The 52,118-nt window shown below is 40.7% G+C and overlaps 10 protein-coding genes across 10 annotated transcripts; 9 read left to right on the forward strand and 1 right to left on the reverse strand.

Moving 5' to 3' along the window:
• The first annotated feature begins 2,046 nt into the window (after positions 1-2,046).
• On the forward strand, positions 2,047-3,559 carry LOC122761926 (trace amine-associated receptor 13c-like). Its single transcript, XM_044017116.1, has 3 exons — positions 2,047-2,074; positions 2,167-2,347; positions 2,448-3,559. Exons 1-3 carry the CDS (start codon positions 2,047-2,049, stop codon positions 3,247-3,249), a joined length of 1,011 nt encoding a protein of 336 aa, XP_043873051.1. The 3' UTR covers positions 3,250-3,559.
• Positions 3,560-5,742: 2,183 nt separating this feature from the next.
• LOC122761928 (trace amine-associated receptor 13c-like) lies at positions 5,743-7,297 on the forward strand. Its single transcript, XM_044017118.1, has 3 exons — positions 5,743-5,752; positions 5,925-6,105; positions 6,206-7,297. The coding sequence occupies exons 1-3, from the start codon at positions 5,743-5,745 to the stop codon at positions 7,005-7,007; spliced, it is 993 nt and encodes a 330-aa protein (XP_043873053.1). The 3' UTR covers positions 7,008-7,297.
• A 2,447-nt stretch (positions 7,298-9,744) lies between these two features.
• LOC122761923 (trace amine-associated receptor 13c-like) lies at positions 9,745-11,135 on the forward strand. Its single transcript, XM_044017114.1, has 2 exons — positions 9,745-9,943; positions 10,044-11,135. The coding sequence occupies exons 1-2, from the start codon at positions 9,780-9,782 to the stop codon at positions 10,843-10,845; spliced, it is 966 nt and encodes a 321-aa protein (XP_043873049.1). The 5' UTR covers positions 9,745-9,779; the 3' UTR covers positions 10,846-11,135.
• A 2,484-nt stretch (positions 11,136-13,619) lies between these two features.
• LOC122761924 (trace amine-associated receptor 13c-like) lies at positions 13,620-15,001 on the forward strand. The gene is made up of 2 exons (XM_044017115.1): positions 13,620-13,789; positions 13,890-15,001. The coding sequence occupies exons 1-2, from the start codon at positions 13,626-13,628 to the stop codon at positions 14,689-14,691; spliced, it is 966 nt and encodes a 321-aa protein (XP_043873050.1). The 5' UTR covers positions 13,620-13,625; the 3' UTR covers positions 14,692-15,001.
• Positions 15,002-17,184: 2,183 nt separating this feature from the next.
• Positions 17,185-18,586, forward strand: LOC122761929 (trace amine-associated receptor 13c-like). The gene is made up of 3 exons (XM_044017120.1): positions 17,185-17,194; positions 17,339-17,519; positions 17,620-18,586. The coding sequence occupies exons 1-3, from the start codon at positions 17,185-17,187 to the stop codon at positions 18,419-18,421; spliced, it is 993 nt and encodes a 330-aa protein (XP_043873055.1). The 3' UTR covers positions 18,422-18,586.
• A 3,790-nt stretch (positions 18,587-22,376) lies between these two features.
• On the forward strand, positions 22,377-23,758 carry LOC122761927 (trace amine-associated receptor 13c-like). The gene is made up of 2 exons (XM_044017117.1): positions 22,377-22,546; positions 22,647-23,758. Exons 1-2 carry the CDS (start codon positions 22,383-22,385, stop codon positions 23,446-23,448), a joined length of 966 nt encoding a protein of 321 aa, XP_043873052.1. The 5' UTR covers positions 22,377-22,382; the 3' UTR covers positions 23,449-23,758.
• A 2,183-nt stretch (positions 23,759-25,941) lies between these two features.
• On the forward strand, positions 25,942-27,416 carry LOC122761930 (trace amine-associated receptor 13c-like). Its single transcript, XM_044017121.1, has 3 exons — positions 25,942-25,951; positions 26,124-26,304; positions 26,405-27,416. Exons 1-3 carry the CDS (start codon positions 25,942-25,944, stop codon positions 27,204-27,206), a joined length of 993 nt encoding a protein of 330 aa, XP_043873056.1. The 3' UTR covers positions 27,207-27,416.
• A 3,625-nt stretch (positions 27,417-31,041) lies between these two features.
• LOC122761931 (trace amine-associated receptor 13c-like) lies at positions 31,042-32,437 on the forward strand. Its single transcript, XM_044017122.1, has 3 exons — positions 31,042-31,078; positions 31,162-31,342; positions 31,443-32,437. The coding sequence occupies exons 1-3, from the start codon at positions 31,042-31,044 to the stop codon at positions 32,242-32,244; spliced, it is 1,020 nt and encodes a 339-aa protein (XP_043873057.1). The 3' UTR covers positions 32,245-32,437.
• A 3,647-nt stretch (positions 32,438-36,084) lies between these two features.
• LOC122761932 (trace amine-associated receptor 13c-like) lies at positions 36,085-37,541 on the forward strand. The gene is made up of 3 exons (XM_044017123.1): positions 36,085-36,121; positions 36,205-36,385; positions 36,486-37,541. Exons 1-3 carry the CDS (start codon positions 36,085-36,087, stop codon positions 37,285-37,287), a joined length of 1,020 nt encoding a protein of 339 aa, XP_043873058.1. The 3' UTR covers positions 37,288-37,541.
• A 2,094-nt stretch (positions 37,542-39,635) lies between these two features.
• Positions 39,636-49,299, reverse strand: LOC122761933 (meprin A subunit beta-like). The gene is made up of 8 exons (XM_044017124.1): positions 49,079-49,299; positions 43,410-43,437; positions 43,266-43,316; positions 43,126-43,169; positions 41,949-42,027; positions 41,747-41,864; positions 40,779-40,857; positions 39,636-39,647 (listed from the first exon to the last, which is right to left on the reverse strand). The coding sequence occupies exons 1-8, from the start codon at positions 49,124-49,126 to the stop codon at positions 39,636-39,638; spliced, it is 459 nt and encodes a 152-aa protein (XP_043873059.1). The 5' UTR covers positions 49,127-49,299.
• Between the last annotated feature and the right edge of the window lie 2,819 nt (positions 49,300-52,118).

The raw sequence follows: 52,118 nt of genomic DNA on the forward strand, positions 1-52,118 counted from the left end.
TAAATACCATCTGTATCATATGGGTCATTGCTGTGCAGATACTGCACTTTACCACAGTCATAACTGTATTACACTGTTATGCTTTCTAATTTGCAATTGCTTTTTCAATGACAATACAGTTGAATCTAATCATCTAATCTCATCTAATCTAAATAAATAATGTGAAATGTGTGAATTACTGTGTGTTTATCATTTCCTTCAAACATGAACATACTATTTAGTTCAAAATAACATGGGTTTGCCTTCACAGAAAAGACAGATAATAAAGACTTAATGTATAAAATGTCCCTTTCTTTATTTTGCAGTGGAGAATTTACAGCCCTTGTGTTCTAATTATTGTTTAAGCAACAGAAAGAGGCAGGTTATGTGTGTTACGTAAGAGTGTTACCTAACATAACCTAACTGCAAAGTAATTTATAGTTATGTATAGTTTAAACACATGCTTTAGTCTTTAGGCACATTTTTTTTTAGGTGCAGTTCAAAACAGAACAATTTCACGCTGAATATGAGGAGTGAAGGAGTGTTACGACCCCGCTCGTTTTGGAGAGCAGCAACATGTGATTGGAATTAGAAATAAGGAATACGACAACTGGACCGGTTTAGGGTTAAGTCAGGAGTTTAATTAAACAAGGAGTGTGCACTTGCACGGGGAAATAGAACAAAAGGAGGCGGTACAGGTGCTGACAAATAACTAATACACAAATTGAAGATGAATAAATGACTGCTATTTAGCTCTTGGCTAAAAAAACCCCCAGCACCCATAAGCTTACAAAAATAGACGGACAAAAACATGTAGGTATTCTGCAACTGGACAGTCTCAAAACAAATGAAAGGGAGTAACCAACTCTTTTAGGGACTCCATATGACACTAAATAGTTTTACAAAGATTCTTAAACACTGACTGGAACCACTCAGACAGGCAATGACAAAGGAAAACACCCTCTAAATACTCCTAGACACACAATTATATGCAACCGACAGTGAGGCCAACTGATCACTGGTTCACAGCCAACAGGTACTGAGGGCACACAAGCTATTTATTCTGCAGCTGAGGTTGATTGAAGAGTCTTGATTGGTCGACTCGGTCGAATCACAGCCACATCAATCACAGATGCCAGTGAACAGGAAGCAGGAAGTAGACCGCCTCTGCTCCAGAAGGACCAATCCTCAACAGGGAATCACACAGCTGGATTTGCATGCCTGGTAGAATCACTCATGGAAACGATACAATGAAGTGGTCATGGGTTTCAAATTCGTTTTTGAGTTTGAAAGCAGTTTGGTTTTGTCACAATTTAAAACAAGTGTTAAAAACGGTTTGCCATTGTTAATGTAAATGAAAAAGAGAAGTGGCCCAAGGATAAGACGATTTGCTCGCACACATTGAGCTCATTGTGAAAGGCGGTGATCAAACCACGTGAAGTAAGTCCAGTACTGACATGTCTGTGTTTTAGGAGTGTACAAAACATTAAATTACTGAAATTACTTTCATGACATGGTGGCTATACATTATTTAAGTGTTCTGCAAAGTGGTGACATTCTTCCTCAATTGTTACGAGGAATATTTTAGTTTTATTGAAGTGTGATTTTATGAGATACTGACACTGTACAACGCACATGTGACAATGCAGGAAAAACTAAATTTGCCCACTTCTCAGTAGGGCAAATGCAACGGCGCTAGCCACTATGCCACCACGTGGCCATGTTGGAAGTTGAACTTCCAAATGTCAGTACATTATGAAAATACTCTATCACAGGTGCTAGTCCATCAAACACCACTCTCGTACAAGATATTCCATGGCATTTGGAAAATTAAACATTGCTCAAAATTCTGCATGGAACGCCAAAGCGATGGTCTCACAGTTCCATTTGGCAAGGCTTGGTGCCACCCTTTTAGATTTGGTTAATCTCATAGCCCTCCGTAAGTGTGTTCTGAAAAGTCTCTGTTTAGAAGGCAGGTTAACTCTTACACTTTGACCTAAAAAACATGTTCACATGTAAGCGCACAAAACATTGGGGGTAGGGCTAAGTGCAGAGGCACATGGAGAAATGGGATTGATTAAAGAAGAGGAGGACAGTAGGAACGGTGTGTCCATTTCCTTGGAGAGAGAAACGTCACCAAAGGAGAACGGGAAGGAAATAAATAAGTAAATCAATGGTGTGATGAAGCTGCTCTTACTCTGGTGATGGAGAACAGTGAACTCTGTTTCCCACATCTCCTCAACGCCTCCTGCAGGAGGCCAAAACATACTCATTTTGAGGCTATTTTTATTTACGTCCTGGCATCCTTTATTTCTCTGCTCACTGTGTTTCTCAACCTGATGGTCATCATCTCCATCTCCCACTTCAGGTAGCCAATTATTTTATTCACTTTAACGGTTGGACATGCACATTATTATGTTGATTATGTTTCATTCTCTGATATCATGTTGCTGTTTTTTCTTCTCCAGGCAGCTCCAATCTCCCACCAACACCCTCCTCCTCTCTCTGGCTGTCTCAGATTTCCTCGTTGGTTTCCTCATGTGCTTTCACATTATGTTCATAGACGGCTGCTGGCTGCTCGGAGACGGTGTGTGTGTTATGTATCAGAATTTGGCATATATCATCACTTCCTCTTCAGTAGGAACCATGGTGCTCATATCTGTTGACCGCTATGTGGCTATTTGTGATCCTATGTTTTACTCCACAAAAATCACAATGAAAAGAGTTAAGATCTGCATTGTTTTGAGTTGGTTTTGCTCTTCATCCTTCCAAGGTCTAAACCTAAGTGATAACCTGAAACATCCAGGCAGGTATAACACTTGCATTGGAGAGTGCATTGTTGTCATTAACTACATTGTTGGACTTGCAGATCTTATTTTAACCTTCATTGTTCCCATTACTGTTATTATTGTGTTGTATACAAGAGTCTTTGTGGTGGCTGTGTCTCACGCTCGTGCCATGCGGTCCCAGATTGCAGCCGTCACACATGGCTCTGCTAAAAGGTCAGAGATTAAAGCGGCCGGTACTCTTGGAGTCGTTATAGTTGTCTTTCTGTTATGTATCTGCCCTTATTACTGTGTCGCTCTTGTGGGTGAAAACACTGTGCTCACTGCTTCATCTGTTGTCTTTGTAGTATCTTTGTTTTATCTTAACTCCTGTTTGAACCCTATGATCTATGCCTTCTTTTACCCCTGGTTTAGAAAATCTGTTAAACTCATTGTTACACTGAAGCTACTGCAGAGAGACTCCCGTGAGGCCAACATGCTGTAGAAAGGAGCCTGACAATGACTATGAGGAGCCTGACTATGAACTGCAAAGTGACATGTATTTGAATGTTTTACTTAGAACGTTTAGTTAAATAATTTAGATTGTTACATTTAACATGCTCCTCTATAATACACAGCAAATATTAGGCTCATGTTGTATATATTGTTGTCACTCACTATCTGTACTGTTTTTCATTACCTTCATATTTAATATTTTGTTCACTGTATATTATGTGCTTTATGTTGTTTGCTGTATATTCATTGGTATTAAAGGTGACATAGAATGCTTGTTTCTCACATATATGTTAGTTATGGAGGTCTACTTACATATATTAACTTGTTTCCATGATTAAAAACCTCCTAATCGCTGCAAACGAGCCGATCAAAATATCTCCTCACTGATGCTCTCGTCAGCCGTGCCGTTTCAGACCAAAATCACACCCCCAGAACGTGGACTGTGTTGTGATTGGCCAGTCAAGGAGAGCTTTCCCACTGTCCTGTGATTGGCCAGGTACCTGGAAGTGACGTAATAGATAGGCCAGCTCTCAGATACACAGCTCCCCCTTCTGGCACGGTGGATGCTCTGCATCTCAGCAGCTACAACGAGAGTAGTTCTTCTTCTTCTGCAGTTGAATGTACACAACCGGATGTGCCCAGACTAGTGCCGCACCAGGAGGCGCTACGGTGGTAAGAGGAGTGGTGAGGATTTCTGACGACGACATCAACCTACGGAAGTGCCGATCCGCTTCGCAGAGCCCAGGAAAACAATACAACACTATTTTCTCAGCAGTGGCTGAACTGTTTGTTCTGAAACTTTAGGGTTTCATAAACGAGGTAATGACGCAGATACACACACAAACGCAGCGTTAATTGGAGCTTCCAGTCTATGTGGGCTTTAAAACATTTTTCTCATTGATTAATCACACCTTTGACTGTCTTTGCTGCTTTAACACCATCAATTCCTCCATTGAGGGAAATAAAAGAACAAAACCCCTTTATCTGGCACATTATCCGGGGTTTTTGGGGTTGCTGGTGCCAATCCCAGGTAACATAGGTCACACCATTGACAGGAGGATACACAGGAGGAACCATCATTGATGATCTCAACCTATTGTGTTGAAGAGCTTCTTCAATGCAGCTGTTAAACCTGTTGAACTCATGACAATCACGCAAACACAGGCGAGCACACGCACGCACACACACACACACGCACACACACAACTCACACTTAACCCCACCTTAAACACATACACACACACTGTAAATACCATCTGTATCATATGGGTCATTGCTATGCACATACTGCACTTTACCACAGTCATAACTGTATTACACTGTTATGCTTTCTAATTTGCACTTGCTTTTTCAATGACAATACAGTTGAATTTAATCTCATCTAATCTCATCTAATCTAAATAAATAATGTGAAATGTGTGAATTACTGTGTGTTTATCATTTCCTTCAAACATGAACATACTATTTATTTCAAAATAACATGGGTGTGCCTTCACAGAAAAGACAGATAATAAAGACTTAATGTATAAAATGTCCCTTTCTTTATTTTGCAGTGGAGAATTTACAGCCCTTGTGTTCTAATTATTGTTTAAGCAACAGAGAGAGAGGCAGGTTATGTGTGTTACGTAAGAGTGTTACCTAACATAACCTAACTGCAAAGTAATTTATAGTTATGTATTGTTTAAACGCATGCTATAGTCTTTAGGCACATTTTTTTTTAGGTGCAGTTCAAAACAGAACAATTTCACATTCTCTTGTAACATTAGAGTTTCTAGAGTTAATTGCTTTAGGAGGGCCGTTGCAAGACATGTTGGGGGGCCCTGGGCAAAGGAGGAACCAGAGTCTTATATTAATCTTATAGTCTTATAGAGTCTTATAATAATATTTAATTGGCTCTGAGTCTAGATTTAGATCTGATTATAAATTGTTTTGTAGACTAACGCAGCCTAACATAATCGGTTGCTCTCAGTTGGCAATGGCCATTGCATGTCGTCAAATAGATAAGAAGTAAAAGTGTTCAACAGATGTAGGCTTAGTAACATCAAAACCAGATACAATTAGATCTTTTACACCTGGCTGTTAACTTCAGCCAGATGTATGGGACTACAAGTCGTTCAGTAGCCCTTTAAAAGTTTTCAGCAACACCAACTCTTTCAGTTACAGGTCAGGGAGGGGCAAACTAAAAAAGCATTTTTTAGACCACATTCAGTTCTGACTAATGGAATAAAACCAATTCTGTGATCTTAGACCATATGAACTTGCTTTCTGAATACATTACATTACATTACACTACATTACATTACATGTCATTTAGCAGACGCTTTTATCCAAAGCGACTTACAATGGAATCAAGTACAATTAGCCAGGGGTGGAATCGAACTTGCGACCATGATGTCTTTGGTACACAAGGCAGGGTCCATGTGAAGTGTGCCTCTGAAAAGTTTAGAAGGCAGGTTAACTCTTACACTTTGACCTAAAAAACATGTTCACATGTAAGCGCACAAAACATTGGGGGTAGGGCTAAGTGCAGAGGCACATGGAGAAATGGGATAGATTAAAGAAGAGGAGGACAGTAGGAACGGTATGTCCATCTCCTTGGAGAGAGAAACGTCACCAAAGGAGAACGGGAAGGAAATAAATAAGTAAATCAATGGTGTGATGAAGCTGCTCTTACTCTGGTGATGGAGAACAGTGAACTCTGTTTCCCACATCTCCTCAACGCCTCCTGCAGGAGGCCAAAACATACTCATTTTGAGGCTATTTTTATTTACGTCCTGGCATCCTTTATTTCTCTGCTCACTGTGTTTCTCAACCTGATGGTCATCATCTCTATCTCCCACTTCAGGTAGCCAATTATTTTATTCACTTTAACGGTTGGACATACACATTTTTATGTTAATTATATTTCATTCACTGATATCATTTTGCTGTTTTTTCTTCTCCAGGCAGCTCCAAACTCCCACCAACACCCTCCTCCTCTCTCTGGCTGTCTCAGATTTCCTCGTTGGTTTCCTCATGTGCTTTCACATTATGTTCATAGACGGCTGCTGGCTCCTCGGAGACGGTGTGTGTGTTACGTATCAGTATTTGGCATATATCATCACCTCCTCTTCAGTAGGAACCATGGTGCTCATATCTGTTGACCGCTATGTGGCTATTTGTGATCCTATGTTTTACTCCACAAAAATCACAATGAAAAGAGTTAAGATCTGCATTGTTTTGAGTTGGTTTTGCTCTTCATCCTTCCAAGGTCTAAACCTAAGTGATAACCTGAAACATCCAGGCAGGTATAACACTTGCATTGGAGAGTGTATTGTTGTCATTAATTATATTGTTGGACTTGCAGATCTTATTTTAACCTTCATTGGTCCCATTACTATTATTATTGTGTTGTATACAAGAGTCTTTGTGGTGGCTGTGTCTCACGCTCGTGCCATGCGGTCCCAGATTGCAGCCGTCACACATGGCTCTGCTAAAGGGTCAGAGATTAAAGCAGCCGGTACTCTTGGAGTCGTTATAGTTGTCTTTCTGTTATGTATCTGCCCTTATTACTGTGTCGCTCTTGTGGGTGAAGACCCTGTGCTCACTGCTTCATCTGTTATCTTTGTAGTATCTTTGTTTTATCTTAACTCCTGTTTGAACCCTATGATCTATGCCTTCTTTTACCCCTGGTTTAGAAAATCTGTTAAACTCATTGTTACACTGAAGCTACTGCAGAGAGACTCCTGTGAGGCCAACATGCTGTAGAAAGGAGCCTGACACTGACTATGAGGAGCCTGACTATGAACTGCAAAGTGACATGTATTTGAATGTTTTACTTAGAACGTTTAGTTAAATAATTTAGATTGTTACTTTTAACATGCTCCTCTATAATACGCAGCAAATATTAGGCTCATGTTATATATATTGTTGTCACTCACTATCTGTACTGTTTTTCATTACATTCATATTGAATATTTTGTCCACTGTATATTATGTTCTTTATGTTGTTTGCTGTATATTCATTGGTATTAAAACACATTTTTCTTATTGATTAATCACACCTTTGACTGTCTTTGCTGCTTTAACACCATCAATTCCTCCATTGAGGGAAATAAAAGGACAAAACCCCTTTATCTGGCACATTATCCGGGGTTTTTGGGGTTGCTGGTGCCAATCCCAGGTAACATAAGTCACACCATTACACAGGAGGAACCATCATTGATGATCTCAACCCACTGCGTTGAAGAGCTTCTTCAACGCAGCTGTTCAACCTGTTGAACTCATGACAATCACGCAAACACAGGCGAGCACACACACACACACACAACTCACACTTAACCCCACCTTAAACACATACACACACACACACTGTAAATACCATCTGCATCATGTGGGTCATTGCTATGCACATACTGCACTTTACCACAGTCATAACTGTATTACACGGTTATGCTTTCTAATTTGCACTTGCTTTTTCAATGACAATACAGTTGAATTTAATCTCATCTAATCTAAATAAATAATGTGAAATGTGTGAATTACTGTGTGTTTATCATTTCCTTCAAACATGAACATACTATTTAGTTCAAAATAACATGGGTTTGCCTTCACAGAAAAGACAGATAATAAAGACTTAATGTATAAAATGTCCCTTTCTTTATTTTGCAGTGGAGAATTTACAGCCCTTGTGTTCTAATTATTGTTTAAGCAACAGAAAGAGAGGCAGGTTATGTGTGTTACGTAAGAGTGTTACCTAACATAACCTAACTGCAAAGTAATTTATAGTTATGTATAGTTTAAACACATGCTTTAGTCTTTAGGCACATTTTTTTTTAGGTGCAGTTCAAAACAGAACAATTTCACATTCTCTTGTAACATTAGAGTTTCTAGAGTTAATCGCTTTAGCAGGGCCGTTGCAAGACATGTTGGGGGGCCCTGGGCAAAGGAGGAACCAGAGTCTTATATTTAATTGGCTCTGAGTCTAGATTTAGATCTGATTATAAAATGTTTTGTAGACTAACGCAGCCTAACATAATCGGTTGCTCTCAGCTGGCAATGGCCATTGCATGTCGTCAAATAGATAAAAAAGTAAAAGTGTTCGACAGATGTAGGTTTAGTGACATCAAAACCAGTTAAAATTACATCTTTTACACCTGGCTGTTAACTTCAGCCAGATGTATGGGACTACAAGTTGTTCAGTAGCCCTTTAAAAGTACTCCATATCGAAGTAAAAAGTTTTACAAAGATTCTTAAACACTGACAGAAACCACTCAGACAGGCAATGACAAAGGAATACACCCTCTAAATACTCCTAGACACACAATTATATGCAACCTACAGTGAGGCCAACTGAACACTGGCTCACAGCCAGCAGGAACTGAGGGCACACAAGCTATTTATACTGCAGCTGGGGTTGATTGAAGAGTCTTGATTGGTCGACTCGGTCGAATCACAGCCACATCAATCACAGATGCCAGTGAACAGGAAGCAGGAAGTAGACTGCCTCTGCTCCAGAAGGACCAATCCTCAACAGGGAATCACACAGCTGGATTTGCATGCCTGGTAGAATCACTCATGGAAACGATACAATGAAGTGGTCATGGGTTTCAAATTCGTTTTTGAGTTTGAAAGCAGTTTGGTTTTGTCACAATTTAAAACAAGTGTTAAAAACGGTTTGCCATTGTTAATGTAAATGAAAAAGAGAAGTGGCCCAAGGATAAGACGACTTGCTCGCACACACTGAGCTCATTGTGAAAGGCGGTGATCAAACCACGTGAAGTAAGTCCAGTACTGACATGTCTGTGTTTTAGGAGTGTACAAAACATTAAATTACTGAAATTAATTTCATGACATGGTGGCTATACATTATTTAAGTGTTCTGCAAAGTGGTGACATTCTTCCTGAATTGTTACGAGGAATATTTTAGTTTTATTGAAGTGTGATTTTATGAGATACTGACACTGTACAACGCACATGTGACAATGCAGGAAAAACTAAATTTGCCCACTTCTCAGTAGGGCAAATGCAACGGCGCTAGCCACTATGCCACCACGTGGCCATGTTGGAAGTTGAACTTCCAAATGTCAGTACATTATGAAAATACTCTATCACAGGTGCTAGTCCATCAAACACCACTCTCGTACAAGATATTCCATGGCATTTGGAAAATTAAACATTGCTCAAAATTCTGCATGGAACGCCAAAGCGATGGTCTCACAGTTCCATTTGGCAAGGCTTGGTGCCACCCTTTTAGATTTGGTTAATCTCATAGCCCTCCGTAAGTGTGCCTCTGAAAAGTTTAGAAGGCAGGTTAACTCTTACACTTTGACCTAAAAAACATGTTCACATGTAAGCGCACAAAACATTGGGGGTAGGGCTAAGTGCAGAGGCACATGGAGAAATGGGATAGATTAAAGAAGAGGAGGACAGTAGGAACGGTATGTCCATCTCCTTGGAGAGAGAAACGTCACCAGAGGAGAACGGGAAGGAAATAAATAAGTAAATCAATGGTGTGATGAAGCTGCTCTTACTCTGGTGATGGAGAACAGTGAACTCTGTTTCCCACATCTCCTCAACGCCTCCTGCAGGAGGCCAAAACATACTCATTTTGAGGCTATTTTTATTTACGTCCTGGCATCCTTTATTTCTCTGCTCACTGTGTTTCTCAACCTGATGGTCATCATCTCCATCTCCCACTTCAGGTAGCCAATTATTTTATTCACTTTAACGGTTGGACATGCACATTATTATGTTGATTATGTTTCATTCTCTGATATCATGTTGCTGTTTTTTCTTCTCCAGGCAGCTCCAATCTCCCACCAACACCCTCCTCCTCTCTCTGGCTGTCTCAGATTTCCTCGTTGGTTTCCTCATGTGCTTTCACATTATGTTCATAGACGGCTGCTGGCTGCTCGGAGACGGTGTGTGTGTTATGTATCAGAATTTGGCATATATCATCACTTCCTCTTCAGTAGGAACCATGGTGCTCATATCTGTTGACCGCTATGTGGCTATTTGTGATCCTATGTTTTACTCCACAAAAATCACAATGAAAAGAGTTAAGATCTGCATTGTTTTGAGTTGGTTTTGCTCTTCATCCTTCCAAGGTCTAAACCTAAGTGATAACCTGAAACATCCAGGCAGGTATAACACTTGCATTGGAGAGTGTATTGTTGTCATTAATTATATTGTTGGACTTGCAGATCTTATTTTAACCTTCATTGGTCCCATTACTATTATTATTGTGTTGTATACAAGAGTCTTTGTGGTGGCTGTGTCTCACGCTCGTGCCATGCGGTCCCAGATTGCAGCCGTCACACATGGCTCTGCTAAAGGGTCAGAGATTAAAGCAGCCGGTACTCTTGGAGTCGTTATAGTTGTCTTTCTGTTATGTATCTGCCCTTATTACTGTGTCGCTCTTGTGGGTGAAGACCCTGTGCTCACTGCTTCATCTGTTATCTTTGTAGTATCTTTGTTTTATCTTAACTCCTGTTTGAACCCTATGATCTATGCCTTCTTTTACCCCTGGTTTAGAAAATCTATTAAACTCATTGTTACACTGAAGCTACTGCAGAGAGACTCCTGTGAGGCCAACATGCTGTAGAAAGGAGCCTGACACTGACTATGAGGAGCCTGACTATGAACTGCAAAGTGACATGTATTTGAATGTTTTACTTAGAACGTTTAGTTAAATAATTTAGATTGTTACTTTTAACATGCTCCTCTATAATACGCAGCAAATATTAGGCTCATGTTATATATATTGTTGTCACTCACTATCTGTACTGTTTTTCATTACATTCATATTGAATATTTTGTCCACTGTATATTATGTTCTTTATGTTGTTTGCTGTATATTCATTGGTATTAAAACACATTTTTCTTATTGATTAATCACACCTTTGACTGTCTTTGCTGCTTTAACACCATCAATTCCTCCATTGAGGGAAATAAAAGGACAAAACCCCTTTATCTGGCACATTATCCGGGGTTTTTGGGGTTGCTGGTGCCAATCCCAGGTAACATAAGTCACACCATTACACAGGAGGAACCATCATTGATGATCTCAACCCACTGCGTTGAAGAGCTTCTTCAACGCAGCTGTTCAACCTGTTGAACTCATGACAATCACGCAAACACAGGCAGCACACACACACACACACAACTCACACTTAACCCCACCTTAAACACATACACACACACACTGTAAATACCATCTGTATCATATGGGTCATTGCTGTGCAGATACTGCACTTTACCACAGTCATAACTGTATTACACTGTTATGCTTTCTAATTTGCAATTGCTTTTTCAATGACAATACAGTTGAATCTAATCATCTAATCTCATCTAATCTAAATAAATAATGTGAAATGTGTGAATTACTGTGTGTTTATCATTTCCTTCAAACATGAACATACTATTTAGTTCAAAATAACATGGGTTTGCCTTCACAGAAAAGACAGATAATAAAGACTTAATGTATAAAATGTCCCTTTCTTTATTTTGCAGTGGAGAATTTACAGCCCTTGTGTTCTAATTATTGTTTAAGCAACAGAAAGAGGCAGGTTATGTGTGTTACGTAAGAGTGTTACCTAACATAACCTAACTGCAAAGTAATTTATAGTTATGTATAGTTTAAACACATGCTTTAGTCTTTAGGCACATTTTTTTTTAGGTGCAGTTCAAAACAGAACAATTTCACATTCTCTTGTAACATTAGAGTTTCTAGAGTTAATCGCTTTAGCAGGGCCGTTGCAAGACATGTTGGGGGGCCCTGGGCAAAGGAGGAACCAGAGTCTTATATTTAATTGGCTCTGAGTCTAGATTTAGATCTGATTATAAAATGTTTTGTAGACTAACGCAGCCTAACATAATCGGTTGCTCTCAGCTGGCAATGGCCATTGCATGTCGTCAAATAGATAAAAAAGTAAAAGTGTTCGACAGATGTAGGTTTAGTGACATCAAAACCAGTTAAAATTACATCTTTTACACCTGGCTGTTAACTTCAGCCAGATGTATGGGACTACAAGTTGTTCAGTAGCCCTTTAAAAGTACTCCATATCGAAGTAAAAAGTTTTACAAAGATTCTTAAACACTGACAGAAACCACTCAGACAGGCAATGACAAAGGAATACACCCTCTAAATACTCCTAGACACACAATTATATGCAACCTACAGTGAGGCCAACTGAACACTGGTTCACAGCCAGCAGGAACTGAGGGCACACAAGCTATTTATACTGCAGCTGGGGTTGATTGAAGAGTCTTGATTGGTCGACTCGGTCGAATCACAGCCACATCAATCACAGATGCCAGTGAACAGGAAGCAGGAAGTAGACTGCCTCTGCTCCAGAAGGACCAATCCTCAACAGGGAATCACACAGCTGGATTTGCATGCCTGGTAGAATCACTCATGGAAACGATACAATGAAGTGGTCATGGGTTTCAAATTCGTTTTTGAGTTTGAAAGCAGTTTGGTTTTGTCACAATTTAAAACAAGTGTTAAAAACGGTTTGCCATTGTTAATGTAAATGAAAAAGAGAAGTGGCCCAAGGATAAGACGATTTGCTCGCACACATTGAGCTCATTGTGAAAGGCGGTGATCAAACCACGTGAAGTAAGTCCAGTACTGACATGTCTGTGTTTTAGGAGTGTACAAAACATTAAATTACTGAAATTACTTTCATGACATGGTGGCTATACATTATTTAAGTGTTCTGCAAAGTGGTGACATTCTTCCTGAATTGTTACGAGGAATATTTTAGTTTTATTGAAGTGTGATTTTATGAGATACTGACACTGTACAACGCACATGTGACAATGCAGGAAAAACTAAATTTGCCCACTTCTCAGTAGGGCAAATGCAACGGCGCTAGCCACTATGCCACCACGTGGCCATGTTGGAAGTTGAACTTCCAAATGTCAGTACATTATGAAAATACTCTATCACAGGTGCTAGTCCATCAAACACCACTCTCGTACAAGATATTCCATGGCATTTGGAAAATTAAACATTGCTCAAAATTCTGCATGGAACGCCAAAGCGATGGTCTCACAGTTCCATTTGGCAAGGCTTGGTGCCACCCTTTTAGATTTGGTTAATCTCATAGCCCTCCGTAAGTGTGTTCTGAAAAGTCTCTGTTTAGAAGGCAGGTTAACTCTTACACTTTGACCTAAAAAACATGTTCACATGTAAGCGCACAAAACATTGGGGGTAGGGCTAAGTGCAGAGGCACATGGAGAAATGGGATTGATTAAAGAAGAGGAGGACAGTAGGAACGGTATGTCCATTTCCTTGGAGAGAGAAACGTCACCAAAGGAGAACGGGAAGGAAATAAATAAGTAAATCAATGGTGTGATGAAGCTGCTCTTACTCTGGTGATGGAGAACAGTGAACTCTGTTTCCCACATCTCCTCAACGCCTCCTGCAGGAGGCCAAAACATACTCATTTTGAGGCTATTTTTATTTACGTCCTGGCATCCTTTATTTCTCTGCTCACTGTGTTTCTCAACCTGATGGTCATCATCTCCATCTCCCACTTCAGGTAGCCAATTATTTTATTCACTTTAACGGTTGGACATGCACATTATTATGTTGATTATGTTTCATTCTCTGATATCATGTTGCTGTTTTTTCTTCTCCAGGCAGCTCCAATCTCCCACCAACACCCTCCTCCTCTCTCTGGCTGTCTCAGATTTCCTCGTTGGTTTCCTCATGTGCTTTCACATTATGTTCATAGACGGCTGCTGGCTGCTCGGAGACGGTGTGTGTGTTATGTATCAGAATTTGGCATATATCATCACTTCCTCTTCAGTAGGAACCATGGTGCTCATATCTGTTGACCGCTATGTGGCTATTTGTGATCCTATGTTTTACTCCACAAAAATCACAATGAAAAGAGTTAAGATCTGCATTGTTTTGAGTTGGTTTTGCTCTTCATCCTTCCAAGGTCTAAACCTAAGTGATAACCTGAAACATCCAGGCAGGTATAACACTTGCATTGGAGAGTGCATTGTTGTCATTAACTACATTGTTGGACTTGCAGATCTTATTTTAACCTTCATTGTTCCCATTACTGTTATTATTGTGTTGTATACAAGAGTCTTTGTGGTGGCTGTGTCTCACGCTCGTGCCATGCGGTCCCAGATTGCAGCCGTCACACATGGCTCTGCTAAAAGGTCAGAGATTAAAGCGGCCGGTACTCTTGGAGTCGTTATAGTTGTCTTTCTGTTATGTATCTGCCCTTATTACTGTGTCGCTCTTGTGGGTGAAAACACTGTGCTCACTGCTTCATCTGTTGTCTTTGTAGTATCTTTGTTTTATCTTAACTCCTGTTTGAACCCTATGATCTATGCCTTCTTTTACCCCTGGTTTAGAAAATCTGTTAAACTCATTGTTACACTGAAGCTACTGCAGAGAGACTCCCGTGAGGCCAACATGCTGTAGAAAGGAGCCTGACACTGACTATGAGGAGCCTGACTATGAACTGCAAAGTGACATGTATTTGAATGTTTTACTTAGAACGTTTAGTTAAATAATTTAGATTGTTACATTTAACATGCTCCTCTATAATACACAGCAAATATTAGGCTCATGTTGTATATATTGTTGTCACTCACTATCTGTACTGTTTTTCATTACCTTCATATTTAATATTTTGTTCACTGTATATTATGTGCTTTATGTTGTTTGCTGTATATTCATTGGTATTAAAGGTGACATAGAATGCTTGTTTCTCACATATATGTTAGTTATGGAGGTCTACTTACATATATTAACTTGTTTCCATGATTAAAAACCTCCTAATCGCTGCAAACGAGCCGATCAAAATATCTCCTCACTGATGCTCTCGTCAGCCGTGCCGTTTCAGACCAAAATCACACCCCCAGAACGTGGACTGTGTTGTGATTGGCCAGTCAAGGAGAGCTTTCCCACTGTCCTGTGATTGGCCAGGTACCTGGAAGTGGCGTAATAGATAGGCCAGCTCTCAGATACACAGCTCCCCCTTCTGGCACGGTGGATGCTCTGCATCTCAGCAGCTACAACGAGAGTAGTTCTTCTTCTTCTGCAGTTGAATGTACACAACCGGATGTGCCCAGACTAGTGCCGCACCAGGAGGCGCTACGGTGGTAAGAGGAGTGGTGAGGATTTCTGACGACGACATCAACCTACGGAAGTGCCGATCCGCTTCGCAGAGCCCAGGAAAACAATACAACACTATTTTCTCAGCAGTGGCTGAACTGTTTGTTCTGAAACTTTAGGGTTTCATAAACGAGGTAATGACGCAGATACACACACAAACGCAGCGTTAATTGGAGCTTCCAGTCTATGTGGGCTTTAAAACATTTTTCTCATTGATTAATCACACCTTTGACTGTCTTTGCTGCTTTAACACCATCAATTCCTCCATTGAGGGAAATAAAAGAACAAAACCCCTTTATCTGGCACATTATCCGGGGTTTTTGGGGTTGCTGGTGCCAATCCCAGGTAACATAGGTCACACCATTGACAGGAGGATACACAGGAGGAACCATCATTGATGATCTCAACCTATTGTGTTGAAGAGCTTCTTCAATGCAGCTGTTAAACCTGTTGAACTCATGACAATCACGCAAACACAGGCGAGCACACGCACGCACACACACACACACGCACACACACAACTCACACTTAACCCCACCTTAAACACATACACACACACTGTAAATACCATCTGTATCATATGGGTCATTGCTATGCACATACTGCACTTTACCACAGTCATAACTGTATTACACTGTTATGCTTTCTAATTTGCACTTGCTTTTTCAATGACAATACAGTTGAATTTAATCTCATCTAATCTCATCTAATCTAAATAAATAATGTGAAATGTGTGAATTACTGTGTGTTTATCATTTCCTTCAAACATGAACATACTATTTATTTCAAAATAACATGGGTGTGCCTTCACAGAAAAGACAGATAATAAAGACTTAATGTATAAAATGTCCCTTTCTTTATTTTGCAGTGGAGAATTTACAGCCCTTGTGTTCTAATTATTGTTTAAGCAACAGAGAGAGAGGCAGGTTATGTGTGTTACGTAAGAGTGTTACCTAACATAACCTAACTGCAAAGTAATTTATAGTTATGTATTGTTTAAACGCATGCTATAGTCTTTAGGCACATTTTTTTTTAGGTGCAGTTCAAAACAGAACAATTTCACATTCTCTTGTAACATTAGAGTTTCTAGAGTTAATTGCTTTAGGAGGGCCGTTGCAAGACATGTTGGGGGGCCCTGGGCAAAGGAGGAACCAGAGTCTTATATTAATCTTATAGTCTTATAGAGTCTTATAATAATATTTAATTGGCTCTGAGTCTAGATTTAGATCTGATTATAAATTGTTTTGTAGACTAACGCAGCCTAACATAATCGGTTGCTCTCAGTTGGCAATGGCCATTGCATGTCGTCAAATAGATAAGAAGTAAAAGTGTTCAACAGATGTAGGCTTAGTAACATCAAAACCAGATACAATTAGATCTTTTACACCTGGCTGTTAACTTCAGCCAGATGTATGGGACTACAAGTCGTTCAGTAGCCCTTTAAAAGTTTTCAGCAACACCAACTCTTTCAGTTACAGGTCAGGGAGGGGCAAACTAAAAAAGCATTTTTTAGACCACATTCAGTTCTGACTAATGGAATAAAACCAATTCTGTGATCTTAGACCATATGAACTTGCTTTCTGAATACATTACATTACATTACATTACATTACATTACATGTCATTTAGCAGACGCTTTTATCCAAAGCGACTTACAATGGAATCAAGTACAATTAGCCAGGGGTGGAATCGAACTTGTGACCATGATGTCTTTGGTACACAAGGCAGGGTCCATGTGAAGTGTGCCTCTGAAAAGTTTAGAAGGCAGGTTAACTCTTACACTTTGACCTAAAAAACATGTTCACATGTAAGCGCAGAGGCACATGGAGAAATGGGATAGATTAAAGAAGAGGAGGACAGTAGGAACGGTATGTCCATCTCCTTGGAGAGAGAAACGTCACCAAAGGAGAACGGGAAGGAAATAAATAAGTAAATCAATGGTGTGATGAAGCTGCTCTTACTCTGGTGATGGAGAACAGTGAACTCTGTTTCCCACATCTCCTCAACGCCTCCTGCAGGAGGCCAAAACATACTCATTTTGAGGCTATTTTTATTTACGTCCTGGCATCCTTTATTTCTCTGCTCACTGTGTTTCTCAACCTGATGGTCATCATCTCCATCTCCCACTTCAGGTAGCCAATTATTTTATTCACTTTAACGGTTGGACATGCACATTATTATGTTGATTATGTTTCATTCTCTGATATCATGTTGCTGTTTTTTCTTCTCCAGGCAGCTCCAATCTCCCACCAACACCCTCCTCCTCTCTCTGGCTGTCTCAGATTTCCTCGTTGGTTTCCTCATGTGCTTTCACATTATGTTCATAGACGGCTGCTGGCTCCTCGGAGACGGTGTGTGTGTTACGTATCAGTATTTGGCATATATCATCACTTCCTCTTCAGTAGGAACCATGGTGCTCATATCTGTTGACCGCTATGTGGCTATTTGTGATCCTATGTTTTACTCCACAAAAATCACAATGAAAAGAGTTAAGATCTGCATTGTTTTGAGTTGGTTTTGCTCTTCATCCTTCCAAGGTCTAAACCTAAGTGATAACCTGAAACATCCAGGCAGGTATAACACTTGCATTGGAGAGTGCATTGTTGTCATTAATTATATGTTAGGACTTGCAGATCTTATTTTAATCTTCATTGGTCCCATTACTATTATTATTGTGTTGTATACAAGAGTCTTTGTAGTGGCTGTGTCTCACGCTCGTGCCATGCGGTCCCAGATTGCAGCCGTCACACATGGCTCTGCTAAAAGGTCAGAGGTTAAAGCAGCCGGTACTCTTGGAGTCGTTATAGTTGTCTTTCTGTTATGTATCTGCCCTTATTACTGTGTCGCTCTTGTGGGTGAAGACCCTGTGCTCACTGCTTCATCTGTTATCTTTGGAGTATCTTTGTTTTATCTTAACTCCTGTTTGAACCCTATGATCTATGCCTTCTTTTACCCTTGGTTTAGAAAATCTGTTAAACTCATTGTTACACTGAAGCTACTGCAGAGAGACTCCTGTGAGGCCAACATGCTGTAGAAAGGAGCCTGACACTGACTATGAGGAGCCTGACTATGAACTGCAAAGTGACATGTATTTGAATGTTTTACTTAGAACATTTAGTTAAATGATTTAGATTGTTACTTTTAACTTGGGGCTACACGGTGGAGTAGTGGTTAGCACTCTAGCCTTGCAGCATGAAGACCCGGGTTCGAGCCCCGGTTGGAACAAGGGCCTTTCTGCATGGAGTTTGCATGTTCTCCCTGTGTGTGCGTGGGTTCTCTCCGGGTTCTCCGGCTTCCTCCCACAGTCCAAAAACATGCAATGTGGGGATTAGGTGAATTGGACACTCTAAATTGACCGTGTGAGAGTGAGTGGCTGTTTGTCTCTAGTTGTGTGTGGCCCTGCGATGGACTGGCGAACTGTCCAGGGTGTACCCCGCCTATCGCCTGATGTAGCTGAGATTGGCACAGCACCCCCCGCGACCCTCTGGTGGAGGATAAAGCGGTAGATGATGACTGACTGACTGACTGACTTTTAACATGCTCCTCTATAATACGCAGCAAATATTAGGCTCATGTTGTATATATTGTTGTCACTCACTATCTATACTGTTTTTCATTACATTCATATTTAATATTTTGTTCATTGTATATTATGTGCTTTATGTTGTTTGCTGTATATTCATTGGTATTAAAACACATTTTTCTCATTGATTAATCACACCTTTGACTGTCTTTGCTGCTTTAACACCATCAATTCCTCCATTGAGGGAAATAAAAGGACAAAACCCCTTTATCTGGCACATTATCCGGGGTTTTTGGGGTTGCTGGTGCCAATCCCAGGTAACATAGGTCACACCATTGACAGGAGGATACACAGGAGGAACCATCATTGATGATCTCAACCTATTGCGTTGAAGAGCTTCCTCAACGCAGCTGTTAAACCTGTTGAACTCATGACAATCATGAAAAAATCACGCAAACACAGGCGAGCACACACACACACACACAACTCACACTTAACCCCACCTTAAACACATACACACACACACACTGTAAATACCATCTGCATCATGTGGGTCATTGCTATGCACATACTGCACTTTACAACAGTCATAACTGTATTACACTGTTATGCTTTCTAATTTGCACTTGGTTTTTCAATGACAATACAGTTGAATTTAATCTCATCTAATCTAAATAAATAATGTGAAATGTGTGAATTACTGTGTGTTTATCATTTCCTTCAAACATGAACATACTATTTAGTTCAAAATAACATGGGTTTGCCTTCACAGAAAAGACAGATAATAAAGACTTAATGTATAAAATGTCCCTTTCTTTATTTTGCAGTGGAGAATTTACAGCCCTTGTGTTCTAATTATTGTTTAAGCAACAGAGAGAGAGGCAGGTTATGTGTGTTACGTAAGAGTGTTACCTAACATAACCTAACTGCAAAGTAATTTATAGTTATGTATTGTTTAAACGCATGCTATAGTCTTTAGGCACATTTTTTTTTAGGTGCAGTTCAAAACAGAACAATTTCACATTCTCTTGTATCATTAGAGTTTCTAGAGTTAATCGCTTTAGCAGGGCCGTTGCAAGCAGGGCCGGCTCTTGGCATAGGCGATATAGGCGGTCGCCTAGAGCGCCATCTGCTGGAGGGGCGCCCCTCCAGCAAAAAAAATAATAATAATTTAAAACAATGAAAATAAAAATGATTTTCTATTCCCAGTCGCCCTCATTTGTGTGTTCTCTCTTGAAAAGAGCATCAACGGTGAAGTGTCTAGGCAGGTGTCATTTGATGATAGATGCTTTTCCTGCAAGGAAGTCCAGACGTGTACAATTTTAGTTGAAGTGAAAGACACGCTGGAAAGAGTTACCTGAAAGTTTGTTGTTGTTGGTTGCTGTAATTCAATACTTGAAAGTTGTGATTGTTTGCTGTTTGCTGTTGTTGTTCAAATTAAACATGTGTGATTGTTCATTTGGCTGGTGTAATTCGCGTGTGTGTGTGTGTGCACCGAGAGAGCAATCTCGCCTAGGGCACAAAATTAGGTAGAGCCGGCCCTGGTTGCAAGACATGTTGGGGGGCCCTGGGCAAAGGAGGAACCAGAGTCTTATATTTAATTGGCTCTGAGTCTAGATTTAGATCTGATTATAAAATGTTTTGTAGACTAACGCAGCCTAACATAATCGGTTGCTCTCAGTTGGCAATGGCCATTGCATGTCGTCAAATAGATAAAAAAGTAAAAGTGTTCGACAGATGTAGGTTTAGTGACATCAAAACCAGTTAAAATTACATCTTTTACACCTGGCTGTTAACTTCAGCCAGATGTATGGGACTACAAGTTGTTCAGTAGCCCTTTAAAAGTTTTCAGCAACACCAACTCTTTCAGTTACAGGTCATTTTGCAGTCATAGGGAGTGGCAAACTAAAAAAAACATTTTTTAGACCACATTCAGTTCTAACTAATGGAATGGACGATAAAAACAAATTCTGTGACCTTGCTTTCTGAATAAAAACACATAGATAAAGGTGGGAGCAGAACTAAAACACACTTTTAAATAAAAATGAGCTAGTGTTTACGACAAGTCAGACCAGCCAACACAGCTGTAAAAAAAGCAATGGTGCACTGTGATACACAGAGTTGAGCGTTGACAGACTATGAGCTGGAGCATTCATATTACAAGTATCTCCACAGTCGAGTACAGACATCAAGGTGGAGGCAACACGTCTCTTTTTAGCCTTAAAATAAAAGGCAACACTTAATACTAACATAAAAACCCAGCTTCCATTTTGGCTTCTTTACCAGATGCTGAATATGAGGAGTGAAGGAGTGTTACAACCCCGCTCGTTTTGGAGAGCAGGAACATGTGATTGGAATTAGAAATAAGGAATACGACAACTGGACCAGTTTAGGGTTAAGTCAGGAGTTTAATTAAACAAGGAGTGTGCACTTGCACGGGGAAATAGAACAAAAGGAGGCTGTAGATGCGCTGACAAATAACTAATACACAAATTGAAGTTGAATAAATGACTGCTATTTAGCTCTTGGCTAAAAAAACCCCAGCACCCATAAGCTTACAAAAATAGACGGACAAAAACATGTAGCTATTCTGCAAATGGACAGTCTCAAAACAAATGAAAGGGAGTAACCAACTGTTTTAGGTACCCCATATCGAACTAAAAAGTTTTACAAAGATTCTTAAACACTGACTGGAACCACTCAGACAGGCAATGACAAAGGAAAACACCCTCTAAATACTCCGAGACACACAATTATATGCAACCAACAGTGAGGCCAACCGATCACTGGTTCACAGCCAGCAGGAACTGAGGGCACACTAGCTATTTATACTGCAGCTGGGGTTGATTGAAGAGTCTTGATTGGTCGACTTGGTCGAATCACAGCCACATCAATCACAGATGCCAGTGAACAGGAAGCAGGAAGTAGACCGCCTCTGCTCCAGAAGGACCAATCCTCAACAGGGAATCACACAGCTGGATTTGCATGCCTGGTAGAATCCCTCATGGAAACGATACAATGAAGTGGTAATGGGTTTCCATGGGTAGTCCATCAAACACCACTCTCGTACAAGATATTCCATGGCATTTGGAAAATTAAGCATTGCTCAAAATGCTGCATGGAACACCAGAGCGATGGTCTCACAGTTCCATTTGGCAAGGCTTGGTGCCACCCTTTTAAATTTGGTTAATCTCATAGCCCTCCGTTTAAGTGTGCCTCTGAAAAGTCTCTGTTTAGAAGGCAGGTTAACTCTTACACTTTGACCTAAAAAACATGTTCACATGTAAGCGCACAAAACATTGGGGGTAGGGCTAAGTGCAGAGGCACATGGAGAAATGGGATTGATTAAAGAAGAGGAGGACAGTAGGAACGGTATGTCCATCTCCTTGGAGAGAGAAACGTCACCAAAGGAGAACGGGAAGGAAATAAATAAGTAAATCAATGGTGTGATGAAGCTGCTCTTACTCTGGTGATGGAGAACAGTGAACTCTGTTTCCCACATCTCCTCAACGCCTCCTGCAGGAGGCCAAAACATACTCATTTTGAGGCTATTTTTATTTACGTCCTGGCATCCTTTATTTCTCTGCTCACTGTGTTTCTCAACCTGATGGTCATCATCTCCATCTCCCACTTCAGGTAGCCAATTATTTTATTCACTTTAACGGTTGGACATGCACATTATTATGTTGATTATGTTTCATTCTCTGATATCATGTTGCTGTTTTTTCTTCTCCAGGCAGCTCCAATCTCCCACCAACACCCTCCTCCTCTCTCTGGCTGTCTCAGATTTCCTCGTTGGTTTCCTCATGTGCTTTCACATTATGTTCATAGACGGCTGCTGGCTGCTCGGAGACGGTGTGTGTGTTATGTATCAGAATTTGGCATATATCATCACTTCCTCTTCAGTAGGAACCATGGTGCTCATATCTGTTGACCGCTATGTGGCTATTTGTGATCCTATGTTTTACTCCACAAAAATCACAATGAAAAGAGTTAAGATCTGCATTGTTTTGAGTTGGTTTTGCTCTTCATCCTTCCAAGGTCTAAACCTAAGTGATAACCTGAAACATCCAGGCAGGTATAACACTTGCATTGGAGAGTGCATTGTTGTCATTAACTACATTGTTGGACTTGCAGATCTTATTTTAACCTTCATTGTTCCCATTACTGTTATTATTGTGTTGTATACAAGAGTCTTTGTGGTGGCTGTGTCTCACGCTCGTGCCATGCGGTCCCAGATTGCAGCCGTCACACATGGCTCTGCTAAAAGGTCAGAGATTAAAGCGGCCGGTACTCTTGGAGTCGTTATAGTTGTCTTTCTGTTATGTATCTGCCCTTATTACTGTGTCGCTCTTGTGGGTGAAAACACTGTGCTCACTGCTTCATCTGTTGTCTTTGTAGTATCTTTGTTTTATCTTAACTCCTGTTTGAACCCTATGATCTATGCCTTCTTTTACCCCTGGTTTAGAAAATCTGTTAAACTCATTGTTACACTGAAGCTACTGCAGAGAGACTCCCGTGAGGCCAACATGCTGTAGAAAGGAGCCTGACACTGACTATGAGGAGCCTGACTATGAACTGCAAAGTGACATGTATTTGAATGTTTTACTTAGAACGTTTAGTTAAATAATTTAGATTGTTACATTTAACATGCTCCTCTATAATACACAGCAAATATTAGGCTCATGTTGTATATATTGTTGTCACTCACTATCTGTACTGTTTTTCATTACCTTCATATTTAATATTTTGTTCACTGTATATTATGTGCTTTATGTTGTTTGCTGTATATTCATTGGTATTAAAGGTGACATAGAATGCTTGTTTCTCACATATATGTTAGTTATGGAGGTCTACTTACATATATTAACTTGTTTCCATGATTAAAAACCTCCTAATCGCTGCAAACGAGCCGATCAAAATATCTCCTCACTGATGCTCTCGTCAGCCGTGCCGTTTCAGACCAAAATCACACCCCCAGAACGTGGACTGTGTTGTGATTGGCCAGTCAAGGAGAGCTTTCCTACTGTCCTGTGATTGGCCAGGTACCTGGAAGTGACGTAATAGATAGGCCAGCTCTCAGATACACAGCTCCCCCTTCTGGCACGGTGTATGCTCTGCATCTCAGCAGCTACAACGAGAGTAGTTCTTCTTCTTCTGCAGTTGAATGTACACAACCGGATGTGCCCAGACTAGTGCCGCACCAGGAGGCGCTACGGTGGTAAGAGGAGTGGTGAGGATTTCTGACGACGACATCAAACTACGGAAGTGCCGATCCGCTTCGCAGAGCCCAGGAAAACAATACAACACTATTTTCTCAGCAGTGGCTGAACTGTTTGTTCTGAAACTTTAGGGTTTCATAAACGAGGTAATGACGCAGATACACACACAAACGCAGCGTTAATTGGAGCTTCCAGTCTATGTGGGCTTTAAAACATTTTTCTCATTGATTAATCACACCTTTGACTGTCTTTGCTGCTTTAACACCATCAATTCCTCCATTGAGGGAAATAAAAGAACAAAACCCCTTTATCTGGCACATTATCCGGGGTTTTTGGGGTTGCTGGTGCCAATCCCAGGTAACATAGGTCACACCATTGACAGGAGGATACACAGGAGGAACCATCATTGATGATCTCAACCTATTGTGTTGAAGAGCTTCTTCAATGCAGCTGTTAAACCTGTTGAACTCATGACAATCACGCAAACACAGGCGAGCACACGCACGCACACACACACACACGCACACACACAACTCACACTTAACCCCACCTTAAACACATACACACACACTGTAAATACCATCTGTATCATATGGGTCATTGCTATGCACATACTGCACTTTACCACAGTCATAACTGTATTACACTGTTATGCTTTCTAATTTGCACTTGCTTTTTCAATGACAATACAGTTGAATTTAATCTCATCTAATCTCATCTAATCTAAATAAATAATGTGAAATGTGTGAATTACTGTGTGTTTATCATTTCCTTCAAACATGAACATACTATTTATTTCAAAATAACATGGGTGTGCCTTCACAGAAAAGACAGATAATAAAGACTTAATGTATAAAATGTCCCTTTCTTTATTTTGCAGTGGAGAATTTACAGCCCTTGTGTTCTAATTATTGTTTAAGCAACAGAGAGAGAGGCAGGTTATGTGTGTTACGTAAGAGTGTTACCTAACATAACCTAACTGCAAAGTAATTTATAGTTATGTATTGTTTAAACGCATGCTATAGTCTTTAGGCACATTTTTTTTTAGGTGCAGTTCAAAACAGAACAATTTCACATTCTCTTGTAACATTAGAGTTTCTAGAGTTAATTGCTTTAGGAGGGCCGTTGCAAGACATGTTGGGGGGCCCTGGGCAAAGGAGGAACCAGAGTCTTATATTAATCTTATAGTCTTATAGAGTCTTATAATAATATTTAATTGGCTCTGAGTCTAGATTTAGATCTGATTATAAATTGTTTTGTAGACTAACGCAGCCTAACATAATCGGTTGCTCTCAGTTGGCAATGGCCATTGCATGTCGTCAAATAGATAAGAAGTAAAAGTGTTCAACAGATGTAGGCTTAGTAACATCAAAACCAGATACAATTAGATCTTTTACACCTGGCTGTTAACTTCAGCCAGATGTATGGGACTACAAGTCGTTCAGTAGCCCTTTAAAAGTTTTCAGCAACACCAACTCTTTCAGTTACAGGTCAGGGAGGGGCAAACTAAAAAAGCATTTTTTAGACCACATTCAGTTCTGACTAATGGAATAAAACCAATTCTGTGATCTTAGACCATATGAACTTGCTTTCTGAATACATTACATTACATTACATTACATTACATTACATGTCATTTAGCAGACGCTTTTATCCAAAGCGACTTACAATGGAATCAAGTACAATTAGCCAGGGGTGGAATCGAACTTGCGACCATGATGTCTTTGGTACACAAGGCAGGGTCCATGTGAAGTGTGCCTCTGAAAAGTTTAGAAGGCAGGTTAACTCTTACACTTTGACCTAAAAAACATGTTCACATGTAAGCGCACAAAACATTGGGGGTAGGGCTAAGTGCAGAGGCACATGGAGAAATGGGATAGATTAAAGAAGAGGAGGACAGTAGGAACGGTATGTCCATCTCCTTGGAGAGAGAAACGTCACCAAAGGAGAACGGGAAGGAAATAAATAAGTAAATCAATGGTGTGATGAAGCTGCTCTTACTCTGGTGATGGAGAACAGTGAACTCTGTTTCCCACATCTCCTCAACGCCTCCTGCAGGAGGCCAAAACATACTCATTTTGAGGCTATTTTTATTTACGTCCTGGCATCCTTTATTTCTCTGCTCACTGTGTTTCTCAACCTGATGGTCATCATCTCTATCTCCCACTTCAGGTAGCCAATTATTTTATTCACTTTAACGGTTGGACATGCACATTATTATGTTGATTATGTTTCATTCTCTGATATCATGTTGCTGTTTTTTCTTCTCCAGGCAGCTCCAAACTCCCACCAACACCCTCCTCCTCTCTCTGGCTGTCTCAGATTTCCTCGTTGGTTTCCTCATGTGCTTTCACATTATGTTCATAGACGGCTGCTGGCTCCTCGGAGACGGTGTGTGTGTTACGTATCAGTATTTGGCATATATCATCACTTCCTCTTCAGTAGGAACCATGGTGCTCATATCTGTTGACCGCTATGTGGCTATTTGTGATCCTATGTTTTACTCCACAAAAATCACAATGAAAAGAGTTAAGATCTGCATTGTTTTGAGTTGGTTTTGCTCTTCATCCTTCCAAGGTCTAAACCTAAGTGATAACCTGAAACATCCAGGCAGGTATAACACTTGCATTGGAGAGTGTATTGTTGTCATTAATTATATTGTTGGATTTGCAGATCTTATTTTAACCTTCATTGGTCCCATTACTATTATTATTGTGTTGTATACAAGAGTCTTTGTGGTGGCTGTGTCTCACGCTCGTGCCATGCGGTCCCAGATTGCAGCCGTCACACATGGCTCTGCTAAAAGGTCAGAGGTTAAAGCAGCCGGTACTCTTGGAGTCGTTATAGTTGTCTTTCTGTTATGTATCTGCCCTTATTACTGTGTCGCTCTTGTGGGTGAAGACCCTGTGCTCTCTGCTTCATCTGTTATCTTTGGAGTATCTTTGTTTTATCTTAACTCCTGTTTGAACCCTATGATCTATGCCTTCTTTTACCCCTGGTTTAGAAAATCTGTTAAACTCATTGTTACACTGAAGCTACTGCAGAGAGACTCCTGTGAGGCCAACATGCTGTAGAAAGGAGCCTGACACTGACTATGAGGAGCCTGACTATGAACTGCAAAGTGACATGTATTTGAATGTTTTACTTAGAACATTTAGTTAAATGATTTAGATTGTTACTTTTAACTTGGGGCTACACGGTGGAGTAGTGTTTAGCACTCTAGCCTTGCAGCATGAAGACCCGGGTTCGAGCCCCGGTTGGAACAAGGGCCTTTCTTCATGGAGTTTGCATGTTCTCCCTGTGTGTGCGTGGGTTCTCTCCGGGTTCTCCGGCTTCCTCCCACAGTCCAAAAACATGCAATGTGGGGATTAGGTGAATTGGACACTCTGAATTGACCGTGTGAGAGTGAGTGGCTGTTTGTCTCTAGCTGTGTGTGGCCCTGCGATGGACTGGCGAACTGTCAAGGGTGTACCCCGCCTATCGCCTGATGTAGCTGAGATTGGCACAGCACCCCCTGCGACCCTCTGGTGGAGGATAAAGCGGTAGATGATGACTGACTGACTGACTGACTGACTGACTTTTAACATGCTCCTCTATAATACGCAGCAAATATTAGGCTCATGTTGTTTATATTGTTGTCACTCACTATCTATACTGTTTTTCATTACATTCATATTTAATATTTTGTTCACTGTATATTATGCGCTTTATGTTGTTTGCTGTATATTCATTGGTATTAAAACACATTTTTCTCATTGATTAATCACACCTTTGACTGTCTTTGCTGCTTTAACACCATCAATTCCTCCATTGAGGGAAATAAAAGGACAAAACCCCTTTATCTGGCACATTATCCGGGGTTTTGGGGTTTCTGGTGCCAATCCCAGGTAACATAGGTCACACCATTGACAGGAGGATACACAGGAGGAACCATCATTGATGATCTCAACCTATTGTGTTGAAGAGCTTCTTCAACGCAGCTGTTCAACCTGTTGAACTCATGACAATCACGCAAACACAGGCGAGCACACACACACACACACAACTCACACTTAACCCCACCTTAAACACATACACACACACACTGTAAATACCATCTGCATCATGTGGGTCATTGCTATGCACATACTGCACTTTACCACAGTCATAACTGTATTACACGGTTATGCTTTCTAATTTGCACTTGCTTTTTCAATGACAATACAGTTGAATTTAATCTCATCTAATCTAAATAAATAATGTGAAATGTGTGAATTACTGTGTGTTTATCATTTCCTTCAAACATGAACATACTATTTAGTTCAAAATAACATGGGTTTGCCTTCACAGAAAAGACAGATAATAAAGACTTAATGTATAAAATGTCCCTTTCTTTATTTTGCAGTGGAGAATTTACAGCCCTTGTGTGCTAATTATTGTTTAAGCAACAGAGAGAGAGGCAGGTTATGTGTGTTACGTAAGAGTGTTACCTAACATAACCTAACTGCAAAGTAATTTATAGTTATGTATTGTTTAAACGCATGCTATAGTCTTTAGGCACATTTTTTTTTAGGTGCAGTTCAAAACAGAACAATTTCACATTCTCTTGTATCATTAGAGTTTCTAGAGTTAATCGCTTTAGCAGGGCCGTTGCAAGCAGGGCCGGCTCTTGGCATAGGCGATATAGGCGGTCGCCTAGAGCGCCATCTGCTGGAGGGGCGCCCCTCCAGCAAAAAAAATAATAATAATTTAAAACAATGAAAATAAAAATGATTTTCTATTCCCAGTCGCCCTCATTTGTGTGTTCTCTCTTGAAAAGAGCATCAACGGTGAAGTGTCTAGGCAGGTGTCATTTGATGATAGATGCTTTTCCTGCAAGGAAGTCCAGACGTGTACAATTTTAGTTGAAGTGAAAGACACGCTGGAAAGAGTTACCTGAAAGTTTGTTGTTGTTGGTTGCTGTAATTCAATACTTGAAAGTTGTGATTGTTTGCTGTTTGCTGTTGTTGTTCAAATTAAACATGTGTGATTGTTCATTTGGCTGGTGTAATTCGCGCGTGTGTGTGTGTGTGTGTGTGTGTGTGGGGGGGCACCGGAGAGCAATCTCGCCTAGGGCACAAAATTAGGTAGAGCCGGCCCTGGTTGCAAGACATGTTGGGGGGCCCTGGGCAAAGGAGGAACCAGAGTCTTATATTTAATTGGCTCTGAGTCTAGATTTAGATCTGATTATAAAATGTTTTGTAGACTAACGCAGCCTAACATAATCGGTTGCTCTCAGTTGGCAATGGCCATTGCATGTCGTCAAATAGATAAAAAAGTAAAAGTGTTCGACAGATGTAGGTTTAGTGACATCAAAACCAGTTAAAATTACATCTTTTACACCTGGCTGTTAACTTCAGCCAGATGTATGGGACTACGTTGTTCAGTAGCCCTTTAAAAGTTTTCAGCAACACCAACTCTTTCAGTTACAGGTCATTTTGCAGTCATAGGGAGTGGCAAACTAAAAAAAACATTTTTTAGACCACATTCAGTTCTAACTAATGGAATGGACGATAAAAACAAATTGTGTGACCTTGCTTTCTGAATAAAAACACATAGATAAAGGTGGGAGCAGAACTAAAACACACTTTTAAATAAAAATGAGCTAGTGTTTACGACAAGTCAGACCAGCCAACACAGCTGTAAAAAAAGCAATGGTGCACTGTGATACACAGAGTTGAGCGTTGACAGACTATGAGCTGGAGCATTCATATTACAAGTATCTCCACAGTCGAGTACAGACATCAAGGTGGAGGCAACACGTCTCTTTTTAGCCTTAAAATAAAAGGCAACACTTAATACTAACATAAAAACCCAGCTTCCATTTTGGCTTCTTTACCAGATGCTGAATATGAGGAGTGAAGGAGTGTTACAACCCCGCTCGTTTTGGAGAGCAGGAACATGTGATTGGAATTAGAAATAAGGAATACGACAACTGGACCAGTTTAGGGTTAAGTCAGGAGTTTAATTAAACAAGGAGTGTGCACTTGCACGGGGAAATAGAACAAAAGGAGGCTGTAGATGCGCTGACAAATAACTAATACACAAATTGAAGTTGAATAAATGACTGCTATTTAGCTCTTGGCTAAAAAAACCCCAGCACCCATAAGCTTACAAAAATAGACGGACAAAAACATGTAGCTATTCTGCAAATGGACAGTCTCAAAACAAATGAAAGGGAGTAACCAACTGTTTTAGGTACCCCATATCGAACTAAAAAGTTTTACAAAGATTCTTAAACACTGACTGGAACCACTCAGACAGGCAATGACAAAGGAAAACACCCTCTAAATACTCCGAGACACACAATTATATGCAACCAACAGTGAGGCCAACCGATCACTGGTTCACAGCCAGCAGGAACTGAGGGCACACTAGCTATTTATACTGCAGCTGGGGTTGATTGAAGAGTCTTGATTGGTCGACTCGGTCGAATCACAGCCACATCAATCACAGATGCCAGTGAACAGGAAGCAGGAAGTAGACCGCCTCTGCTCCAGAAGGACCAATCCTCAACAGGGAATCACACAGCTGGATTTGCATGCCTGGTAGAATCACTCATGGAAACGATACAATGAAGTGGTAATGGGTTACCATGGGTAGTCCATCAAACACCACTCTCGTACAAGATATTCCATGGCATTTGGAAAATTAAGCATTGCTCAAAATGCTGCATGGAACACCAGAGCGATGGTCTCACAGTTCCATTTGGCAAGGCTTGGTGCCACCCTTTTAAATTTGTTTAATCTCATAGCCCTCCGTTTAAGTGTGCCTCTGAAAAGTCTCTGTTTAGAAGGCAGGTTAACTCTTACACTTTGACCTAAAAAACATGTTCACATGTAAGCGCACAAAACATTGGGGGTAGGGCTAAGTGCAGAGGCACATGGAGAAATGGGATTGATTAAAGAAGAGGAGGACAGTAGGAACGGTATGTCCATCTCCTTGGAGAGAGAAACGTCACCAAAGGAGAACGGGAAGGAAATAAATAAGTAAATCAATGGTGTGATGAAGCTGCTCTTACTCTGGTGATGGAGAACAGTGAACTCTGTTTCCCACATCTCCTCAACGCCTCCTGCAGGAGGCCAAAACATACTCATTTTGAGGCTATTTTTATTTACGTCCTGGCATCCTTTATTTCTCTGCTCACTGTGTTTCTCAACCTGATGGTCATCATCTCCATCTCCCACTTCAGGTAGCCAATTATTTTATTCACTTTAACGGTTGGACATGCACATTATTATGTTGATTATGTTTCATTCTCTGATATCATGTTGCTGTTTTTTCTTCTCCAGGCAGCTCCAATCTCCCACCAACACCCTCCTCCTCTCTCTGGCTGTCTCAGATTTCCTCGTTGGTTTCCTCATGTGCTTTCACATTATGTTCATAGACGGCTGCTGGCTGCTCGGAGACGGTGTGTGTGTTATGTATCAGTATTTGGCATATATCATCACTTCCTCTTCAGTAGGAACCATGGTGCTCATATCTGTTGACCGCTATGTGGCTATTTGTGATCCTATGTTTTACTCCACAAAAATCACAATGAAAAGAGTTAAGATCTGCATTGTTTTGAGTTGGTTTTGCTCTTCATCCTTCCAAGGTCTAAACCTAAGTGATAACCTGAAACATCCAGGCAGGTATAACACTTGCATTGGAGAGTGCATTGTTGTCATTAATTATATGTTAGGACTTGCAGATCTTATTTTAATCTTCATTGGTCCCATTACTATTATTATTGTGTTGTATACAAGAGTCTTTGTGGTGGCTGTGTCTCACGCTCGTGCCATGCGGTCCCAGATTGCAGCCGTCACACATGGCTCTGCTAAAAGGTCAGAGGTTAAAGCAGCCGGTACTCTTGGAGTCGTTATAGTTGTCTTTCTGTTATGTATCTGCCCTTATTACTGTGTCGCTCTTGTGGGTGAAGACCCTGTGCTCTCTGCTTCATCTGTTATCTTTGGAGTATCTTTGTTTTATCTTAACTCCTGTTTGAACCCTATGATCTATGCCTTCTTTTACCCCTGGTTTAGAAAATCTGTTAAACTCATTGTTACACTGAAGCTACTGCAGAGAGACTCCTGTGAGGCCAACATGCTGTAGAAAGGAGCCTGACACTGACTATGAGGAGCCTGACTATGAACTGCAAAGTGACATGTATTTGAATGTTTTACTTAGAACATTTAGTTAAATGATTTAGATTGTTACTTTTAACTTGGGGCTACACGGTGGAGTAGTGTTTAGGACTCTAGCCTTGCAGCATGAAGACCCGGGTTCGAGCCCCGGTTGGAACAAGGGCCTTTCTGCATGGAGTTTGCATGTTCTCCCTGTGTGTGCGTGGGTTCTCTCCGGGTTCTCCGGCTTCCTCCCACAGTCCAAAAACATGCAATGTGGGGATTAGGTGAATTGGACACTCTGAATTGACCGTGTGAGAGTGAGTGGCTGTTTGTCTCTAGCTGTGTGTGGCCCTGCGATGGACTGGCGAACTGTCAAGGGTGTACCCCGCCTATCGCCTGATGTAGCTGAGATTGGCACAGCACCCCCCGCGACCCTCTGGTGGAGGATAAAGCGGTAGATGATGACTGACTGACTGACTGACTGACTGACTTTTAACATGCTCCTCTATAATACGCAGCAAATATTAGGCTCATGTTGTTTATATTGTTGTCACTCACTATCTATACTGTTTTTCATTACATTCATATTTAATATTTTGTTCACTGTATATTATGCGCTTTATGTTGTTTGCTGTATATTCATTGGTATTAAAACACATTTTTCTCATTGATTAATCACACCTTTGACTGTCTTTGCTGCTTTAACACCATCAATTCCTCCATTGAGGGAAATAAAAGGACAAAACCCCTTTATCTGGCACATTATCCGGGGTTTTGGGGTTTCTGGTGCCAATCCCAGGTAACATAGGTCACACCATTGACAGGAGGATACACAGGAGGAACCATCATTGATGATCTCAACCTATTGTGTTGAAGAGCTTCTTCAACGCAGCTGTTCAACCTGTTGAACTCATGACAATCACGCAAACACAGGCGAGCACACACACACACACACAACTCACACTTAACCCCACCTTAAACACATACACACACACACTGTAAATACCATCTGCATCATGTGGGTCATTGCTATGCACATACTGCACTTTACCACAGTCATAACTGTATTACACGGTTATGCTTTCTAATTTGCACTTGCTTTTTCAATGACAATACAGTTGAATTTAATCTCATCTAATCTAAATAAATAATGTGAAATGTGTGAATTACTGTGTGTTTATCATTTCCTTCAAACATGAACATACTATTTAGTTCAAAATAACATGGGTTTGCCTTCACAGAAAAGACAGATAATAAAGACTTAATGTATAAAATGTCCCTTTCTTTATTTTGCAGTGGAGAATTTACAGCCCTTGTGTTCTAATTATTGTTTAAGCAACAGAGAGAGAGGCAGGTTATGTGTGTTACGTAAGAGTGTTACCTAACATAACCTAACTGCAAAATAATTTATAGTTATGTATTGTTTAAACACATGCTATAGTCTTTAGGCACATTTTTTTAGGTGCAGTTCAAAACAGAACAATTTCACATTCTCTTGTATCATTAGAGTTTCTAGAGTTAATCGCTTTAGCAGGGCCGTTGCAAGCAGGGCCGGCTCTTGGCATAGGCGATATAGGCGGTCGCCTAGAGCGCCATCTGCTGGAGGGGCGCCCCTCCAGCAAAAAAATAAATAAATACATTTTTAAAACAATGAAAATAAAAATGATTTTCTATTCCCAGTCGCCCTCATTTGTGTGTTCTCTCTTGAAAAGAGCATCAACGGTGAAGTGTCTAGGCAGGTGTCATTTGATGATAGATGCTTTTCCTGCAAGGAAGTCCAGACGTGTACAATTTTAGTTGAAGTGAAAGACACGCTGGAAAGAGTTACCTGAAAGTTTGTTGTTGTTGGTTGCTGTAATTCAATACTTGAAAGTTGTGATTTTTTGCTGTTTGCTGTTGTTGTTCAAATTAAACATGTGTGATTGTTCATTTGGCTGGTGTAATTCGCGCGTGTGTGTGTGTGTGTGTGTGTGTGTGTGGGGGGCACCGGAGAGCAATCTCGCCTAGGGCACAAAATTAGGTAGAGCCGGCCCTGGTTGCAAGACATGTTGGGGGGCCCTGGGCAAAGGAGGAACCAGAGTCTTATATTTAATTGGCTCTGAGTCTAGATTTAGATCTGATTATAAAATGTTTTGTAGACTAACGCAGCCTAACATAATCGGTTGCTCTCAGTTGGCAATGGCCATTGCATGTCGTCAAATAGATAAAAAAGTAAAAGTGTTCGACAGATGTAGGTTTAGTGACATCAAAACCAGTTAAAATTACATCTTTTACACCTGGCTGTTAACTTCAGCCAGATGTATGGGACTACAAGTTGTTCAGTAGCCCTTTAAAAGTTTTCAGCAACACCAACTCTTTCAGTTACAGGTCATTTTGCAGTCATAGGGAGTGGCAAACTAAAAAAAACATTTTTTAGACCACATTCAGTTCTAACTAATGGAATGGACGATAAAAACAAATTCTGTGACCTTGCTTTCTGAATAAAAACACATAGATAAAGGTGGGAGCAGAACTAAAACACACTTTTAAATAAAAATGAGCTAGTGTTTACGACAAGTCAGACCAGCCAACACAGCTGTAAAAAAAGCAATGGTGCACTGTGATACACAGAGTTGAGCGTTGACAGACTATGAGCTGGAGCATTCATATTACAAGTATCTCCACAGTCGAGTACAGCCATCAAGGTGGAGGCAACACGTCTCTTTTTAGCCTTAAAATAAAAGGCAACACTTAATACTAACATAAAAACCCAGCTTCCATTTTGGCTTCTTTACCAGATGCTGAATATGAGGAGTGAAGGAGTGTTACAACCCCGCTCGTTTTGGAGAGCAGGAACATGTGATTGGAATTAGAAATAAGGAATACGACAACTGGACCAGTTTAGGGTTAAGTCAGGAGTTTAATTAAACAAGGAGTGTGCACTTGCACGGGGAAATAGAACAAAAGGAGGCTGTAGATGCGCTGACAAATAACTAATACACAAATTGAAGTTGAATAAATGACTGCTATTTAGCTCTTGGCTAAAAAAACCCCAGCACCCATAAGCTTACAAAAATAGACGGACAAAAACATGTAGCTATTCTGCAAATGGACAGTCTCAAAACAAATGAAAGGGAGTAACCAACTGTTTTAGGTACCCCATATCGAACTAAAAAGTTTTACAAAGATTCTTAAACACTGACTGGAACCACTCAGACAGGCAATGACAAAGGAAAACACCCTCTAAATACTCCGAGACACACAATTATATGCAACCAACAGTGAGGCCAACCGATCACTGGTTCACAGCCAGCAGGAACTGAGGGCACACTAGCTATTTATACTGCAGCTGGGGTTGATTGAAGAGTCTTGATTGGTCGACTCGGTCGAATCACAGCCACATCAATCACAGATGCCAGTGAACAGGAAGCAGGAAGTAGACCGCCTCTGCTCCAGAAGGACCAATCCTCAACAGGGAATCACACAGCTGGATTTGCATGCCTGGTAGAATCACTCATGGAAACGATACAATGAAGTGGTAATGGGTTACCATGGGTAGTCCATCAAACACCACTCTCGTACAAGATATTCCATGGCATTTGGAAAATTAAGCATTGCTCAAAATGCTGCATGGAACACCAGAGCGATGGTCTCACAGTTCCATTTGGCAAGGCTTGGTGCCACCCTTTTAAATTTGTTTAATCTCATAGCCCTCCGTTTAAGTGTGCCTCTGAAAAGTCTCTGTTTAGAAGGCAGGTTAACTCTTACACTTTGACCTAAAAAACATGTTCACATGTAAGCGCACAAAACATTGGGGGTAGGGCTAAGTGCAGAGGCACATGGAGAAATGGGATTGATTAAAGAAGAGGAGGACAGTAGGAACGGTATGTCCATCTCCTTGGAGAGAGAAACGTCACCAAAGGAGAACGGGAAGGAAATAAATAAGTAAATCAATGGTGTGATGAAGCTGCTCTTACTCTGGTGATGGAGAACAGTGAACTCTGTTTCCCACATCTCCTCAACGCCTCCTGCAGGAGGCCAAAACATACTCATTTTGAGGCTATTTTTATTTACGTCCTGGCATCCTTTATTTCTCTGCTCACTGTGTTTCTCAACCTGATGGTCATCATCTCCATCTCCCACTTCAGGTAGCCAATTATTTTATTCACTTTAACGGTTGGACATGCACATTATTATGTTGATTATGTTTCATTCTCTGATATCATGTTGCTGTTTTTTCTTCTCCAGGCAGCTCCAATCTCCCACCAACACCCTCCTCCTCTCTCTGGCTGTCTCAGATTTCCTCGTTGGTTTCCTCATGTGCTTTCACATTATGTTCATAGACGGCTGCTGGCTCCTCGGAGACGGTGTGTGTGTTACGTATCAGTATTTGGCATATATCATCACTTCCTCTTCAGTAGGAACCATGGTGCTCATATCTGTTGACCGCTATGTGGCTATTTGTGATCCTATGTTTTACTCCACAAAAATCACAATGAAAAGAGTTAAGATCTGCATTGTTTTGAGTTGGTTTTGCTCTTCATCCTTCCAAGGTCTAAACCTAAGTGATAACCTGAAACATCCAGGCAGGTATAACACTTGCATTGGAGAGTGCATTTTTGTCATTAATTATATTGTTGGACTTGCAGATCTTATTATAACCTTCATTGTTCCCATTACTGTTATTATTGTGTTGTATACAAGAGTCTTTGTGGTGGCTGTGTCTCACGCTCGTGCCATGCGGTCCCAGATTGCAGCTGTCACACATGGCTCTGCTAAAGGGTCAGAGATTAAAGCAGCCGGTACTCTTGGAGTCGTTATAGTTGTCTTTCTGTTATGTATCTGCCCTTATTACTGTGTCACTCTTGTGGGTGAAAACACTGTGCTCACTGCTTCATCTGTTATCTCTGGAGTATCTTTGTTTTATCTTAACTCCTGTTTGAACCCTATGATCTATGCCTTTTTTTACCCCTGGTTTAGAAAATCTATTAAACTCATTGTTACACTGAAGCTACTGCAGAGAGACTCCTGTGAGGCCAACATGCTGTAGAAAGGAGCCTGACACTCACTATAAGGAGCCTGACAATGAACTGCAAAGTGACATGTATTTGAATGTTTTACTTAGAACGTTTAGTTAAATAATTTAGATCGTCACTTTTAACAGCAAATATTAGGCTCATGTTGTATATATTGTTGTCACTCACTATCTATACTGTTTTCATAACATTCATATTCAATATTTTGTTTACTGTATATTATGTGCTTTATGTTGTTTGTTGTATATTCATTGGTATTAAAACACATTTTTCTTATTGATTGATTGCACCTTTGGCTGTCTTTGCTGCTTTAACACCATCAATTCCATTGAGGGATTAAAAAAAACACAAAACCACTTTATCTGGCACATTATCCGGGGTTTTTGGGGTTGCTGGTGCCAATCCCAGGTGACATTGGTCACACCATGGACAGGAGGATACACAGGAGGAACCATCATTGATGATCTCAACCTATTGTTATTTACTTAAAACTCTTTGGCTGTTTCAAGAGTTTTTGGGTTGTCTGTCTGTCCAATACACCTTATTTTTGAGTGTGGAAGGAACTAGGAGTCTTCCTATTTTTGTGTGGCACTTTGCCGAGTTTTTCTTAACAATATCATGGGAACACTCAAATGGCACGTCAGTTCCACATCCATGTAAAATAAGTGGGAAAGTGGCCTGTACTTTCCCACTGTACGGTACGGTGTTACTTGGGACACCAAGTCAGAGCACTAACAACACTGAAATAAAGTCATTGCTGACCTTAAAGCAAGAGTTAAACATGTCAAAATTCGGGATGGCATGATATCACTATTTTCAGACTGAGTGTCTACCGACAGGGCTGGCTCTATGCATTTTGGTGCCCCAGCAATACTGCAATTTGGTGTCCCACGCCCCACCCTCTATTTCCTCTGAGAAAGTGGAATATGTATAACAATGAACAACAAGTTAATAAATAAGTCATAAAACACTAAATAGTATGATAGTCAACAGTTATGTTTAGAATAAAAGTATGCACACTGCAAGCAAAATTTACAAAAAAGAAAAAAAAAAAACCCTGCATTGTAATAAATAAAAGTAAATGGTAGTAAACATAATAAATAGAGAAAGTGGTACAATAAGCTAAATGCTGTAACGATAGAGATCTTCTAAATTCGACACGTTTGAACTTCCATACAATCTTTTTCCCTTGTTTCTGTCTAAACTAACATTATATTATTAAGTAATAACATGGATCACACCCTGGACAGGTCACCGGTCCATTGCAGGGCCACACATAGAGACAAACAACCATCCACTTCCACACCTACGGCCGATTTAGAGTGTCCAATTTACCTAATCCCCATATTGCATGTTTTTGGACCGTGGGAGGAAGCCGCAGCAGTCGGCAAAAACCCACGCACACACAGGGAGAACATGCAAACTCCTTGCAGAAAGGCCCTTGTACCAACTGGGTATATATACTTCTGATTCTGATTCTGATTCTGATCTGAAATTTAGTAAAAAGCTGAAGTAAGAAATAAGACGCTGTTAACAAAAAAATTGTACTGATGTTTTTATTACCTACAGACATTTTCAGGCTATTTCAACGACATAATTGTCGAACTGTATAACAAATATTCTTCTCCCACAAAGCACACAACATGACTCAGCTTAAATGCTTCTGCTAATTTAAATTTTTTCTGTGTGTGCATAGAGAAGCATGAGATACATATGATTTTGGGATTGAATCAGAGCTAACACATTAGTATTGGATCGATAATGAGTATTGTATCGACTCATCCCTACTTGCTGTAGTTTTTTATTTACATTTAATTAATGTTTTTTATTTGCATTTTTACATTCTGTGTGTGCACAGAGAAGCATGCGATGCATATGATTCTGGGATTGAATCAGATTTAACATTTCATTCTTTCAATATCTGATCCAGTGATTATGATGTATAGTACAGGCTCATCCCTAGTTGCTATAGTGATGGAGACATATAGTGTCTGCTGTGTGCACTCTGACTGGTTTAGGCATAACTTGAATGGATTGTAGAAATTTAGGTTATGAGGACTTGATTTTTATCCCTGTAATGTGACCAATGTAAACAGATTTAGGTCCCCACAATATAAGGAATACCAGGTACATACACACACAGTTCTCTGACGCAGAGACTCATTCAGGATTATCCACACTTAATATGACAGATATCATCATAACATCATCATCACTACTTTGACTTTCATTTTGACTGCTCGGAATTTAATTCAACATATGCATATGATAATCTTTATGTATTGTACTGTGCAAAATAAATAAAATCAAGTAAAATCTGAACATTTTAAGCACATTTCATATAAAATACCAACATTGTATGTCACCTCTCGACCTACATGAAACAGGATATGAATTTAGGGTCATATCACTCTGCATTACTGCACTATTTTTGTGAAATCAACATGAGTCACAGTTTGGGTCATAAATTCAGGGAGAGTCAGTGCTTATTCTTTGAGAACAACTGTTATGTCTCAGTGATAGAGGCCAAAACATAGATTTGGCACACATCATAACAAAAGTATTTCAACATTTTCGCAGATAACTTTACATCATAAATCTTCACAATCATAAACTTTCAGTTTTTGTATCATAGGAGCTGATTCTCTAAAGGTTTTAGTATTAATTTGCATTAACACCAGCTTTGAACAAATCAAGAACAAATCCTTAGAAAATGCACATGAGATTATCAAATGCCATATTTTGGAGTAACAAAAGTAGAACGAATTCAACTGTAACATGTAACAAGAGAGTCTGTACATAATTAAAAAAGCTAAAGTGCAGTGATAAAAGTTTAAATGAGAATGGGGAAATTGACATTCAGGGGTAGAAATCTAGTGGGAATTGACTTGCAATATTTAGAACATATTCTGGACACAATATGTGACATATATTATGCATACAGGCAACAGGGCATCAGGTTTTTAGTTTTCCCGTGTGTGGTGCTTGGACATGGCTGGAATGTTGCATATGCAGCACTATGTGCACACTTTCAAACTCAGGGTCAAAGCATAGAAGAGATTCTAAAGTCCACCTAAACAGACAGTGATATGTAAATTTCATATAAGTAAAGTTTATAGTAAATTTATATCTACAGTATGTCTCGACACTGTTCACTGGGTTTTTCTATTGCTCTGTAGAATCCCCACATTTAAAAAAACAAACAAACTACACATCAACTTCCTTCTCTTTACATTAATTTGAAGTCAGAGGAGCCAGGCTTCAGTATTTGAAGTGTAAAAATGAGTTTGATAGATTTTCTAAACCAGGGGTAGAAAAAGGCATATATCAGTGGGTTTAAACAGGAGTTAAAGTAGAACAGAAGAATAACAAATGCATCACTCGACGCACTGAGCAGGGTGTCCACGCCTGTCACCACAGTGCAAAAATACGGGCAGAGGCATAATAAAAACACAACGATGACGACGCCGAGAGTCCGCGCCGCTTTCATTTCTGATTTATTTACTTTGACCGAGCTCTGTTGAGGACCGGCTGCCGTGCGCACTCGCATGGCACGGACCTGAGCGATGACCGCCACAAAGATTCTGAGATACAGGACGACAACGACAATGACAGGACCAATAAAGGACACAGTCACGTCTATAATTGAAGAGATGTTATTAATCAAAATGACACACTCGCCGATGCAGGACTTCAAGCTTCCTGGCTGTTTCAGGTTGTGCCTCAACAGCAGACAGTGACAGAGGGTCGAACCCCCCCAACAAGCACATTCTCACTTTCTTTGAATTGCCTTGTGATTGGTCAACATTTTTAGGTTTCATTTTCAATATTCAATTTCACCAAAGTCCTCAGTGTTTTAGCTCGCAGAAGCAGAGGAGCTGCTGATCTAACTGTTGCCTCGTTTGTTTAGTGCACTTGAATCGTTGTGTTTTTGTACAGTTCATTCTGGTTGGCATGAACGCAATCGGAAACCTCTGATGCTGACTAAACAACCAAAAAGAGGTTGAACTCCTTTCACAGGTAGCGTAGTATTTATGGCTACAGCCTTATCACCATCAGCAGGTGAGGAGAAATTGGTGAACCAAGAAAACGGTCGGAAATGAGAATGTCAATTCCATTCTTTGTTTCTGACAGGTCCCATTTTTCCAGGATGGAGCAAGTGGGCAGTTTTGTGGCGCTTTAGGGTGACAATGCTTGCTCCACCAAGGAGGAGAATTGTGGGGCCTCCCAGATGAGACACAGAGGATGGACGCCGTTATAAAGTCTTCTGAATTTGAGCTATTAGTGGTTCTTCTCCCAATCAGCTGCATGTAAGTTTCAGGAAAGCAGAACTATCACTTTATGCTGTTTCCAGCATAATACATTTTGGTTTGGTAAAGTATGGTATGGTTTGGTATGGTAAAGCCCTGAGTCAGGCTGAACCAAACCAAACCATTCCACTCTGTGGAAACATGACTTTGAAGCTTGACTCACCCATCGCCTTTGAACACAGAGATGTAGTTCTTCTCTTCCTTCCATGGTTTGAAGTCGATACAGGTCTTCAGTCTGTACTGGTCAAACGCCTTTAGGATCACACCCTTAGCATTCATGTCTGCACGTTACAGAGGAAGAAGTGTTTCCAATAAATGGTGCAAATTTATGGGAAATTGAGCTTCTATAAGACAGAGAGTCTCACCCAGACTGTCGTCCAGGTAATAGGGAATGGTTGTTGGCCAGCGATACTCATGTCCTAAAATGGAGTTTCTGTAGAATATCTGAGAAGAATGAAGAAAACAAAAAAATGATAAATTAAAGCGTCATTTAATCAGACTTTATTCACAGTATATAGCACACAATCAAAACCTGGGCCTTCTGCTGGACCGCATAATCGTATTTTAATCAAAATGTTGATTTTGGCTTCTTGTGACCATCTAACACTGCCAACAGAAAGCAAAGTAAGTCAAGTGCTCACTAAACAACAGCCTTCATACACAACACAGCTGCTGTTCATTGCACCACGCAGCTCCAAGTTTCCTGGTCACGAGTAACGCTACGTTAAAAAAACACCGATATACAACATATACTGTAATTTACTGAATCAGTGGCAGAAGGTAGGAGCAATGGTTTGGGTAACAGACGCTACGCACTGGAGCTTTTAAAGTTCTCATCCTTGCATTATCTCACGGTATACTATAAAAATGTAAGCAACTTACTAAAGACTCTTACTTAAGACTCACTAAAACTAACTAAAAAGTTGTACGAAATTGTGTTTGTGACATGATCGTGTTTAATTTAAATGAACTCGCATGGAATTGTGACCGAGAATATGATATGTGTTTCATGAATAAACTTCAATAATTTCTGTAGAAGGATTTTTGTCCAACCAATTTTGTAGTTTCTTAGTTACACGGTGAATATTGAAAATTTTAAACCTTTGTTACTACATTAGGTCAAAGAATGACTGCATCAAATAAATAAGATTTTTGTCTCAAATCTCATTACTGATTACTAGGCGATGGTGGTTCAGTGGTAGAGCAAGTCGTCTACCCCACTAAAGGTCGTGCGTTCTTTTCCTGGCTCCGCTAGTCTACATGTCAATGTATCCTTGGGCGAGACACTTAACCCCACGTTGCTCCACACGGCTGTGCCGGCAGCGTGTGAATGAGTATGTAAGATTTATAGAAAATCGCCTTATGAAAGCGTGAGTGAATGGGTGAAAGGCAAAACTGTAGTATAAAGCAGCTTTGAGTGGTCATCAAGACTAGAAAAGCTCTTTATAAATACAAAATCACAAATGCATATCTGTGCTTTAAATGTCTCCTCATGTCTTGTTATACTGTAATCAAACGGAGTCCAACGAATGTGTAACTCACTTCATTCTGCTCGATATCGCCCTCCAGCAGGTTCAAACCCACCACTGCAATGAAAAAGCAAAAATCACAAAACACACGACAAAATTACACGACAAACAACAATAAAATAATTATAAGTTTATTTAAAAGCGTCTTCAAACCTGCGTTGATGTTGTCAATGTCCCAGTCGTGGTTTTCATCAACGTCGATCTCTGCAGATTAAGAATGAGATCACAATAAATGATAACGTTTAATAACGCAAACACGGAATCAGAATCTGTATTGGGAATGATCATGTGACTCACCTGTTTCACCTGTTAGCTCAGCTGTTGCCTGTGAAACACAAGGAAACTCATTCATTCATAAGAACAAAGTCATTGAGAGCCTGTCCACACGGGTGAAGACTGTATCATATTAGATTATATTTTGTCGTCATGGAAACAGCATTTTGTTGTCGGCAGGAAAACCATGGTGTGTAAGCTGTTGTTATGAGCATGTAGCAAAGCACAGGGAGTCTGCATATACATCATAAGGACGTAGATGTAACTGCAAAAAGCTGAAAAAGTCCTCATTTCCTAAAAATGTCCTCATTTCTTCTGCACTCACTTGGAGCAAAAACATCCTCAAAATTCAACTGGTGCTAAAATGATAACTAGAGCTAACAACATGTTTTTTTTAGCCTCAGTCATGTGACCTTATTCACTGGTGGAAAACCCTGGATTTAAACATTTCATTAATGTTTGTAAGTGACTAGCTTATTCGTCATTCATGTTCATTCGCACGCTAGTCTGCAGCTGTTCTTTCTCCCGGCTTTCCACATCACCCGTACCTCTGTTTTGGAGTAAGTTAGCACATTATCTTGATTTATTACTTGCTTGTACGTCATGTTCTGTACATTATTAGACTTACCTGCGCTGTATTTGTGTGCCGTTTGTTAAGAGCCCATCAAGCTAACAGCAAGTTGTTGAAGCAGTCATGTGTGAGTTTTGCAACCTTGGTGAGCGGAGTGAGGTGGGTATCTGGTATATTATGTGTTTGTGTAAATTGTAAACAAAATTGTGCTATAAGCCTAATCTAATTACTGTTTATTTTTTAGAATTTTATGGTTGGATTGGATGCACTGTGGAAATGTGATTTGTATTAAATAAATTCTTTCTGTGTATTTTTAGTTTTCACGGTGCTACTAAATAAAAGAAATTGCACCTGTCGAGACTCCCTGCCATTATTAAGTACGTCAAGGGCTGCAACAGTGAAAACTCATCGCTAGTCATCCACCACGCCAGCGTCTTCATCAGCCAGCGGACACGATCATCTGATGTCCACCACGCCTGGGTACGGATGCCACAGCTGCATTGAGAGACCTAACTCGTAAAACTAATCACCTCGGCTACAGGGTATTAAAGTTGATGTGGTAAAATTAACCTGAAACTACCTACTCAGCTAATTCATCATATGACATGTTGGGAAAATAGAGAGTACAATAACTGACATATGCTGAGTTATTCAAAGGACAATTTTAAATGTGTGATACTGAATTGTGTGAAAGGCTAGAGCATTACGGTTGAAAGTTGCAACGAGAGTGTTAAGGTAAATGTCATCTCATGAGATCCTAACACTAAGTCTGTGGACGAGAAAAAAACTTTCATTCATGAAACCCTTAAGGAAGGGGCACATTACTAAGGACTGTAAGGGGCGACACACCTGCAGCAAATGTGGTCGACGTCATCCAAGATGCTTGCCTATAGAGAGAGAAAAGGCACCTGTGGAAATGTCAGGCGGAGATCCCGTAGTTAGAAGGGACCATGCAAGCAAAGAAATCCACAAGGTTATGGCCCATGCCTTAACACAGCATGCTTCTGACACCTCCAGCATCGTTCCAGTTCTTGTGTCGTCAACTACGGTGCCTCAGAAAGAAATTCTCACTTATGCCCGAAAGTTAAGTGACTCAACTTTCATCTTGGAGGATCTAGCGTCTGAACTAAATGTGGACTCTCAATCAGTGCAACTCAAGCTCAGTACAATGACAGCCGTCAACACAGTCATAGCAAGTAAGACTGCCTTTGGTCTACAAGTTAGAGGACTCAACTCTGACACCCATGTCCAAATAAAGCAGGCATACGCACAAGACTTCATCCCAGTCGATAAGTCCCACATCCCTACCAAAAGGACAGCACTCCAGTGGTCTCATCTCAAACACCTGTCTAACAAGCTACCACCACTACAAGACTGTGAGGTGGGACTGTTAATTGGTTATAAGTATCCAGCTCTAGCTCCCTTGGATGTCATCACAGGTAGTGTAAATGAACCGTTCGCACAAAGAACTATGCTCGGCTGGAGTATTATAGGGTCATCCAACCCCCATTTAGATAGACAGGGAAATCAGAGTTTCGTGCACCGAGTTGCAGTAAAGGAAATGCCACAAACCACTGATGTGCTGAAAGTTCTAGAATCAGACTTTAAAGGCGACATAGACCGGAAGCTCCAATTAACGCTGCGCGTGTGTGTGTATCTGCATCATTACCTTGTTTATGAAACCCTAAAGTTTCAGAACAAACAGTTCAGCCACTGCTGAGAAAATAGGTTTTATTGTTTTCCTGGGCTCTGCGAATCGGATCGGCACTTCTGTAGGTTGAGGATGTCATCAGAAAACCTCACCACTCCTTTCACCACCATAGCGCCTCCTGGTGTGGGCACTAGTCCGGGCACATCCGGTTGCGTACATTCAACCGCAGAAGAAGAAGAACTACTCTCGTACGGTGCAGAGCATCCACCGTGCCAGAGGGGGAGCTGTGCATCTGAGAGCTGGCCTACCAATTACGTCAATTCCAGGTACCTGGCCAATCACGGGACAGTGGGAAAGCTTTCGTTAGCTGGCCAATCACAACACAGTCCACGTTCTGGGGGTGTGGTTTTGGTCTGAAACAGCGCGGCTGATGAGAGTGTCAGTGAGGAGATATTTTGATTGGCTCGCTTCCAGCGAGTAGGAGGTTTTTAACCATGAAAACAAGTTAATATATGTACTGTAAGTAGACCTCCATAACTAACATACATGTGCGATACAAGCATTCGATGTCACCTTTAACGAAAGGAGTTATGAGGACAAATACGTCTCTCAAGATGATGTTTGCTTCATACAACTACTTAGTGACAATATCAGGCAGAAGGAGGATGGACACTATGAGATGCCCCTCCCTTTCAAGAGCAGCAGTCCACCGACACTACCCAACAATAAAAAGCTGGCTGCTATTCGGTTGCAACACCTGAAAAGGAAATTAAAGGCCAACAAAGAATATTACGACCACTACACCGCCTTCATGAAAGAAACAATCGACAAGAAGATGCAGAGCCAGCCCCCTCTGTTTCTGAGAGAGAGACCTTGTGGTATATCCCTCATCATGGGGTTTACCACCCCAAGAAACCAAGTAAACTAAGAGTCGTTTTTGATTGCTCAGCAAAGTTTCATGGCATCTCTCTAAACAACACTCTACTGACAGGTCCTGACCTAATCAACTCTCTGGTGGGAGTTCTGTGTCGCTTTAGAAAGGAAGCAGTGGCTGTAATCTGTGACATCGAAAAGATGTTCCATCAGTTCTGTGTCTCACTTGAAGTTTGCAACTACCTGAGGTTCCTATGGTGGGAGGACGGACAGTTGGAAACAGAACTGCAAGAATATAGAATGACAGTCCATCTTTTCGGTGCTGCCTCCTCCCCAGGAGGTGCCAACTTCGGTCTTAAGTACTTGGCACAGCAACACAAGTCTGACTACTCTTCAGCGCCAGCCTTCATTGAGAAGAACTTTTATGTGGATGACGGGTTAATCAGTGTTCCATCAGTCAAAGAGGCTAAAGAATTGATTGTTGAAGCACAGGAGCTGTGTAAAGGTGCAGGTCTACACAAATTCAACTCTAATCAAAGGGAGGTCCTTTCGTGTGTAGCCCGCTCAGAAAGAGCGGCAACAACTGAACAGCTCAACCTTTGTCCAGACGTATCACCAGAAGGACACATACTTGGTATTCAGTTGTCGCTAGAAAATGACACCTTCAGTTTCATGCAAAGGATCACCCCCAACTTGCCATGGTCTCTTGTCTGTTGTTGCCTCTCTGTATGACCCACTTGGGTTTTTTTGCTCCCTTCACCCTGAGTGGAAAGTGCATCCTGCAGGAACTCTGTCGCAGAGGCAATGGATGGGACAATCCATTTCCTGAAAATCTGCGTCCGCAATGAGAGGAGTGGAAGAACGGTCTGCTAAAGCTAAAGGATGTCACCATACCCAGATGCTCCCTCCTACTTAAGGTACAAAAACGACAAAGACGAAGTCCATTGTAGTCTTGTAATGGCCAAAGCTAGGGTTGCACCCACTAAGGTCGTAATTATCCCAAGACTGGAACTCTCCGCAGCAGTAATTTCAGCCAGGATGAGTGTAATGCTGAAAACTGAACTTGAGATGAAAATTGACGAGGAATTATTTTGGACTGACTCTCAGGTAGTGCTTGCATTCATCAACAATGAAGCACGAAGGTTCCATGTGTTTGTTGCAAACTGTGTTCAAATGATAAGAGAGAACACTAAACCAAGTCAGTGGCACAATTGTGGCAATATGTAGTTCGGTAACAATCAGATGGGCTGCAGTTCCACCCAATCACAGTGGGAGGCGGGCGTAAAGCACCTGTCAGCCCTTTGCTTGCTGGAGATATGGCCTCATCTTCACGTGCCTGTCTTCTCGAGCGGTCCATATCGAAATGCTTGAAGATATGTCTACGGACGCCTTTGTCAACGTTTTGAGATGCTTCATCAGTCTTAGGGGAGCCGTTTGCCAACTCCACTGTGATCAGGGCACAAACTTTGTGGGAGCCAAAAATGAGCGGAGTGAGGTGTGTATCTGGTATATTATGTGTTTGTGTAAATAGTAAACAAATTTGTGCCATAAGCCTAATCTAAGTACTGTTGTAACACAGTAAGCACAGTATGTGTTCAATGGTTGGATTGGATGCACTGTGGAAATGTGATTTGTATTAAATAAATTCTTTCTGTGTTTATTTTTAGTTTTCACGGTGCTACTTAATAAAAGAAATTGCACCTGTCGAGACTGTCTGCCATTATTAAGTACGTCAAGGGCTGCAACAATGTTCTATAACCACACTACGCAATGCTAAGCAGGTCACAACTCACGACAAAGGTGTTTCCTTTCATGTATGATCATGTCGCTGGATGTCAGAGGTCAGATTTAGTGATTGCTGGACCTTCAGAGCAACACAGCTACATGACTCTCTATGACTTCTCTTCTTTTTACACTTAGTTTGCAATTGACTGGTTATTGTTACATTCATGTTGTTTCATGTAAATTATTTAAATTTGACAATAAAGTCTTAGTGTGGGACATTATATCAGTCATGACACCATGTAGACACCATGTTAGTTTAAAAACTAACCAATGATCCTAGTCTAAACATGTCAGACCCATCTGTGCTAACAGAGTGACAAAAAAAGATCGAGAATCAAATCAAGGATTTGCAGAATCGTGACACATCTATAGGACACGTCCTGTTCTCAGAGACTTCAGACACGGGAGTGAAGTGTTGAAGATTAACAGTGAAACGGAGTCATAAAATAAGGGCAAACAAATGGTATTTCCACAGACACTATTTTTGCGTCAGCTGCACATCCACAGCTCGTTGTTGTCTGTGTGATCACAGTGTTTGTTTCTCTGTGTGTCTACAGTCAGATGCAGTAAAAACAGTTAGTTAAAAACAGTCACTTCTCAGAAAGTAGTTGGAATTGTCACTAGTCAGTTGAAATGTTGTGGAGTCTTCACCATCTGTCCCTATGGTGACTAACGATACAGTGAAGCCAGTTGTGCAAAGGGTTATAATAATGATAATAATAATAAAAATGATAACAATACAAGCTTAGATTTATAAAGCGCCTTTCACAAAACCCAAGGTCACTGTACAGTTGCAAACAGAAAAATACTCACCAAACCCAGGCCCAGGAGCAGAATCAGAAAAACCTGGTGTAACATCATTCTAGCTCCTCTCACTCACACTGACTCGATCTGTCTGAACCTGATGTCTTTGCTCTGGGTAGAAGTGATGCAGTAGTTGCAACATTCACATCCATTTTTATGGCTCAGTGTGTGGACGATGTATACGTGACTGGTAGGTCTTATCTCAGATTTGTAATAACACCAATAAGCATTCAAGTCATGCTGATCTGGTTATGGAAATGTTCAATAATTGTCTTCTCAGGACTATTATGCTTTCACTTGGAACAAGGTCCAGAGTTTAGTCCATTAGTCTGACCGGCGTGAGTATAATGACTTGGCTTACAGATTATCATCCAAGGTAGAGTTTACAGTGATATCAGCTATGGGTGAATATTTAACTATGTACATGGACAAACTTGCTGGCAATATTCCTGGACAACAAAAGAAGTGCACAAAAGTGTCCTTGGTTTAGTTTATACAACAATCATTTATAGACCATTTGCTACATGCAAAAACACTGCCTTATAAAGTGATTTATGTGTCTTTCCGGGCTCAGAGGTTAAATACCTGGTTCTTCCCATCAGTTAGTCAGAACTGAAGAAGCCTCTTGGATGAGAGGGTGAAATGTTTTCAACTCAACTCAAGCAGGACCCGTCGCCCACAGCGAACCTTCAGCGACATGTTATTTCAGATGTTCATCATGGCGAAAATGAAGCAGAGAAAACTGTTGTTGGAGGAGGACAGAAAAATGCGAAAAGGTGACAACGCTCCTGTCGGATATAAAAAATGAATGTTGTGATTATCCTAATGCAATGTCATTCCGATCCTGGTAAAAAAAAAAAAATTTTACTTACATTTTGGGAGATAACATATTTGGTGAGCATTTAGATTATAAAATAAGATTATTAGATTATTATCTTAAATTAGATTATTTTAAATGTTGAGGTCTTGGAATGACAGGAGAGATGCAGCTACCCATTGTGGCACTTCAGAATATATCAGTAGGACTGTATACTGGTGAGCTAGACAGCATTTTCAAATTACTCATGAAATAATTCCATTTTTCACCCTCACCCTCTACGACTCTGTGGTAACTCCTTCTCATACCGCAAGGAACCTGGGTGTGACACTTGATGACCATCTCTCCCTCACTGCCAACATTGCTGCAACAGCTCGATCTTGCAGATACATGTTGCACAACATCAGAAGGATACGGCCTCTTCTAACAGAAGGCGGGACAGGTTCTGGTCCAGGCTCTTGTCATCTCACGCTTGGATTACTGCAACTCCCTCTTGGCTGGTCTTCCTGCGTGTGCCATACGACCTCTGCAACTCATCCAGAATGCAGCAGCTTGACTGGTCTTCAACTGACCAAAATTCTCCCACACTAGCTCCTCCGCTCCCTTCACTGGCTTCCTGTAGCTGCTCGCATCCGCTTCAAGACTCTAGTGCTTGCGTTCCATGCTACAAACGGATCCGGTCTAGCCTACATCCAGGACATGATCAAAACCTACACCCCAGCCCGCCCACTCCGCTCTGCATCGGCAAACTGGCTCGCTGCCCCATCAGGATGGCAGAGGCATCCGCAGAACTCAAGACTGTTCACTGTCCTGGCTCCAAAATGGTGGAACGAGCTCCCCATTCACATCCAGACAGAGGAAAAAATCTTCCGCCGCCGACTAAAAACACATTTCTTTCAACTGTACCTGGACTAAGACGATGATGTCGACAAAAAAACAAATAAGCACTTACTTATACATCGCACTTATGACTAGCACTTTATAGTTTGGCATATTTGAAGCACTTACTTGTATCTCTTGTTTGTACCCAAATGTTTAAATGCACTGGATAAAAGTGTCTTCTAAATGACATATTTAAAAGAGTCCAGTATTTCAGTTCCATGAAAAAGACCCAATAAAAAGTGAAAATGTGTTTTCATATTGACGTTTATTAGTCAGTTCACACACTGAGTTTACCAAAGATCCTCCTCTTAAAGATCTAATAGTAGAAGTAAAAATGTAATAAATACAGTAAAAGTTGTGAGAACCTCAATGATTTGTAATAACACTTTGTAAAAGAAATTCCAATTGGTGCAAAATAGTTTGGCAGATTTTGCATAATTCTCCTGACACATCAACCAACCAGTCATCCAACCAACTAACCAACCAACCAACAATCCATTCATCCAAAGTGACCAACTGACCCAGGCTGACCAACAAACCCACTATCTATCCAATTAGCCAACCCACCAGCCAACCATCTATGCATCCAACCGTCCATTCAACTAACCAATCAAAGAACCAGAGATAGGTGAAAACAAACCACCCTGAAATAATCATAATCTTACAGATTGTGAGTGAGATTCAACCGCCTGCAGGTTCCACTAGTTTCAGGCTTCAAACCATCATCAATTTATCTTCAGATCTGGATCCTGTCACCACTGTCACCTTCTCTGAATCCCAGCTGTCACAGCGAGACCACGTCTGTCCTGGTTAAGCTGCTTCAGTTGTCCTTCAATCCAGGATTCTAGGGTCTGTATAACCTTCACGTTCCTAAAACAGCTTGTTCCCTCACACATGATGGAACATGCACTGGGTTATCTTCACCAAGGCAATGATGAAAATTCCCCCGATCAAGGTGCAGGTCGGCCAGAGCACGGAGTGGAAGACGGTGACCGAGCCATAGATCTGGGTCAGAATGGCACAGTCCATTTTGTCCGTTGGGTCCACGAAGCAGTCAACGGTGTGCTGAGACCTCAGACGATCAGAAATGTTCTGAACTATGGTGTGTGTGGCAGAATAGTCTTTACTGCACTTTGGGATGTAGAAGCACTGAAGCAAAAAGAGGAAAGACAGAATTCATTAAAGTATATTTCACTAAAAATCCACATTTCTCCATATTTTTCTTGTTTGTCTTGCTTTTAGGGAGCTTTTATTTTGTTAACTGTTTTGCTGGTTAGGCAAATCCTTTTATTCCACGTCATTCTGTACGTGCTGTACAGACCTCTCCTTGGATGTTTTTAAATGTGCTCT

The sequence above is a fragment of the Solea senegalensis genome, unplaced genomic scaffold, assembly GCF_019176455.1.
Source record: "Solea senegalensis isolate Sse05_10M unplaced genomic scaffold, IFAPA_SoseM_1 scf7180000015094, whole genome shotgun sequence".
Lineage (NCBI taxonomy): Eukaryota > Metazoa > Chordata > Actinopteri > Pleuronectiformes > Soleidae > Solea > Solea senegalensis.

Bases quoted from the DNA above. Each gene is read 5' to 3' on its own strand.
- LOC122761926 (XM_044017116.1), top strand. From the start codon at position 2,047: ATGGGATTGATTAAAGAAGAGGAGGACA. The intron at 2,075-2,166 runs GTAGGAACGGTG...GGTGTGATGAAG, and splicing joins GATTAAAGAAGAGGAGGACA to CTGCTCTTACTCTGGTGATG. The intron at 2,348-2,447 runs GTAGCCAATTAT...TTTCTTCTCCAG, and splicing joins ATCTCCATCTCCCACTTCAG to GCAGCTCCAATCTCCCACCA.
- LOC122761928 (XM_044017118.1), top strand. The intron at 6,106-6,205 runs GTAGCCAATTAT...TTTCTTCTCCAG, and splicing joins ATCTCTATCTCCCACTTCAG to GCAGCTCCAAACTCCCACCA.
- LOC122761923 (XM_044017114.1), top strand. From the start codon at position 9,780: ATGGAGAACAGTGAACTCTGTTTCCCACATCTCCTCAACGCCTCCTGC. The intron at 9,944-10,043 runs GTAGCCAATTAT...TTTCTTCTCCAG, and splicing joins ATCTCCATCTCCCACTTCAG to GCAGCTCCAATCTCCCACCA.
- LOC122761924 (XM_044017115.1), top strand. From the start codon at position 13,626: ATGGAGAACAGTGAACTCTGTTTCCCACATCTCCTCAACGCCTCCTGC. The intron at 13,790-13,889 runs GTAGCCAATTAT...TTTCTTCTCCAG, and splicing joins ATCTCCATCTCCCACTTCAG to GCAGCTCCAATCTCCCACCA.
- LOC122761929 (XM_044017120.1), top strand. The intron at 17,520-17,619 runs GTAGCCAATTAT...TTTCTTCTCCAG, and splicing joins ATCTCCATCTCCCACTTCAG to GCAGCTCCAATCTCCCACCA.
- LOC122761927 (XM_044017117.1), top strand. From the start codon at position 22,383: ATGGAGAACAGTGAACTCTGTTTCCCACATCTCCTCAACGCCTCCTGC. The intron at 22,547-22,646 runs GTAGCCAATTAT...TTTCTTCTCCAG, and splicing joins ATCTCCATCTCCCACTTCAG to GCAGCTCCAATCTCCCACCA.
- LOC122761930 (XM_044017121.1), top strand. The intron at 26,305-26,404 runs GTAGCCAATTAT...TTTCTTCTCCAG, and splicing joins ATCTCTATCTCCCACTTCAG to GCAGCTCCAAACTCCCACCA.
- LOC122761931 (XM_044017122.1), top strand. From the start codon at position 31,042: ATGGGATTGATTAAAGAAGAGGAGGACAGTAGGAACG. The intron at 31,079-31,161 runs GTATGTCCATCT...GGTGTGATGAAG, and splicing joins AGAGGAGGACAGTAGGAACG to CTGCTCTTACTCTGGTGATG. The intron at 31,343-31,442 runs GTAGCCAATTAT...TTTCTTCTCCAG, and splicing joins ATCTCCATCTCCCACTTCAG to GCAGCTCCAATCTCCCACCA.
- LOC122761932 (XM_044017123.1), top strand. From the start codon at position 36,085: ATGGGATTGATTAAAGAAGAGGAGGACAGTAGGAACG. The intron at 36,122-36,204 runs GTATGTCCATCT...GGTGTGATGAAG, and splicing joins AGAGGAGGACAGTAGGAACG to CTGCTCTTACTCTGGTGATG. The intron at 36,386-36,485 runs GTAGCCAATTAT...TTTCTTCTCCAG, and splicing joins ATCTCCATCTCCCACTTCAG to GCAGCTCCAATCTCCCACCA.
- LOC122761933 (XM_044017124.1), bottom strand. From the start codon at position 49,126: ATGATGTTACACCAGGTTTTTCTGATTCTGCTCCTGGGCCTGGGTTTG. The intron at 43,317-43,409 runs GTGAGTCACATG...CTTAATCTGCAG, and splicing joins TGAGCTAACAGGTGAAACAG to AGATCGACGTTGATGAAAAC. The intron at 40,858-41,746 runs GTGAGTCAAGCT...CCTGTATCTCAG, and splicing joins TCTGTGTTCAAAGGCGATGG to AATCTTTGTGGCGGTCATCG.